General features: G+C 39.5%; 1 protein-coding gene across 1 annotated transcript; it reads right to left on the bottom strand.

Annotated features, from left to right (window-relative positions):
• Positions 1-16,009: 16,009 nt before the first annotated feature.
• Slc30a8 (solute carrier family 30 member 8) lies at positions 16,010-50,326 on the bottom strand. The gene is made up of 8 exons (XM_032890844.1): positions 49,951-50,326; positions 38,949-39,145; positions 30,560-30,706; positions 26,101-26,254; positions 22,761-22,911; positions 19,701-19,806; positions 17,618-17,752; positions 16,010-16,226 (listed from the first exon to the last, which is right to left on the bottom strand). The coding sequence occupies exons 1-8, from the start codon at positions 50,019-50,021 to the stop codon at positions 16,081-16,083; spliced, it is 1,107 nt and encodes a 368-aa protein (XP_032746735.1). The 5' UTR covers positions 50,022-50,326; the 3' UTR covers positions 16,010-16,080.
• Between the last annotated feature and the right edge of the window lie 21,763 nt (positions 50,327-72,089).

Genomic DNA, 72,089 nt, shown 5'->3' with positions numbered 1-72,089 from the left:
GCCTCGTCTTGTTGCAGACTGATACGACATGTTTGGTTGATATCCCTGAGAGGCCTGCCTTTTTCTGAAAGGAAATGGAGGAGGGGTAGATTGGTGGTAGAGGGACATTCTGAGGAACTGGGAAGAGAGGAGGGAGAAGAAACTACAGCTAGAATATAATATATAAGAGAATAAATAATTAATTTGAAAAGGTAAATACAACCTTTACATAATAGAAGGAAAGGAAGAGATGATAGGTTATTCCAGGAATAGAAAATGATCAAAGGCCCAGAGCCAGGGACAAGCATGGCCAACTGGTAGAAACTGGGTGCTTGGTAAATTACAGAGATGCTATGAGCGAAATGACAGACAGTAACGCCATAAAGAGAAATCTACTTTCGATCAAATGTTTTAATCTATATTTTACTACTTACCCTCATCCTCATCAAATCCCACAGATAAGCTTTCTATCTACAAAGGTCTTTATAATATTTAATAACTAGTATGTGGCTTTGGCATACACAATATTTGATGCTTGTCCAACAGGGAGCACTGTGACCAGGACCTGAAAAACCCTGTGTCTGCTAAGACAGGTTAAAATAACAATGTTGTGGAGAGATTGGAATGTTTCAGGTCCAGAAGATAATTACCTTAGACTTAGATGTAACCGCCAAAACAACGATTCCTTGCCCACCTGTGTGACAGTATCTTGTGACTAACAGATTAAAAACCATTTGGAATCTCTTAACTTAGCACAAAGCTAGTTTCCATCAACCCAAAAGCTCAGATAACATGGTGGTACTATGTAAACGCCTCACCCATCTCACTGTGACTGTCTTTCTGATGTACCCAGGAAGATATTTTAAACTTGTCTTTACGTGTGACTTTCTTTGCCTTTTAAAACTATAAACATTTCGTGAAATTGCATTTCGTGAAATTGGAACATGAAATTGGAGATAACCTAACACTGTGTTTCCTAGGCCAGGGTCACTCAATAGTGTTCCAAAATAAACTTACTCCTTTTTGTAAAAAGTTGAATTTAATAAGGCAACAAGGTTTGTAAGTAAGCGACACATCTTCTGAATGGTCCCACCCTCCAGAAGCCCACACTTGCACCATGGTAGATGTAGAGAGAATGCAGACGTTGTGGTTAGATAAGCAGCATTGGGGCAGCACAGTTTGTCCTTGTTGACTACATGAAGAAAGTAAACAGCTCCTGCCGCCTGTGGACTGAATCTCATGCCTAAAAAGGAAAAATCAAAGCAAATGAGGAACTCCAAGTCTGTCATGGGCTTCCCAGAACATAATCCTGTTTAAATGCTGGTGATGACAGATTGTCAGAGAACTTTCATGAGAAAAGCCATCTTAGGAGTGTGAGGACTGGGCATCCATCCTACCTCTCTACTCTTCTTGTAACTTCCTGGGGGCCATTTCCCTATGTGCTGCTTCACATCTTCCAGGAAGATTTTTAATTTTAAGTATTAATATCACATGCTTAGTGAAACATTTCTTTGGAATAGGTTTGTGGACCTTGGTAAACATTTAATGGTTTTATTTGAAAATATATTTTTTTGGAGCAACACTACCTTGAAGACTTGTAACATGCCCAGATCTCTCTGTGGTTCAAATCTCTTGGGGAAAAGCTTTCTACTTACAGTAACGTCTCGGTAGCAATCTTTGCCTACTGGCTTTAACTTGTATATCCAGAATATTGCACTTTTGCAACCTTTGCTCACAATGTTCAGATACACTGTCTTCATTTCCTTTTCAAATTCTTCTTACCTTGGCTTTTACACATGCTAGTCCATCTTTTCCTCCAGTGCCATGACAGGTTGGTCCTTTTCCTCAATCTCTTTTTATGACTGGACATTTCCTGATGCCCAAATGTCACCTCTTCAAATAGAACCTCCATGGCCTTGTATATGCAGCTGCCTTCCTCTGTCATACTCCTAATCATTATCATTTTCTTCTTCTTGTCACTGCCCCCAAGGGGCCTCATTTGGGTATTTATTTGTTTATTTATTGATTACATTTTTATTGGTGTGATAAAACATCATGGCCAAGGCAACTTTTAGAAAACTTTATTTGGACTTACAGTCCCAGAGGGTAAGAGTCTGTTGTGGCAGAGTGGAGTCATAGCAGCTGTAAGTAGAGGCTGAGACTTTTACATTTTGAGTTTAACACCCAAATCAATGAATTTCATACCCATTCTAAGACCATACATCCTAAGCCTCCCAAAGAGTGCTACCAACTGGAGACCAAGTATTCAAATATCCAGGAGTATGGGGGGGGGGAATGTCATCCAAATCATAGTTTCCTTCACTAGACACCAAATTGTCAGCAAATTAGCTGAATTTTCAAATGTACCACAGGGCTTTTTGCAAAGTCAGCATTCATTAAATGCTCACTGAATAACCACACTTATGAAAAAGCAAGGGCAGATTGAAGGCAAGGTAAGATCTGTCCTACACTAACACCCGGATTTCTGTTGGACATTTCGTGGTGTGGAAGAAAAAGGACAAATGTAGTGCCATTTCCGTTTCATTTTAGCCTCTCATATTACCCTCAACCTCTTACTCTTTCTTTTAATCCACCCTGCCTCCCACCTCACAGCTTCATTTCCCCTGTGTATTCTTTCTGTGAGGGTCAGGAAACATGTATGTTCTCATCTCATTTTCCAGGATAATTTCTAAGCATACAGCACTCCACACTAAGCATTCATAAGCATGATGTCTGAATGAAATTTCCTACACACACACACACACACACACACACACACACACACACACACACACAAACAAATTGCATAATAATGCCATCACTCATTTTTTAAGCATTTTAATTTCTATCTTCTTCATCTCTTAGTTATTTACATCAATTCCTTAAAACAGTTGTAAATTCTATAGGTCTCCACTTCTAGCTGTTTATAAATAGTACATCGAGTACCCTGAAAGGGAACCATGAGCTATAATACTGATTCCATCCAATCTATGTTTTAAAGATTTAGGATACAAGTGAATTTTTTTCATTATTTTGATAATTTAATTCTTTAAATAAGAATATGAAACTCCTAATTCAATAATACATATCTTCCTCCCACTCTATTCTTGCCATACACACATTCATGTTCATGAGCAGGGATATATTCCAAACAGAACAAGCACTCATATCCTTAGGCTACACTATGTTCCAGCCACATTAGTTACCTAATGATTCTACAAACTTGTGACATAGATGCCATCATCCTCATTTAATTCCTGTTTCAGAATCTACCCAAAATCTTGCAGCTCCAAATTTAAAAAAAAAAAATCACACCTAATACAGGGTGGAGTGACTCTAGTTAGGGTCCAAATGTAGTGTTTAAAATTAAATGTGAAAAAATTAAAATGACTTGGTATTTTATTTGTAACATTATAGTCTCTCAGACTAGGCTATTACACTTTTGATAAGGCAATTCGCTGAATACTACTGTCTGCTAAAGCCTTGTGCTAAATGCTGGAGTACAAAACAATACAGAGATATATAGTTAGAGGGGGGGAAATATTTAAAAACAAAGCAGCACAACACTGTACATAACCTACAAGTAAGAGACAAACATAACAGCGGGAAATGGTTGAGAGGAGTTGTTCTCCCTAATAAGCGAGTGATGATGACTAGCATTGGTCCAGAAGTCAGAAATCGAATGACTTGAAATTGGATGGTTGGGATTTATTGAGAACATACTACATGAGATGCATCTTGCTGAATGATTTACACACAACTTCTCATTTAGCAGTCACAACTACACAAAAAGTGACTGGTTTTAGTTCTCTTGTCAAGTACAAAATGGAAACAGAGTCCAGTTAATTGGTTTGTTGGTCTTCAGAAAGCTACAGTACCACATGGATTCCTATAAGACCATACCAACTATTTTATATTTTATATAAAATATTAGCTATAGATTAAAAATTGAAAGACAGAAAGGTGAAGAAACAACACTGAATCAGCGTAGAGAGCACTGAAGGAAGTAACGTTGCTATGCCTAAAGAATTAATGGGGCTCAGGAGCTTCTAGGATTAAACCCTGAAGGGCTGCAGCTCTGCCCTGAGGAGAGGCACTGATAACCATCAGTGCTATTCTGCAGAGGGTTGGCATGGAGTTAAGAGTCTAGATCTCTCAAGAGAGATAGATAACAGCAAGCTGGTGCTCTTCTGGAGAAGTCTGACTGAGACTGGCTCTGTGGATGTGAGCATACTTCAGAATGGAAGCAGAGAGGGAATGAGAAAGGCTTTGCTGTCAGAGAGGAATGCTTTGTTAGGCTGGCTCTGTTGTGAGAGGCCCAAGCAGGAACCCAAAACCAAAAGAAAGCCCTCTTTCCCTTAGTCCAGGCTTCTGGTTTATGTTCTCCCTCTACAGCCTGCTAGGGAGGAGCCCCAGCTGAGGAGAAATGCAACAAACACAGTCCTGCCTCAGTATCTCAAAGTCAAGAGTAGATGGATACGTAGGGAGTTGAGCCACAAAACTTAGCAATGGGCACACCCAGGCAAGCAAGCTTTCAATCTTGGCTCTTCCGTGGCTCCTTTCCCTGACAACTATTTCATCTTTGCCCCTCCTGTCTCCAATTCTCAGGGTCTTCTCCTTCAGTGATACACTCAACTGATGGATTTAGTTCTGATTTCATAGAAAAAAATTAAGCGATCCGAAGGGAGTGTTGAATTGATTCCACCAAGCCCACCCTCTGGCAGCAGAAGTCTGGTTGTGGAGACTGTCCTGTGCATAGATGCTGCTTTAGAACTAAACTCCTTTAGAACTGACTGTTATGTGCCAGGTTTAGGCTTTCCTCCCTTACTGGTGCATGCTATCTCAGCAATCCTCACCTCTCTCTCTAAGCTCAGAAACCATTAGCTTCTTTGTATCTGTCAGTTCCCATTCGGTTAGATTAGGTATGATTAGTGTAGCCAGTAGACTCAGCAGACATAGGAAATGTCCGTTTAAAGATAATATTATTTGAAAGTTAAAACCAGTGTTTCTCTCTTTGTCTTCCCTGTGACCTGATACTGCAATTTAAAACACAACAGAGCCCCTCCCTATATATCCCTATATACCCAGGAGACATCAAGAGTGCTATTTCTTTAACTTCAGCCCAGACTCACATAAACAATGATATCTTTAACTTCCAATTGCTGGTTTATTAAGCTAGTTGCCAAAGACCAAGTTCTTCATCTTGTCCCCACACTCCCAGCACACACACACACACACACACACACACACACACACACACACACACCACACACACACACACACACACACACACACACACACACACACACACACACACACACACACACACAAAAACACACACACACACAAAACACACACACACACACACACACACATTCACCTCTTGCCTTGTCCAACTCTATTTCTGAGTGGTATCCAAGCACTAAGATTCAAAAATACACACTCATATCATGGCCTACTTTTGCTACTTACAATGCACATCAACTCTTGGGAACTGAAGAAGGAAAATGAAGTGAAGCGCTTCCATGTTTGGGAATAAACAGGAAACATACATCAGGCACTGCGGCTGGTTCCGTGATTTGATTGCACCTTAGCAATTCTGTTAGGTGATATATTTGCAGAGGAAAAGCCGTGCAGGTGTGTTTGGTTCTCAGAGATGATGCCTAGCACATAAATATGAGGCATGTTTTGAGGACACCTAAAGTTTAGAAATTCAGAAAATTCTAATCCTGGATGTGACTAGGAGTCTTGGGGATGAATATCAATTTTTCTAAAGCACTAATGTTCTCTGTGTTTGGCTTGTGGTTTATATGTATTTTTATAAATGAACCGAACAAATGAATTAAGCAGAGTGAATAGAAACTCTCAGGGCATAGAGTTGGATTTTTTTCTAAACTCCCTATTACTATGATATTTCTGTTGTACAAATGTCTCTACTTAGATAATGACCACTGAAGTTGAAGTAGTAAATTCTAGGACACTTGACAATTGCCAAAATAGCAGCAATAAGAAGAGAAGGAAAAAATAACTGTAAGTCTTCACTAACCAGTGTTTGTGACTGCACTCTCTTTACAGTCAAGGGGAAATGTTGACGACACCCTCTTTGCCTCCTGTATAGAGAGAATCAGAGGCTCAATGGAGGGTCAGCCACTTCTTGTTTATGAGTTACTACAGCTGAGAGGTAGGAATTATCTTTTTCCATGAAAATTGATTTAAGATGCTGAATTTTATGACTTCCCAACTCATCCCCGAAAAGAGGCCTTATCTTTCAAGGCCACTAATTTGTCAAAATACTAAAGTAACCCCAAAATGGGGTATTCGATACCCACTGTGAGATTTTTACCATACCACAGTGGAAGTATAGATAGAAATGGGCAGTAAGGGGCTGTTGTTCTGCAGTTTTCTAAACCACACCCCTCGTGTCCTAAAACATGAGAAGGCGCATAGAAAAACATGGAATTGATTTACTAAGCGCCTTTCTGAAGATGAGGTTAACTTTCAAACACAGACCAAATTCGTACATCATCCTTCCATTGCGCAGGCATTGTGCTGTGCTTTAGAGTATCTTCAGCATAACTGAGATCCTTTATCCATAGTATTCCCAAATACACCCCAGCATTGCACATCCTGGAAAATAATATTTCATGGTACTATTGGACTGTGTGGAATAGCCGTATTGTTTTGATGGCTGTAAATATGAGAATTATATTGTTAGCAAACATCTACGCTTTTAAAGAAAGGAATATAGGACAATTTTATTGATATTCCATCTCCAGGGCTTTACCGTTACTCCTGAAAGTAGGATCTCTCTACTACTGTTACACCAGATGAAGGATGTCTCTCATCTCTTCCCAGCTTTTACAGTTGAAGTTTTGTATAATTGTCAAGCATTATCACATTACCCCTGACCCTCATCTTCCTCTCCCGCTGGATTTTTATACCCACGATAGGATGATTAAAAAAATATTCTCAATTCTTAGATCAATGTCCATTATCCCTGAGCCAATCTGTTAACCAAATAGGTTCTTTCTACAAGAAAAGATAGAGAGCTAAAATGAAAGTTTCATGGCGGGCTTCCTTTCTGTAATGGAAAACATCTCCACCATGATTTTGGTTATTGAAAAAAAAAATGAAGACAAATTAACCTGAACTGTCTTCTCCCTGATTTTATTCTAAACAACATATATTAACATTTTAAAATAGAACTGAAACAGGTGCCCAGTAACAGAATGACAAGCTTTAAGTGTGAAATATGAAAGTTAAAGAAACTAATCCACATATGGTCACTGTTTTTTTCTTTGAAACCTCCGCCTGCACTGGTCTGCTAAGTGGCCTCATCACTGTCAGCCAAGAAGTGGGTATTCACAGACATATTAAAGTGGGTGTCTTTAATATGTCTGTAATTAGTCATTTAAACAGATTGCCCTGTGATCCAAAACTGGGGGAGCAGAGCGATGAACTGAGAAAATAAAGTCCCAAAGGTAGTTTTCTTGGAGCGCATTGTGGGAAACAAGGCTTTCCTCTGTGAAGGGGTCTTCAGATCATGTTTCATTGGGTGAGAATGGAGCTAAAGAGCAGCCAGGACTCTATAAAAATATATGTGATGAGAACATATCTTTTCCTCTCTGAAACAAGAGTGCTATAAAAAGTTTTGTTGGCTTCGTGATATCAAGTGATCTAATATCACAATTGGCTAGCTAGGAGCAAGAAGGAAATGGACTTGGTGAGAATGAATTGAACCAGAAACCAAGAGAGATAGCTAGTGGAGTAAGAGTGCTTATTTTGCAAGAATGGAAATCTGATTTCAAGCCCCAGCACCCACAAAGAAAGCAAGATGTAGTTGCCTATTCCTGTAACACCAGCTCTGTAGTGGGTGGCGACAGGGAGATCCCTGAGGTTTACTGGATGCCAGTCTGGTTCCAAGTTCTTCCAGAGAACCTGTCTCAAATGAGTAAAGTAAAGAGTGATAGAGCAGGACACACAGTGTCCTCTCTTAGTCTCTAGTATGTATGCAAGGGCTAGCACAATGACATGCACACATGCACATACAGTGGGCCTACACATACATGCACATAGACACACACATACACCAAAATATAAATAATCAACATTTGTAGAAAACGTTTTTTTTTTAAAAAAAAAAAATGAGTTTGGGGCAAAAACACAGGGAGAGGTGGTAGCATGATATTTTATAGGAATTGGCGAAGCCGGAAGAAAGCTCTGACTACCTGCTTGGAACTGGCCAGTTACACTCTTTTACTAATAAATGTACTCTGAGTGACTAATCAGCTTCTGCTTCAAAGATGAGAGTAGACATTTTCAGAGACTGACAGGAAGAGATCGGACTGATTTAATTAGTCTGTGACTTCCTATTAGTCTGTGGCTTCCTCAGCGGGAAGTGTTCTCTCAGTAAGTGCCTTTATCTCAGCAAGGCTCAATTACTCCTTCTTATAAAAAGACTGTTTAATTTTCACCAGCCATTTTGCCTGTCTGTCTGTGGTATATTTGTGCTGATGACTTAGGAGTTTCTAAAGAGTTGGATGATTTAAGTCTGTGATATATATATATATATATATATATATATATATATATATATCCTTCATAGATAATCATTAATATATTCTGAATGATGACCAAAGAACACTTTGTACAGTTTGAAGTCTTCTAACTGTCCCATTTTTTTAAAGATACTTGGACAACTAAATAGGAAAGTTTTGGCACTCAGGAAATGAAGGGTCAGAGTATTTAAGTAACCAGCTTGAGAGGTTACAGAGCCAATCAGATGAAGAGCTGAGTTAGGTCATCTAACTTCCGAATCGATGCTCCATGCAGAAGCACTCTGTCGGTCATGTCCTTCAGAATTCCCATTTTCCATCTGCAACCAAACATATGGAACACATAAATTTCTTTTATGAGCCCTAGCATCACCATAGAGCCCTAGATGAATCTCAAGTCGGCGCTGGATAATGGAGGGCATATTAAGAATGGAGAGGGCAGGGAGGTTGACCTGACTTCAGTACTCAGAAGAATGAGGTGCGTTGCTTTGACAGAAATGATGTGTTGAAAGCTGGGGGAGTACAATGTCTCAAAGCGGAGAACGCTATGCTGTGTCACTCACTTCAATGGCTCAGAATTCTGACCATGCAAAGGAAGGGGCAGAGGGTGAGTCAAAACGTCCGAACTGACAGATGGCCTATAAACGTGTTTGGCAACACCTGGGCTTTTTTTGTCTTAAGATTTTTAAATCTTCATTTTAAGTTGTCTTGCAATTCACCATCTAGGTCTTCTGAGTGAGATGACTAAAGAAGTGGAGTTTTTTTTTTTTAAAGATGGAAATTTCAGAGGATTAACTAGAAGTCTTGAGACAATTCCTTTGGTAGACACATCACTCTCCCGCCTTCACGATTGCCTGACAGTGCATTTTTCTATATAAAATAAGATCTTACCATGATTTGAAATTGCCCTAGAACCAATGTGTTTGCCAGGTCACTTCATCATTAGTAACTGTGACCCACACAAAATATGAAAAAAAAAAAAGAGTCATTCCCTAGCTCTTGAGACAGAGGAAACAAACTTGCATGATATAAGCCATTGGGGAAGCCAGATGTGGCTGGAGACATAAGAAACCTGAGCCGTTGCCTGAATGTGCTGGGCGAAGAGGGGACACATCAATTTGCCTCCACTGAACAGGGCCAGATGTCAGCAGAATGCTAAATAGCATGTCAGTGGCACTGACTGATCTGAAGAGATTGCACAGCTGTGACCTCCTCTGTCAAAGTCAATGTGTTCTTGGCCTTCACGATTCCAGAGAAATACAAATATAAATGAAAACGCAGTGGTGAGACCCACCTCTAGCCTCAGAGTCATTAAGGCCGTCGAGGTTTCTAGCATCCTGCTGGATGGAGGCTGGCGATGATATAAAGACCGCCTAAGACTGGAGTGATATTCTCTGTGTACTAATAACCCCAGAGCTGTAAAAGTATATGCGTTAAAAACCATAACCCCCAGTGAACTAGACTGTTGGGGGGGGCGGCAATGGGGGAGGGTCGAGGGGAACACCCATAAGGAAGGGAGGGGAGGGTATGTTTGCCCGAAACCGGGAAAGGGAATAATACCTGAAAATGTATATAAGAAATATTCAAGTTAATAAAAAAAAATAATAATGTCAGAAAAAAAAAAAAACATAGAATTGAAAAAGGCCTCTCCCACATGCTCATTGCTTTATACTAAAGACTGGCAGAGAAATAGAAGTGTGCTTTGCTCACTTGTGTGCTTTTGCCCAGAACGACTATTCCTATCTGCTTGGAACCCTACTATAAAATGCAAGGTCCAGAATGACATCACCGTGATAATAGCATAAAGTCTGATGCGCCCTCAGCAAGTCTCACCGTTCCGCTTCATGCCTTGCTTTATCCTGTAATGTGAACTGCCACTATAGCTATCTAAGCACATGTCTGACTTGCCTCTTTGTGCCTTTCAGTTTGTTTAAAGTTCTTCCAGTTTGTGTCTCTTCTTTAGCGTCATCTCAAGGTAATTTACACAAACGTGCAAACCATTTAAACCTTGGCCTCTGACTTGTGATTTCCCAGACACTGGCCTGAACACTTTTATTTTAATTAAATTACCAGAGGAAGTGTGAGTTATCACTGTGGCTTAGAAGCATATACTATGCCTAATTCTTCTTTATAACCCCATTGTCTAGCACACAAAGCAAGTGCTCATGCAGTACCTGTGGAATCAATAAAGTCATTCTATCTCCATTACTCCGTTTAGGTTAATTATCATGTCAATGACTTGGAGAGTCAACTTTGTGCAGCTGCTTGTATTACGAATAGTAATTACATTCCCTAAAACAATCTGTTTACAAGTCTGCACAGAACTCAAGGACCCTGCCCCCTGTTGGTTCTGATTGGTAAATAAAAATGCCAACAACCAATACCTGGGAAGTACAGAGAGAAGCAAGGTTTTTGGAATTTCTGGGTTTGGGACCTTGAGGAAGAAGAAGAACCACATCCCTGCCAGGAGAGTATGAAGGAGAGAATAGATACCTTGCCTGAGAGGAGTGCAGGGCAGAGAGGCACGGCTGCCATGTGAAGAAGCCGGGAGATCGTGGCCCCAGATCAGCCAAGATAGAATTTAGAATCAGCAAGTAGTAACTCAGGATTAATGGCGTGGAGGTTAGGCAATGGCCCAGCTCTTGAGCTGCTTAAAGCGTGTTCAAATATAAAGTCTGTGTGTGTGTCTTTCCTTCAGGAAGATAAACCATTGAGGCATGTAGTGATCCCTGCCCCTGCTAGGATTTATTATTTAAAAATTTAATTAAAAAAACTTTGAATCTTTTTATAGTATTCTTCTTAGAGATCTCTGGGTTCCTACAAGCACATTCTTTGGTGGGTTCCATGATATAAACACTGTGATAGGTTAGAATTTAAAACTAAAAAAAAAAAAAAGTATTGTCAAGAGATGATAAAGGAAATATAATCTTGAAAAGGGTTTTGTATATTTATATGCATGTCCAAATTCAGACTAGAAAAAAAAAGGTCTATTTTAAGGACTGCAACCAATATTCTGCCAGTTTATAGCTTTATAATTAACATATTCAAGTAGAATTTTTTTCCTCTCCTTATTAGAGGTAAGCACCAACGTTTAGAATAATATGATATTATACAGTCAAGAACTTCGAGTGATATAGACCTGTATTGCCAGTTGTCCTTCCCAGAAGAGGGTCTAAAAGAGGACCTATAAATAACAGAGTACAAATCAAAATACCGCTGGATTAATACTTGAGTCCAGTAATTCAAAGAAATGTTTGGGGGCTAGAATATTAATTAAGCCATCTATTTTTTTCTGTAGTTTAAGCTTAAGTCTTGAAACAAGCTTATTCAATCTCCCTGTGAAAATGAAGGAGAGAGAGAGAGAGAGAGAGAGAGAGAGAGAGAGAGAGAGAGAGAGAGAGAAACAAAAAGGAGTCAACCAAGCCTGGGGCTGACCCACAGAGACATACTCTGCCTACTTCATGTACTAAGGGAAGTAGAGAGAGAAAGATATATGAGCAAGTTTCTCTGGATTTGGTATGCCATAACTTGGCATAATATTTAAAGTTAGCCCAGTGAATTCTCTAGTTTCAGGTTAATCTTATTAAATGTCCTGCCTGTTTAATGAAGGATCTGGAAAATAAGTAGACAGTAATGGACCCAACATGAAGACACCCTCAAGTTCCATTTGTGAATCTTGGTTTCTTGTTAAAAGGTAATCATGCAAACTCCAAATCCTCACAACCTCTACTTCCCTTCATAGTCTGTAAATCTACCTTCCCTGCACTTGTGTGTGTGTGTGTGTGTGTGTGTGTGTGTGTGTGTGTGTGTGTGTGTGTGTGTGCATTACAACCACAATTAGTAAACTACTAGGCCCTGGAGATCCTACTAAATATACTGTCAAGGAAAGGACAGTGTTCCCCATAACAAAGAGTGATTTAGACCCAAATAGGAATAATGCTGTTAGAAATATGTTTGAGTTTGCAAAGAAAGAGTCCACCATTTCAGTCAAGTTTCTTGCAACAAGGAAGAACTTTACTCTTGATCAAGAGGGTGATCTGCTCACTAAAGCAATGGACCAGCACATGCTGAGTTTAGTTTTTATTCTAATGTGGGTGGCAACCATGTGTTTTCCTTATTAGCTATATTTATCTGCTCTTACCAACTATGATGGATAAAGGGTAGATGAATCTGCCATTTTAATTAGAGATCTTAGTAGGGGCCTTTGTATATACAAAGATTTTGCCAGAGTAGGGGTAGGGGGATTAAAATTTTTTGCATAAAAATATCTTACAGGATGGGGAGGTAAAAAGATTTAAATTCCTTGTTGAAAACACAGGTTCTATGGTGGTTGATAGAAAAATTCATATTTAATATTTCTTACAATGCTGAGGTTCAGAGACATTGGGTTCAACTGTTTACTCCAGAAAGAACACCATTCCTTACATTCGATAGTCTATGAAGTTCAGATATAAATGTCTCCATAACAATAAAACCTTCATTTTCTGCGAGGACTCCGAAGCTCGGAGAAATAGGACAGTTCAAGGTTAGAGATAGGAAAGGAAGCAGAAAGAGATGGGATTCATGTTTTCTAATTCTATTATGCTTTTTACCCACCGCCGTCTCTCCCTCCATCCCTGCTAATGTAGCCTGTAGCTCCTCTCTTCCACAGCACTGTGGCTAACAGCATACTCCAGATACATCTTTTATCCACAACCCTTTCGATCAACTCATTTTCTCTTTCCCTAGCCAGACTTTTATTCAGAGTGAAGCTCGGTGTTGTCTGTGAATAGCAGGGCATATTCAGTCACAGATAGAATATATCAAGGAACTACTGTGTTTGCCTCTAAAATCCACATTTTACTCACTCTCTTCTTGTGAAGAATGAAAACTAATCATTTGTACACACTTCTGCTGTAATAGTTTCAGGTTATTTGATGAGAGAGAGAGAGAGAGAGAGAGAGAGAGAGAGAGAGAGAGAGCGCAGAGAAATATATTCAAAGGAAAGAGTAAGTAAACTTCAGGGTAGGTCTTGCATCATGATTTGACTTGCTTCTCTCTCCAGCTTCATTTTTCACAGACTTTAATTGGCTGGGTGTAGAGCACCGGTGACAACAAGGACCTTCTTCATGTTCTCCAATGCCCCAAGTTCTTCAGGGTGCTCCCTCCCTGATTTAACTCTTTTCTTTTATTATTATTACATCCTGACTGCAGTTTCCCCTACCTCCTTTCCTCACCTCCCATTCCCTCCCCATCATCTCCTCCCCCACCCCCTGCATCACTCCCCTATCCCCATCCACTCCTCATTTTCTCCAGAAAAGGGTAGGCTTCCCATGGATATCAGCTGAACATGGCCTATGAGGTTGTAGTAAGACTAGGCACCTCCCTTCTTATTAAGGCTAAAGGAGGCAATCCAGTATGAGGAAAAGGGTCCCAAAAGCCAGCAAAAGAGTCAGAGGCAGCCCTACTCCCATTGTTGGGAGTCTGAGAAGAAGATGAAGCTACACAGCTGTAGACTATGTGCACAAGGCCTAGGTCAGTCGCATGGAGGCTCTCTGGTTAGCAGTTCAGTTTCTGTGAGCCCCTATGAGCTCAGGTCATTTGATTCTGTGCATTTTCACGTGGTGTCCTCATTCCTCTGGCTCCTACAGTCCTTTCTCCCCTCCTTCTACAGGATTCCCTGAGCTCCACTGTGAGTCTCTGCATCTGTTTCCATCCATTGCTGGGTGAAGCCTCTCTGGTGACAGTTGGGCTAGGTACCAGTCTGTGAGTATAGCACAATATCAGTAGGAATCATTTCATCGAGGACTTTTTTATTTGTCAGTCATGTTTAGTTCTATCTTAAGTCTGTGGGCTATCCAGCCTGCCCTGACCAGGCAGTGTCAAAGGCGGGCACCTTCTTGTGGCATGGATTTCAACCTGGTTTAGTTCTTATAGATCCTGGCACCTCCTACATTCCATCCTGGCTCCTCCTACATTCCATCCTGGCTCCTCCTACATTCCATCTGGCTCCTCCTACATTCCATCTGGCTCCTCCTACATTCCATCCTGGCTCCTCCTACATTCCATCTGGCTCCTCCTACATTCCATCTGGCTAACACACATTTGTTGTTGTTGTTGTTCTCTTCAAATTTGGTTTTCTTTGAGAAATTCTTCATGGACCTGCCTTAGTCTCACAGCCTCTCTTCCTTCAGATTATTGGCTAGTTCTTAAAGTAATTCTCAGTTGTTTTTATCTCAGTAGAGTATGTCTCCCCAACCCAAGAAAAATAGCACTATGAGTGCCGGTGTTAACGTTACCTCCGTTCACTGATAACAGTTTAAACAACCCCACTAAAACTAATGTTGAAATTTAATGCCCCTGGTGGACTCTTGAGAGACTAGAAAACTGGGTTTGGGCAGATAAAACCATTGGGAGGTAATGTTCAATAGGAACACAAACACAGAGCCCTAATTCAGTGAAATGTGACTTTATATGAAGAAGAAAAGCAAGTCAAGATGTTTGTCCCTGTCATCGTATGATGCTATGCTCTGCCTAGGGATCCTACACACATCTATTGCCATCCCAAGCAGCAGCCACTCGCATACAGGTTCCCAGCCTTCAGAATCATGAGCTATATAAAGTTCTGTTTCCTTTTTAATGACGCAGTATAATTCAGTTACAGATATAAAAAACAACAACAACAACAACAACAAAAAACCAAAGCTCTTCCCCTACCCTTATCTCAAGTCTAGCATCAAAATTGTGAATAAATGACATTTTAAAAATTACTGATCCTCTTTGATTTTTATGTTCTGTCTACCTAGTAGAAACAGTATTAAGTTGACATTCTAAAAGTTATTTTGTTGGGAAATAAAGTACAGCAATTGAATGATAGTGATTCATGAATAGTGTGCAAAATTTGAGAGTTATCTTAATTCTTAAACTAAATTTCCTTGTGTGTGACCTGGAGAAAAGCCATCCCATTCTGCGCCTCCTCGTTTTCTGCCATTATTAAATTCTACTTTATGAAAACGTTCAAAAGTTAGCAATTTCAGAAAATTTTCCCACTTTCCATACCCTTTGCACATAGCATTAAAATATAATTCAATCCTTCACAGCATAATTTACATGCAAGATAAAAAGGGGGGGTTCACAAATAATGGAGATTTCATTGAGGATGGCGCAAGAGTCAAATCCCCAAGCCTCGAGATTCTCTTCAAATATTTGTTTCTCCTGCTGTGGATCCCTACAAAGGCATTCCTGAATTCAGCTGTACCCACCATTGTAGGGAAGTGAGTCATTCATTACCTATGGTGGCAAACATCTGCTATTTCAGCCCCAGTTAGGAATAATCTATGTCTACTATAATTGAGCACAACTACTGATTAAGTATATAATCCAAGGCGCTGATGAAGCTCATGCATCCTCATTCATGGATGGAGCCAAACACAAAGGAAGGGCGTGCACAGTGCATTGTCATGATTTTCTCAAATCTGTTCCGCTGGTTGCTTAATTGTGCATTGCAGAGACTTTGCTGCAGCTTGTCATGGCCTAGGAAACACTGGAAGCTGACAGCGTGAGCGAGCTAGTCCTGTGGGTCTTCACAGAGAGGGCAGCTGGGGTCCTGATCTGCCGCAGATTCGATCTGAATGGTAAGAGAGTGCAGATCAAAGCTACTGCTGAGAGCGCAAGCAATTCCTGTCCGCACAGACTGGCTGTCCTGGCTCGCAGCTGTTGATAAAGAACCACGGGAAGATTAACACAGATAATGTGAAAATGTATTCCTGACCTCCCCCCCCACCACACACACATACAAACACGTGCTCGCATACATGCACACATGTAAGCATGTTGAAACAGAAGCAGATTTCACCAAGGGCTTGGTGCCTGAAGGGTGGAGAAAGGGCAGAACCCTCAAAAGAAGCCCTTGTCTCAAAAACTCACTTCTGTTCACACAAAGAGTGCATCCTAGCATAGCAAGGTACCGGTTACTATGGGTACTTTTTCCTACAGTCACCTCTGAAGTGTGGCACTGGTAGGAGCTCCTTATGGAAGGAGAGACAAAACTTGAAAAAGCAGTGGAACCAGACTGAGTTCCTGTGTCTTATTGGGCCCTGCTCACTAGCCCCCAGGGATCTCCCTCTTGCCGATCTCGGATTTAATTAGAATTTATATCAAGACAAGTGGCAGAAACCGGGAAGCGTTTAGAGCTCCCCACAGACCTTCCCTAGAGCATCCACCCTCACTGTCATTCTTTTTTCTGTCTTAAATGATATCAGGAGGCTGCAAAGTCCCCACATGGTTACCCGATTGTTTACTATATTCTTACACTGATGGTGAAATATTTGGACGGAAGACGCTGTAAATTTCTGGAAGTCATATCTGAGACCCTTGGAGAAAATGAAGACATTTGATGAAGGACAGCCTTTGAGGGAATGTCACTGACTTTCCAAGCCCTTGTCTCTAAGTAATGTCTTGAGTCATTTTTAACAACCTAATTACTATCTGTGGCCTGAGGTTTTTCTCAAGAGGAAGCAAAACCTCCTGCCTCCCATTTCTCCCAGTCTGAAAACTTACCATGGGCACACTCCCCTTCTACTAGAAGAAAGCAGGTTTGAGTCTATTCTGTGAAGTGTCTTGCACGGTCACATGACATCTGACCATCTTTTAACACATATATTAGCTTGTTGGAATTTCAAAGCTAAGCCTCCATCTCCCTTCTTCCTTCTTCGGGTCAGAAAGGTATCATTTACACAAGAGATAGCCCATGGAGATGCTTTGCTGTCTAATTCATTCCTATTATTTAGACTAAGGGGGTACCCAGGCAAATAGGCAAAGTCATTTTTTTTTTCTGAAGCAGAGGACTTGAAGTAAGAGACATTTTAGCCCTTTGCTCTGTCTCTCCACTCTATGCAATCAGCTCAGAGGATGCAATTGGGATCATTGTTGCTATGACAACATTGATAAGTGGGTTGGTTTTCAGAGGTGCTGAGTAGAGCAACACATTTTACAGTTGTCCTGACAGACAATGGATAGTGGGGGCTGCTGTAAAAGGAAGAGAAATGACTGGCTTTTCAGGCGAAGGAGTGACTCTTGCCTGGGTGCTTACAAAACTCACTGACCTGTAGCAACATGAACAGAGAGAATCACTTGGTTCACTGTCAGCGACCAGATGTGTAGATTGTGCACGGAGATCACGCCATCGACTGTGAGGATGAGTTCTTTCACACTGTTGTAACTCAGGCCCTTTGGAACACCTGAGCAAGAAAAAGTATGACCCTCTTGTTACTTACCTAAATGTCTTCACCACGAAGGCTAAGTGGCCTGCACAGGCCTCAGCAGAACACCAACTTGCACCCAGTGCCTTTCTTTGGTTTTGTACTTCAAATGTTTAAAAAGCTGCCTCTGCCAAAGGCTTTGAGACTGAGGAGTCTCCAGTCAACAGACAAAATACTCACAGAATTTACTCAGCAACATCTAGCAACAGTAATCATCCTGAAGATGTTATTATACTAAAAGTGTTTTGCCTAATTATCTTTGCACATGCTCTACAAAGCATAATGAAACAGCATGGGGTTTGCTATCATAAATCTTGAGTTTGCATTCTGACTATAATTACTGTGAATTTTCTCAAATTGTGATGCTTCTGTGACCTGCATCGCATGCAGAGTAAAATATGACCAATATGAGCAATTCATAGATCATGAATGGTGTGGGGGGCAAGTGGAACAAGTCTGGTTTTTTATGAATTACAATGCTATGAAAGGTTGATATTCAGTGGTCACTCCAGGGACTGTGCTAAGAGAACATGCTAACGTTGCAATGATAATTCACTTGATTTGTTAATTGCCCATTGTGTTAAATGCCCAGGTCTGGGTCACAGACTATGATAATTTGAGTTACTTTTCTTTTTTAATAAATCATGTAGAATGTGAAAAGATGGGGAAACCAGTGGTAAATTAGCTTGTTTTTTATTTTTATAATTTATTTTTGACAGGTTCTCACTATGTAACCCTGAATGGCCTGAATGTAGAATATAGTCCCGACTGGCCTTGAACTTACAACAATCCTCCTGCCTCTACCTCTCAGTTGCTGAGCTTACAGGCATTTGCTACTGTACCTGACTACTACCTGTTCTTTGAGGCTGAAGTAGTCTCAGAATGTATGTCAATCCCACCTAACGACAGAGATGCCGTCTGGGAATCTCAGAATACAGCAGTTTTTCAACTGTGTGATGCCAAATGAAAGCAAAGTACCAAGCTACAGAATGCAGGGTGGAGACACGCGAGTAAGCTTTAGTCATAAGAGCTACTGTCTTGACAGTGAGAGTTACTTCTGCCGTCTTTTCCTGATTGACGGGAAGAACCATGGGGGCTAGTCAGGTAAAGCAGAATAGTTGGGGCCACACTGTCTACGGGCAATGAGGTTCATACGTAAAAGGTCCTACCCTAGGCTCAGAATGAGCTTAGAAGGTCACATCCACAGCTGCTCACTGGCCCTCCTCCCCAGCCACGTTACAATCCCACCACTCTCTGTAGCACTTACTGCTCTACTCTTTCACTCAAATATAAGTCCCTTTATTAGGAGAATTTCCCCCATTGAATCACTGCTTTGCTCATCTTAGTCCAAGTTTTAGGACGTGATCTAGCAGGGTTCCGCAAGCACTTGCTGGATGGATAAATGTCACGCCAGTGTCCTTGTACTTTGAGACCCATGAGACCTAAATGTTCGATTATATTGCTGCCCAACACAAAGATGCTTCTTGTCTTTCCTTGATATCTCCTTCGTATCAGAATACTTTTGCAATATTTTCCTCTAATGTTGCTTTCAGTGCTTATATTTGGTATCTTTACATTGCAAGGTAAAATTTAGCAGTGTGTGTGTGTGCATGTGTGTGGGTGTGCGTGCATACGTGTGTGCATGTGTGGTTTCTATTTGTTCCATATAGGCAGAAACCAAACATTGTGCATGTGTGCATGCGTATTTGTGTGCATGCGTGTGTGCGTGCATGCATGTGTGCATGTGTGCATGTGTGGTTTCTATTTGTTCTACAGAGGCAGAAATCAAGCATTAATACTCCTTATCACTCTAATTTCCCTCTATAATGCAGATACAAGTTAATGGAGAATATGCCTTGCAGTCACCCCTTTTATCATCAAAGGGCAGAAGCATCAATGCTGAAGATACCGATGAAAATGGCCCTACCTTCCATGAGTAAGATGGAGAAGTCTTTTAAGATCATGACGGTGCTGGCCAAAACCAAGACAGAAGAGATAAATGTGCACACTGGATCAGCAATTTTGTAGTCAGGCTGGAAAACACAGCAGCCTCGGTTAACTGAGGTCAAACTTCCCATCAAGAAACCCAGTTGAGAAAAGAAGTAACAGTCTCTGAATCCTTCTTTCTCCACACCCATTGACCTTCCTGACCATTCAATTCAACAGCAGGATGCTTTTTCTGGGGACCCAGTCAGGCAAGTTTTAAATTACAGTGAGTAAGGAATGGATGGCATCAGGAAACGTGTTTCTGATAACCCAGGGATTAAACTGAAATATATTCTTAAGTATTCTCTAAAAATTACTTGATTTATAGTTATTATGAGAACACATTGGTCATGAAAATGTGTGAAAAGATAGTCCACTAGCCAGTACTTTTCAACCTTAATTATGATGAGGGAGGAAAAAGAGTATCATTTATTTCTGTTTTTAAAGCAAAAACCAACTCTCTCTCTCTCTCTCTCTCTCTCTCTCTCTCTCTCTCTCTCTCTCTCTCTCTCCTACTCCTGCTGCCTTGAAAGTAGAGGGAAATATGCACTATTCTGATTATGATGAAGCTCAGTGGCACAGAAAAGTCCATTCTCTACTTTCTTTAGGAAATGTACCCTCAACCTAACCTTTGTGCGTGCAGCAACTGGAGTTTTTTTTTTTAAGGTGTTACATGGATTTTATTTGTTACACAGCAAAGAAAGTCATAAATCAATTTCCTTGCCAAACATATTGTGGATGCCATGGATAGGCAGGCTGCAGCAAAACCGGGAAAAGTCTGCTATAGATTTCAGTTGCTATGTGATGTAATGTGATGACATTCTTAGCTTTTTAGATTAGTGGAAATAAGTGGTCTATTAAGAATTCATTACAAAGTTTCATTCCTTTTTTTATTTAAATAGATTGTTTAATGCAATGTATTCTGATTATAGTTTCCCCTCCCTGGACTCTTCACAGATTGTCCCCACTTCTCCACCCACCCAAATCCCATACCCTTTCTTTCTCTCATTAGGATATAGACAGGCACTACTACTACTACTACTACTACTACTACTACTACTACTACTACTACTACTACTACTACTAGGAAGAAGAAGAAGAAGAAGAAGAAGAAGAAGAAGAAGAAGAAGAAGAAGAAGAAGAAGAAGAAAGAAGAAGAGGAGGAGGAGGAGGAGGAGGAGGAGGAGGAGGAGGAGGAAGAGGAGGAGGAGGAGGAGGAGGAAGAGGAGGAGGAGGAGGAGAGGAAGAAGAAGAAGAAGAAGAAGAAGAAGAAGAAGAAGAAGAAGAAGAAGAAGAAGAAGAAGAAGAAGAAGAAGAAGAAGAAGAAGAAGAAGAAGAAGAAGAAGAAGAAGAACTGGACAAAACAAACAGAAGAAAAAGCTTAAAAGCACAAATAGGTAGGGAGACACACACATACACACAAACACACAAAAAACTCATAAAAACACAAAGTTGGAAGCTATAAAGTACCTGTAAGTTTTAAAAAGACAAAAGCATTAAGAAACAGAGAACCTTTACAATACCATTGATGTCATTCTGTTTTGTCACTTACTGATGAGCATGGAGCCTGCCCTCAAGTATGGTTTGTATAGCCAATGAGACTCCATTGAAGAGTAACAGATTAGAATAACTAATTTTTCACTTGTGAGCAGTTATAAATTGGAAATAGCTTCTGTGCTGGGGATGGGCCTTCTGTCCACTCCCCATCTCAGTACTAAGGCTGCATCAGGACCAGACCTGTGCATGCTGCCAAATATATTTGAGTTCATAGTTACACAGACCCTGCTATATTAAGAAGACTTTGTTTCATTGGTTTTCACCATCTGCTCTGGTAAATCCAAACTATTAATCTTTATGATTTTAAACTGTCTTTAACCTAAAGCTTTTATTTCACTTTAAAAGTTTTTTATTTATTTACCAACTTCAAGCTTTTAACATGCATTCCACCCCATCTGTGTTCAGATATCTTTCCCTTTATCTTTCCCTTTTACTTATGATTTCATACTTTAGGAAAAAATACTGTTCTCTCCACATTGGGTAATTATAGTAGCATGACATAAAGTGGCAGAGCCAAAGACTATTATTTTGCCCCCGCTCACTCTGTCCCAAACACACATGTCTATTGAGGAGTACTTGCATGTTTAGAAAGAGAGAGCCTTCTCCATTCTCATTTTGCCCTGAATTCTGCTTTGGGGTAACAGAAGCTCCTCCTACACTGAAAACAATGTCAGCAGGCCCATGGATCAAGTGCTCTACCCTTCCCCTAACCAAGCAGTAGGCACAAGTCACAAACATGGTGAATTGGATTCCCTCCCCCAGAAATATGATTCCCAGAGGGCTGGAGAGGATGTCTCAGTGATTACGAGCAGATGCTGCTCTTGCAGAGAATCTAAACTCAATTCTCAGCATTCACATTAGACCACTAATAACTCCAGCTCCAGGGCCTCCAACTCCTCTGACCTCTGTGGGTGCCTGCACTCAGGCACATACTTACTCAGAGACATTACTGGACATAACTATTAAAACAAACATAAATAAATCTTTAAGAAATATGACTTTTGGCATTGATAATAAGAGCAAATAAAATACTTGATCAGACATTTATTTCAGCGTGATATCTGTAGATAGATACAAAATGTGCCCAATCTCTACCTTGATTTGTGTCTCTGAGTTCATTCCATAAATTTCAACCAACAATATAATTTAGATCAGACAGATATCCCTTCCATTGCTTACATCTGAAGAAACCCAGTGTGTTCATGGTTTCATTGGTTTACATCTTAACACCATACCAAAAGGATCTTGAAAGATTCAAAGCCCAACAGATGAAGAACAAACAGTGCTTTGGGATCCAGGAGAGACTGAGGTTTCAGGATTTGTTAGCTTCGGCTCTGTAAAGTGGTTTGAGCAAGTAAACACAGACTGCTAGTATTGTGGTATTCCAGTCTTAGTTTCGATGCTGCTTCATCCAGAGAATGGCTGGGATTACTAAAACACTCACCTTAAAGTAGATAATGAGAGCACTAATTAGCACACTGATGCTCTGAAACACATCCCCCAGGGCATGCACAAAGGCTGCTCGAACGCTGGCATTAGCTTGTGCATCCTTGTGGTTGTGACCAAGATGCCGTTGGTGCAAAATCATAGTTAGTCTGAAAGAGACAGAAATGTTCCTGACACAGAATAAGCCTAAACAATGTAATGGAGGAGTCATCAGTAGCATTTATTACTCAAACTGTCAGGTAATAAAATTAAGGTACACTATGTTGAACTTACGTCTGAATATATCTTAGAACTTTTCAAAACCCTCAAAAGGAAATATTTCAAAAGTGCACACCCTTTTTCTGGAGAATTTACCAACATACTGCTATTTTGTCCCATGGTAAAAATGAGTATTACTGCTTTCATGAAAATCAAACATTGTTCCAATTAGATGACTGTTGCTTACCCCAAATATGTAAATTCCACTATTGCAACCATGAGTATATCTTGTCACTGTGGTTTATATAGGCTTAAAGCCTGCTTGGACTCTTGACTGTTTATCTCCCTTGGCAGCTTGCATAGAGCTCACTGTTCTGCTCCCAAAACTGGAATATTTAATTTGAATCTGAATAATTTAAAATCTGAATAATTTTCTAATGGACAATGCAAAGAATACTGTGTCTGCATATATACTTATCTCTACAGAGACTGAAATCATCTGATATATATATATACACACATATACATACACATATATATATATATATAACACAACATATTGCAAAGTTAAGCATTATCTTACAAGCAAACTGACAGAGGGAAACAAATCATATACATGTAATGTGTCTGTTAAATCTCAGGCCATCACTGAAGCAGAATCACAGCTACCCACCAAGATTTGATCATTCCATAATGCAGTTTTCAGATTGTCAGTATTTAGGTAGGAATTCACTGTTAACTACCAGTTACCATCTCACATGCCCCAGACAGGCTGGCTGTAAATAGAGCCTCTGGATCTGCTATTTATGTTCATCACATTGTCACTCATTCTTTAACTTGTTTTATTTTAAGATGATGAGGAACACATATTTAGGCACAGTTAAATATTTATACCACAAATTGGACATAGCTCTCTAGCATACATTTGGGGCACGGCTAGAGAGGATTACACACACATACACACACACACACACACACACACACACACACACATTTATATTCATATCTATTAAAAATTATCACTATACTTGACCAGCAGAGGAGTCTAGTTTACACATATAGCAACTGTGCTGAATTCATAAATTAAGCAGAAATATCTTCACTTCAGAGCTCTATCTACAACTTTTATTGAAGGTTCTCTTCACAGTTGTTATTAGAACTTTCTGTTCTAGTTTTGAGGTTCCCAAAGAGCATATTTTCCCCCAAATTTCAGTTCTAAAATCTCTGTATATTCCCATAGCACAGTATCTAACAGCACTTGAAACCCACATTCTCAGTTCCCAGAGTAAACATTCTAGTCACCTCTATCTACAAATAACCATCTGTTTGCTTGCTTGCGGAAGGCAGAGCAAACAGTTAGCTGTCTCTCTAAGTATGAAAACTACTTGCAGTTGTCAGGTCAATGTTCAAAAACAATACAGTAAAAAGAAAACTTAGATGGGATCTATTGTGACGATCAAGATCCACACATAAGGTCCCCCAAATTAATGGAGTAATTGGCTTGGTTGATACACCACCTTTGCATAGTATTAGCAAAACCCACATAACATATGACTCTTTGGAAAATATGAATACTTTCATTCTTTCTACTGACTTTAGGACCTACTCTTCTCCTTCTAAAAGAAGGTATTATTTCACACACACACACACATACACACAGTGATCAGAACACATCTGAGTATCTCCTAGAAAAGATAGGTTTACATTTATCTGTCTGGATTCTTTTTCCATTTGAAGCATCATTTCAAGTTAACTCATAGCACATAGGATTTAGTTGATGGCAGTAGATCATCAAATACTTTCAGCTCAGATATTTTGGGTACAAACTATGGGTTGAAAATAGAGGTGTCTAAATGGAATACTCTTCCAATACCCTGAGGATGCATAAAAACTGTCAGTACCATTTTATTTCTTCAACCACTTCGAGTCTTTGAGGTCAAATCTACCTTATAAAATGTATCAGTTTGTACTGGAAGACTGGAAGAAGAAGAAGAAGAAGAAGAAGAAGAAGAAGAAGAAGAAGAAGAAGAAGAAGAAGAAGAAGAAGAAGAAGAAGAAGAAGAAGAAGAAGAAGAAGAAGGTGGTGTGTGTGTGTGTGTGTGTGTGTGTATGTGTGTGTGTGAAATAGAGTCTCTGGGTCTGTTATTTATGTTCATCACATTGTCACTCATTCTTTAACTTGTTTTATTTTAAGATGATGATGATGATGTGTGTGAATTTTTACATAAAATTTGCAAGTTAAATATCCCTAATTTGACTACTCAAAATGTTCAAAACACTCCAATGTCCAGAATTTTGAGCATAGAACACATCCCAAAGTCCCAGGTTTCAAGTCAGTTTAGGTTGTGCATCAAGGATGCTCAATCTGTAAATGATTTTCATTTTACTCCATTAATAAAGTACCACAATTCTTTGGGAGCTTAAATCAACATGAATTCATTATCTTACAGTTCTGGAGGTAAGATGTCCAAAGTAGACTTGAAGGACTGAATTCCTTCTGGAGGCACTTGTGGAAAGCAGCTTTTCATGCAGTAGCATGTTACAAAGATTGAGTTTGATGTGAACCATTTTTGGTTTGGTTGAATACACAAAGCCAAAGATCGCTTTATGAAGATACTGCAAAAGCTAACTTAAATGCAGACGACAGTACATAATTTCCAAGGTCTCTGTCAACTCAACAGTCTGAGAACTCATTGTCTACTTACCTAACCAACATTGAACCATTTGGAAGCCACGTGACATGAGGTCATTAATACACACGAGAAAGCAGAGTGAGTGGAAGCTTGATTCCAAACCCGTGCACCTAGAGTGTGAATCCTAACTCCTTCCTACTTGTTTAACATAGCTGAGTTTCCTTTACATACTCTGTGGGTTCGGGGGACTGTGAAAATTCAGTTTGATATGTATATCACAAGATCCTTCCAGTCTCTGGCATGTTGCAAGCTTTCAAACAGGATAACTACTAGAAGTAATGTTTTAAAACTACTAATCTTTAGTGACCAACATTATTTTCTGTCATGGTGGCACTCAAATACCATGTCAGAACGTTAGCATCTTCTCGACATGGGATTTATTTCTAAATCTTTCTCTGCATAAGAGTGGAGACAAGTCAAGCAGACAATCAGCATGGTATGACTTACACAATGTTGGCTGCCACTGCACAGCCTGAAACAGTGATCATGATGCCTGCTTGGATCTGGTAATCAGGATACAAGAGACGCTCACAGGCAAGGTACACCAGCACACCAGTCACCACCCAGATGCAAAGGACAGACAGCAGGGCACCGAGGATCTCTGGGAGTCAAATTCACAGAAAGCACCATGAATATCACCTTTGCATCCTCCACTCCCCACACAAGAGTCATAGACTCTTTGATCCCATACCTCCTCCCACCGCCCATGAGAATGGCCTCATATTGTTTTTTTTTTTCAGTGATTCATGAAGCAGAAGTATGAATAGATTTGAGAACTGAGATGATGCACTTTAGCATTGCATCCATAAAACAGGAGCATCAGAATTCATTAGGCTCCCTATTACTGGGCAATTTTCAGCAGATTTTTGGAACATATTAATTACTGCCTGCCCTCCCTGCTCTCCTTGGGGATTTTAATTTACACAGGTGCTCAAATGATGAAAACTTATTAGGGGAGGGGATGAAATAATGAGATGCGACGAGTAAAATGTGTTTAGAAACTCTTAATTTCACCATAAAACATTTACAACTTGCCAGCACTGGCACCTTTAGAGGAATAAGCTAGTAAAAAAAAAAGGAAAGCATCGGAGGGTACTTTACGAAAATGGGTTTCATTTGCCAAGCCGACATATTGTAAACACAGAGGCAGACTCAAGAGCTTCTAGGCGCCCAACTGCTCTTTAAGAGCAACCACGAGGAAAAGAAACATCAAAATGGAAACATTTGCATTAATATTTGAAGATAAGGGAGATTTCAATGTGCTTGTTTAAGAAATAAAGTACTTCAGCTCACATGAACATTCCTTAATGTCTCACCTTGATCTTTCACTCAATCTTGCAGATAGATTTTAAAAACCCACAAGGGCCTAGGGAGATCCCCCAAGCTGCTGGTCAGGCAAACTCCATTACACTCTTCTCTATTCCCTTCCCTGCCATGGTATAATTCTTATACTGTGACAAACACCAACCTAGGAGAGGAATGGGTTTATTTGGCTGAACTTCCAGGCCACCATCTATTGTGGAGGGGAGTCAAGTCTAGAACTCAAATAAGAACTTGAACAAGAAACCATTGATGAATGCTGATTGATGGCTTATGTTTGACCAGACTTCTTATGCAGCACAAGCCCACAAGCCTAGGGAGTGGTGCCACCCACATTAGGTAGGGCCCTCCTAGAGCAAGCAAGACTACTTTCCACAGAAATGCCCACTGGCTAATCGGATCTGAGCAATCCCTTGGTTGGGAGTTTCTTTTCAGGTAATTTTATGCTGTATCAAGACAATTAACACCAACTATGACACTCCCTTTACATTATTATTATGTATTAGAACCTGTTAAAGCAGAATTATGTACTATAACCCACCATGTGGCTATTGCTCCTCTAACTTTACTCATTTATATATAACCTTCATGTTTTTGCTATATTCAAGGGCTACTTATCTCAGTCGTTTCATATTTTTCTCATATGAGCTCACTTATGCTTAGCTTCTTCCTAAATAAAATTATCCATAAAATTGGAAGTTTGATGTTCTACTTTATGTTTCATGCATAATAGAATGTGTTTGTGGTTATTGTCCATGCAACACTCAAAACATAGTCCATCCATGAAACATTTTTACATAATAGGAAGTGCTGGTGCAGATATTTAGGACTTGACTATAAGTATCAGACCCATATGTTATGTGGCTTTATACAATAAGAGTTTCTTAATTATCAGATAGACTTTTAAAATAGCTTATGAATACTAGTTGGCATGGGTTGTGGCTTGAATTCTGTCCCTCAAAGATCTATATGTAAAAATGCTATTCATCAGTAATTCATATTGTCACCTTGTTTGAAAACCAGGTATTTCCACATGACTGGTTAAGATGCAGTCATTTGGTATAAGGTATTCCTATATTCAAATATGGCTTGTTGGCTTCTTCTAAGGGGAAATATGGAAATAGTTCTGTATATAGAGAGAGTAGAGGACAATACAAAAATTAGAGCAGAGATATTTAAGCCAAGGAACAACAAAGACTGTCCCCAAATGACCGACAGAGAGGTATGGGACAGGTTTTCATTGACCTATGTCAGAAGAAACCAACCTTGCTCATATCTTTATCACACACTTCTGTTTCACTAGATCTCTAAGGCACCAAATGTCTCCGAGCTGTCCAGTTGGCACCATGCTGTTTAAGCAACTCAGGAAAACTAATGGAACATTAAATAACCTCTCAAGAATTATTACTTAATCAGTCAGATTGTTTAAAACTTCTTTTGCCAAAATTAATGAGAATCGACCTTAAAAAATTCTGCTTAGCCAGAAACAGAGACCAGATCTAAATCTGGATATTCAAGTTTATCATGTCCCATCCTAAGCTCATGATTAGAAATATATATGGAGACAAGGGCTGGGACAATAAAGCCCTCATACCAAGCTCAAAGATCAATAGTCAGATCCAAACTTTGGTCAGGAAACCGAAAGCAACCAGTTAGAACAGAAACACATGAGGAAACATGGGTAAGTGGTACCATGATGCTACGTGGTTTCCAAAGAATTGGCCAAGAAAGGCTGGTGGATTGCTCAGATTGGGCTGTGGATTCACAGGGCCCACCTATGTCTATGGTACCATTTCACATGGTAGCCAACAATACTGTGTAGCCATTTAATTAAATAGAATCAAAAATATTGTTATTAAGTCATCCTAGCCATATTTAAAGTTCCCAATATTTACATCATACTCTGTATTTCAAAATATTTTACCTAATAGCAGAAAGTTTTATTGAACGTGCTTTGTCTTTTAGAATATTAGGGATTGTAGATTTCTATGGTCAAGGGCACACTGTCTAAGCAAAGATGTAAGGTTCTGAGTCTAGCCTATCTTAAAAGGAAACTTCCTAGAGAAACAAAATAGCTCTAATAGTACCAGGAAGTGTTCAGTATATGTACAAATTTGTGCTGACAAATGGGAAGAGTTCAATGGAACTCACGTGGCTTCCAGGTGTGCTTTGTTCAAGAACAGGAGAAAGAGTTCTCTACGCTCAATCTCACAAGCTTTCTGGGGCTGTTTATTTCTCTCTCCCTGTTGAAGGGAAGTGAATCCACCTGTACTGACCAACTGCTTAGCACGAAGACAGTTTCCTAGTACTCTAACCTCTAAAACCTGTAGTCAACATTGTCAGCAAATGAGATATGGTATGTAGCCACCAACATCTTTCCCTGTGAAGGTGGGCCATGAGGATTACCTGCATGTTGTCATCAGCTTTCCTTCCCCTTGTCTTCTCAGCCTGTGTGAAATCAGAGCTGTAACTATGTTTCCAACAGAAATTCCTCCAACTGAGATAAGAAACCACAGAGATTGGAAATAGAGAAGCCCTGTGTGGGGAGGGGATGGAGGTTGAAGAACACCGAGTAAACCCTTCCCAGAAACTGAACAATTTTCATAGTTCTGGCTACCACCCAGGGCAAGAGCAAACAGTGAAAGAAACAGCACTGAGAAAGGACAAAAGAGTGAATTTTATTCCCTCCATTTCTTTCTTGTCATCATTTTGCCTACTTCATTGCTATTGATGATTAAATGAACAAGGATTGAGCTGAGCCGAGCATTCACTGCATGGGCTATCTGGGTGCGTTTCCTGCTGCTATAACAAAATACTGGAGAGTAGGCCATTTATAATGAAAGGAGGGTTGTTGGTTTTTTTTCCTCATACTTCTGGATCCTGGAAAGTACAAGACTAAGGTTCTTGAAGTTGGCAAACATTCAATGCCGCATTGTAACATGATAGAAAAGCGAGCAAGTATGTGTGAGGAAAGGAAATAAATTATGCTGACCTTATCCTTACCAGAATTCCACTCCCACAATAAAAGCACTGACCCACTAAGGAGAATGCAGATCTCATGAATTAATGAAGTCCTATCTCAAGACCACCAGAACAGTCATTAAATTCCAACCTGAGACACAAAGGCAGCATTCACATTCTAGGAATGATTATGTGTGTGTGAGAAAGCCCGTATTTTAAGCCTGACTCCCTAGAGACAATCACTAAACCCTGCTACTCTCTTGGACATTAATTTGGAATGTGGCAGACTGTCTGCCTTCATTCTTTCTTGGAAGGATGTAGAGTAACCAAAAGAATCATCTCCTAATTGTTGCTACACAGAGACCCTGGGGACAGGTTTGCTGCTCTCATGATACAGAGATTCCTGTTGTCCCATAGGAGAGAAGGTGCGCCCATTAATCTTGCTGTCAGCTGAATTAATTCTACAGCTCGCATTCCCGCATGGTTATTTCATCCTGAGCACCAGACTCTTAGCCAAGAGGGAATTATTGGACAAGGCTTTGCTCTTTACCATCCTTTTTTTATTCAAGCTCTGTTTGACTCTGTGTCATTATGCATTCACCATTGCACAATCAGAGAACTTTACCTGCTCGATACCACCCAAATGTCAGCTGCTTGGAAGGGGGCCTTGAAGACAACCACAAAGAAAAGAGACTGAGCAGGAAACTAGTCAGGTCAATTAAGAGATGAGCAGCATCAGTGAGGACCGCCAGACTCCCAGCAACATGTCCACCTGTGAGATGCACAATATCACACCGGGTTAAAGGCTCGGAATGCAATTAGGACTCGTGCATATTAAACACAGTTCACTCATACTACTTGGGAAGAAAAAAAAAGGTACTAAATTCAAATTAACTTATATTTTTTCCCAACCTGAAAAGTAACTGAGACCCTAATGGTAAATAAATTCAAACACATAAAACTGAATGTTCAGGGAGTCATTTCGGAGGCTGTGGATGTACAGAGATGAATTATGAGGCCAGTAGTGACAGCATTTCAATTAGGCTAGATGAAAGACTCAGGAATGGGCCTACAAGTCCATACGGCTGTAGAGTCATTGGCTGGATTCGCAGGATCTCGTAATCCAGGCTGTAGACTTGAACTTCTACTTGGAGAACAGCATAGCAATCTGTCTCACAGGCTTATTCATTTGTAATTTTACCAAAGCCTTTTCTGCTGCTCTTTCTTGTGCTGAATTACACTACCTAGCTGCACTGGAGATCCGTGTTAGAAATAGGAGAACAGAGCAGAAAGGAGAAATGGGGGCACCATCCAGTGGAGATAGCAAAAGAATGAACAATCTGATGAAGCACAGGATAGAGAAACGCAGGCACTTGGGCCCACCTTGATTTTCTGGGCATTGGTGACATTCCTCCTCCCCACCTCTGTCTCTCCTTTGAAAACACCCCCCAGCCTCCAGAAGAGAAATTAAAGGAGGGTTGTGTCCTTTCTTCCCGAGCACGGCTTGTTTGAGAGCATTAACCTCTATGGCTCTCCCCACCTCTTTCCAGCAAAGAGCGTGTGCTGACTGATGAGTCGTCCCTGCCGCTGTTTATTGCCTTGTGTACTACAAAGCTGCAGAGACCGTCAGTCATCAGACCCTCCATCATCAGACTCACCTTGTCTTGCCTAATGATTAAAAAAAATTGCAGAGATGGCTCATAATTGCAATAATCCCCACAGACCGGTGGCTCGAGCTGTACTTAATAACTGGTTTGTCAAAGTTTAATGGTCTGAAGCAAAGTAGTCTTCAGGCTTGTTACTGAGCTGTCCGTGCAAAAATCAGAATGATTCATTAGCCAAAAGGCAACATTTTGCTAACAAATCAGCTGTCCTTCCAATTATCCTCTAATGTTCCTCTATCTGCCAAACTCGGTCCTGATAATAAAGCTGTGTTAATAATGCATTATTTCTTGCCTGGAGAATGACTACATGCAGATAAGCAGCATGCTGCAATTTCAGCCATGAATGATGAGGATTCTCGGTGCCACGCTGAAATTACCCACTAAGTCGAGGGAAGAAAAGTCCTGGAGAAATTCTTTAGCAGGCTCAGCTGGTGAGGAGGCGACTGAGAAAGGAGCTTGCTTTAGAAGAATCATGGTAATGTGGAGACCTGGGACCCCACAATCATTTCCTAACCATTAGAGCTAGCAATAAGAACTATCCAGAAAAGTGTGGGCACTGCTGAATGATACAGAGCAAACTGTTTGCAAGAGGTAGCAAGTGCGTTTGCTTCTGAAAGCATGGGGTATTATTGACCATTAATTCAACTATCCAGCCAGCACTTATTGAGCTCTTGCTGTGCATAGTAGCACGAGCAAAGTACACAAAGATAAACAAATTACAATCCCTTTCTTCAGTGATCTCCTACCACTGCACTGAAGACTTGCTCCTGGAATGAGATCTGATACACTGCGGTATTCAGGAACTTTTCAAAGAAGGACTGAGAATTAGCAAGAAAATTGTGGGTTTTCATGGTAAATAGAAACATGGAAAAAATAAAAGAATACGGCATTTTGCTGTAAAAATAAAAGATGGTGCATATCCAAGGATTATGGATTATGGGAAATGATATTGAAAAGAAAGTTTAAGGTTAGCCTCCTGGCTAAGAAGAACTGCTTCAGATTCTCAGGCAATGTCAATCCATGTTTGGATTTGTGCTTGTGAGAGAGATCTTTGTCACCAATATACAGGCTTACCTGGAGGGACAAGACATCAATGGTTAAAAGCACGTGGATCTGGAAACCATTATAAGATAAAGCTCAGAGAGACAAATATCACATGATCTTTCTCATACATGGATCCTAGCTCTCTCTCTCTCTCTCTCTCTCTCTCTCTCTCTCTCTCTCTCTCTCTCTCTTTCTCTCTGTGTGTGTGTGTGTGTGTGTGTGTGTGTGTGTGTAAATAAGTGTGAAGTGTGGTCTGATGTAAATGTGCACAAGCTATGGAGGTAGAAATGAGACCATGTGATGAGGAGAAAGAAGAATTATTGAGGAAGGGAAAGAGAGCAATACAGCCCACAGGACAAAGTTGAAAGGAGGATATGGACGTAGAAGGAAGAGTAGGGAACAGGAACAGGAATGTGAAGAGAGTACAGTGGAATAAACAAAAAAATAATGTTTCTGAATATCATAATGAAACCTAATAGTTTGTATGCTAATTTAAAAGACCCACACAGCAGTAATTGCTGGAAGGAATTATGGTGAATGCATGAAGCAGAGCGTTGTCAGGTCTATTTCTAGGCATGGCAAGATGTGTGCAGAATGTGCTTATAGCAAAGCAGCACAGGTTCAGAAGAGTTCTCAGTCTTTCCATGAAGGCAAGACACAGACCCCCAGATTTTAAAAAAAAATTGGCTTTAAATGGCCTTTTCCATGAAGGAAGAGATGTGTTAGCAGAAAAATAATGGTTTACCTGATGATATTAACTTTTGTGGTGGTTTGAATGAAAATACCCCCATGAGTTCATATATTTAAATGCTTGGTCCCTGGTGATGGAACTGTTTGGGAAGGATTAGGAGGTGTGACTTTGGTGGAAGATGTGTGTCACTCACTGGGAGTGGGGTTTGAGATTTCAAAAGTCTACACCATTCCCAATTGTGTCTCTCTGCCTTATACTTCTGTCTCAAGGTGTGAGCTCTCAACCACTGCTCCAGCATTACCCACTTGCATGCTGACATACTCTTTGCCACGATTTTATGAATTCAAACTGTCTGAAACTGTCAACCCCAAGTAAACTCATTCTACAAATAGCCTTGGCCATGGTGTCTTATCATAGTAATGGAAAAGTAATCAAGACAGTCTTGTACCCACTACTGGGCTACATTATTGGATGCCATTAATTCATACCTAAGAATGAGTTACCTATCTTATGAGTGACATTCTGTTGAACTGTATGACACTGTATTATCTCATAAGATGTGTCAAAACCTTCAGTTATTTAGCGAGTATTTAAAACATACCATCGTTTTCAGGGTCCTGTTTTAAAATTTCCCAATAGCAGGAACCTCAAAATTATCTGTGACCCGAATTGGGGTAGCAGACATAGAAAGAATTGGATGGAGAAATGGAGGGCCCAGTATGATGTGACTTCAGTGCTCATATATAAGGTTCTTAAAGAATAAAATTTTTAAACCAAAACTATTTTATGACCCACATCACTGAGGTGCCATAACTACAGAACAGAGCAAGTAAAACTCTAGTAATCAAACATGTGAGTAGCACCCATCACAGCTACATCCCTCTCTCAGTAAGGCAGAAATTCTCACTCTCAAATGTGTGTTTCTTCAGCCTGCTCCAACTCTGCATCACTGCCTAACAAAATCATCTTTCCCCATCCTTATATAACACTGAACATGGCACCCCAGATACCTCTCCCTGCCTACTCTCAATTGCTTCCAGCAATGGCACACTTAGGCTTATTTTCCTGAGTTCTCTGTGTCTTCATTTCATCTTTTCAAGTAGAGACGTGTGTTCATATCGGCAACAGAAGACCCATTTTGTGGCCTTTGCACAGTGAAGAATTTTTACAAGCCACAAAACAGTCCTAGTCTGATAGCTCCAAAGGCCCAAGAGTGGGCACACTGTGTCAGTCTCCTTCATTCCTCTGTCCCTCTACCACTCTGCTCAGCACACTGTGGCAGTCATCTTCCCAAACGCAGCCCAATGGTCTGATTCTCTCCTACTCTAAAGAGCAGTTATAAAGCAAGCTCTGCAAAAGGACCTGGTTCCCCAGCCGAACCTCCAATTACCATTCTAGCTGTGTCTTCAACAATCTCCTTTAGCTATTCTCCTTCGAGTCTAAGTCATAAAAACCGAGTGTAAATTAGATTAAACAACAGGCAGGTTTTAAGTTATTGGCTCCTATAAATGAATCTGGGGATAAGTGAACAGGTGTGTCCCAAGTCTAAGGATCAAAGATGTCACTAAAGTAGGTTACGGAAGGCAGGTAGGGCTCTGGAAGCTCCTGGACTGCATTCCACATTAATATTTTTAGAGGAAAGAGTACGTTTTTATTCAGCCTCTTTATAGAAAGGCCAGAGGTGCCTCAAGCATCAGGCCGTTAGGCCAAGAGGATAAGTCTTGTCGCCATTGTAGACAGTGAAAGCAAACCGAACAGAAGTGCCTGTCTCCTTTAGGCCGCTGTGCCTGTGTCTCTGTAGATAACATTCCTTGTCCTGTTTGAGACATAACCACAGGGATATCTGAAGGAAGAGCCTGATAGTCGCTACCTCTCAGCCCACAGGCATAAATAATAAGCATTTTGGTGTTGCTTTTGCTGTCTTTATTTATTGATTTAACTGGGTTTTGTTTTTAATATAATTACATCACTTTCAGTGTTTTAACCTTTTAAAACACTGTTCATTTAGGAACCTCTTAGTTTTTTCTTTGAGGACTTCACAGAGTCCATACCCCGAGGAAGGACCTTCTAGACTCCCGTAAGAGGTCGTGAGAATAATTTCTCTATTTGGCTTCAGGGAAAAGGTGTGCTATGGACTGGGATCTTGAGTGATAGCTAAGGCTTTGATGAGAATGGAGACTTTGGCATGTAAATGAAAAGACTAAAACTCCTGAGACCCTACACCATAGGATCATTTCACAGAAAATGAATAATCTCTTTGAGTTAGAACTGAATAAGTATGTAAAGATGTGGCAAGAGAAAAAATGTTACTAATTTATAAGGCAGATTGTGGAATATCTGCAAAAGTATTTCACAAAAAGAATTTTCTTTCTTTTTTTTTTTTTCGTCTTAGATGTCCAAAATTTGGGAGAGTAAAGTGAGGTCTAGCATAGAAGCAGCTTCCAAACCAGCCTCTTCCAGCTACACATAATTTTGTCGGTTTAACCTTATGCTCAACTGCATCTCAATCAAAGGGGAAATGCTGAAGACTTTCAAAGATGGATGTGGCCTAATAAGAGCCATGATAAGAACAGTAATCAGCTTGATGATGACACGGCTCAAAACTCAGCAAGTTTCAGTCAGTATCTGTGATATTCCTTGACTGGCGAGATCACGTGACTTTAAAAGTCAGAGTAGAACTCCCACGCTTGGATACATAGTAATAAGAGAGAGGCATGTGGATAGCTATCCAGGCCTATCTCACATGAGGTATTTTGAAACGAAATGTAAATAGTTAAGAAGGTATGAATGAAATGAAGGTTAGAAATAACGCAGCCTCATGCTACACAGATTGAAAGAGGAAAGCGCTCCTCTGCAATCAGGAACAAACCAAGGAACTGACTTTTGCCACCTCTATTTGGTGTGTTCTGAAGGCCATAGCTGGAGCAAATATACAAGACAAAGAACTAGAAAGCATTATAACAGGGAGGAAGGGATGACATTTTCTATTTGTATATCACATCATCTATTTATCTAAACATACTGTAGGCATGCATGTACATGCACGCCTGTGGATACATGTATGCGTTATGTCATCTATCTGTGTGTGTGCTTGTGTGTGCACTTTTGTGATATATTGGACATTTTCAAGAGGATGCTCCAGATTGGAACTCCCTATTGCCTACAGCAAATGATTTTGCTACCAAACTTTCAATCTCTTTCCTCAAAAGACAGAGCACTTGGTAGAGAAATTGTGTGGTACTTTTCTCCTTATAAATTCAAAGTAAAGTGTTGTATCGATGCTGTGCTTGTTTTGGATTTTACAGACCTACGGTTTTATCTGATTTTCAAAAGCTGTAAAAGTCTACATATGAGAAGAGTTCACAGCTAGAAGAAACCCATATTATTCCAGTAGCTAAAAAGTGCATAGAAAAAGGAGCTAGGGAGAGCCTGTTTTCTTCTATTTGCCTGTTCCTACTCATATCAGCTTCCCTCTAGGTAACAGAATGGAAAGGAGGCCCCAAAGACACTGGTAACAGCATGACAGATAGTGGGTAACAAAATTGTGAAGGTAATGATGACCCCACATACATGTAATGTACATAATACATAATGTACAGTTTTCTTTTATATAGTTAAAGAAAAATGAGATAACCTTACATTCCAAAATCTTTAAGCTGAGCAACTCAAATAGAGCAAACTCATGCCCAGTGTCTGACAATAATTTTAAAATTTCCCAATAGTTGAATGGTTTGAGAAAAAGATATAGAAGAGAAAAAAAAAGTACTAAAGAACTAGAAATTTTGAGTTTACCAAAGAATGAGACAAAAGCTAAAATACATACCAATAAGAGTACTTAAAAAGTTCTCTAAAAGAGATGATTACAAATTGCATGGTTTATTTATTAAAATGAAATAATTAAAATTCAGCTTTCCATGTTAGCATGTGTGGCTGTGACTCAAAAATCTTAGAAAAACACCAAAATAGAAAACTACCGCTAAATTTCAGTTATTAATACATGTTTATAATTTCCTATTAGTTTACATGTCAATAAAATTATAATTAGATTGGATGAGAACAGAATGAGACTTGTGTTTAATTAAAAAACAGAAATTAATAACCATTATACTTTTCTTCTAAATAGAAGAGATAACAGATACTATAATATTTAAATCTATATTAATTATGTTACTGCCATAGAATAGGAACTCAGATCAATATGAATAACCTTAGAAACCCACTATAAAAGGTTAATGAATGATAAACATAAATTGAATATCAGTGGAAAAATAATTATACCATGATCTTGGATATCTAACCATGATTTTACATGTTAGAAAAGGGACTTTAGTTCTTGTAGAATGCAAAACATCTAATTTTACATTAATTTAAAAATTACATGCAAACCCCAAAGAAAATGCATTAAAAAGTATTTATTCTCTCAGTGGTTGGTGATTACCAAGTTTAAAACAAAAGCTCACAGTAAAAGATAGTTGCCTATGTATAAAACCTAAACTGCCTGTAAATTTAAGTTTCTGAAGTCAAAAGACAAATGAAAAGGCAATCAATAAACAAGAAAAAAATGTTGCAAACACTGTAATCCAGAATTAACCTTCCAACACATAAGGCGCTCCCAGAGATTAGCAAAATAATTTTCAAAATTCTCAACTGAGAAGGTAATAAGAGAGAAGGGGAGGGGTACATTGTAAGAGCATACACATCTGATTAATAAGTGTGTGAAATATGCTAACTAATAATCAAAGCAATGAATACTAAAGCACTCGTATATACATCAACAAAGACTTCACTCATGTGTGCATGTGCATGTGCAAGCCTGTGGCATTCAGAGGAGAGTTTCAGACCCTCCAGAGCTGTATTTACAGGTAGTTCTGAGTTATCCAACATGGATGCTGGGAACTGAACTCAGGTCCTCGAAAAGAACAGCAAGTGCTCTTAACCACCAAACTCTCTCTCTAGTCACAACAAAGATTTTTAAAGAGTTGGATGGAAAACCATTTTTATGAGGAGCTTCCATACTGACAAATCATTTGGAGTGTCTAGATATAGGTTTGACAGAATGATTCAGAAAATGAGAAAAATATTCTTGTCTTTCAACCAAGTATTTCAATTATTTCCATTTTTAGAATCCCTTTCAAGGGATAACCAGAAGGGTAGGCAGAATTTTATTAAGATTTTCTTCGTTGTAATATGGTGCAGAAGCAGGAAAAAAATCTCCCTAAATGTCTAACAGTAGAGAAATGGTTATGTGAATTACAGTGAAGTATATTCTTTGGACACAAAAATATTTTTAAACAGTATTTGATAGAATAGGCAAGAGCATTCAGCATGGTCCAAGTAATGTAAAAGAAAAGAAAAAGCCCATAATCTAGACACAGAAGATCCACTGTAGGAAATAACCTATGGTGTTATTAGAGGCTTTCATTTAAATGTGACGTGATAATAGATTTTGTTTTTCTACTATTTTCCAAGTTGACTACTATGTGCCTATTGTCTTCTTATACAAGCAGAAAATCCTAAACACATCTTTTGAAGAACACCTTAGTTGTTCCTCCCATCCTGATGCAAGGTTCCGTTAGTCTGCGGAGTCGTCAGGCGATTTCCTGGGCAGTACTCACCCACCACCTCTGCCACCATAAAGAAGAAGCATATTGCTGAAGCAGCACAGAGTCTCCACTTGGCATGCACTTGCTTGCTCGACCTGTTCCCCGTGGCCTTGAAGCTGTTGTGGCAGTGATAGATGCCTCCTGCCTCCGGACGCTCTGGCCCGTCTCCAGGACACTGATCTTTATTCACAGGCTTCTGTCCGCGTTCTCTGCTGAGGATGATTTTGACAGGAGCAAGAAGTGAACATGGTTGCAAACACGCGCCTTCCTGGCTGCCCTACCCACTCTCAATGTGGCTCGTAGGACATTGGCAAACTAGCAAAAGAGTTATAATTCAGAGCTCTCCTTACATTTCCTTCGGAACTCACAACTGCTTCCCAGAGCTACCTTTGTCGAGCTAAGGAAATAGAAACAAAAAGGTAGACGTTCTTAAGGACAGGCCTTCCATATTGCTCCATGATTAAAAGATTCTGAATGCTGTACTCAGAACCCACCACATCCCCATCAGGGTAGAGGGTAAGGTATGACAAATAGACACCGATAGGTCACAATACTTGATCAGGCTGAGTTCATGGGGACCGTCAGACACCTGATCACCCGTTTGCAGACATCCTCTATCAAATACTTTATGATGACAGCTGGATTCCACTTGTGTGGCCTCGAATAGTTCCAACACAGAACTTAATTTAGGTATTTCTATCGGATGGTAGCCGGAGAGGCTATTGATAAGAGGTAACACAACTGCATAGTTTCTTGGCTGAGATAAGTAAGTTTCAGAGAATTAATGTGATTTTCTGAGGTCAAATAGTCAGAAAAGGACAAGGCAAACTCCAGTGTTTCCCAGCACGGCACAGACTAGTTGCTATCTCAGTATCAGTGCATCCAAAATCAATTTTTGCTGGGGCAGATGACATTGCCCATGAGTCTTGAACTAATAGGATGTTTTTAAATTCAATAAACATTTGAAAACTCTAATGAGGTTCTCGGAATTAAGAACCTTACATTTCTAGCTCTGAAAGTGAAATTTTAAATTAGCTTCCATTTGAAGGTTATCTCATTTGGATTATCGCCATCTGGAATTAAAAGTCTGAATGTTTTGGCTTCGCTGATAAGTATTAGGATCACTCTAATTATTGTCCTATTTGAATGCTTCCGAAAAATAATATATGTGCATATCATTACAGAAAAGTTTGTATTACCAAAAAGCCCAAAGCAGAGGAAAAACCACTGGTAACCATACTTCCAAAATATGATTATTGATATTTTATTGGATAGTGTTGCAACATATTAAGTATACATTTTTATACAACGAGAGTCCATTGGTTAGAATGTTTTGAGTTGTATGTGCCAAAAAGAAAAATTGTATTGAAAAGGTAATGCATGAGAATTATTGGTTCCACTATTGCAGACACACAGAAGCACCTAGGCCTCAAACAGTTTTGTACAGAGCAACAGAGAGCTCTTCTCTCCTTCTCAGCTGTGCTTAATCCTCAGACTGATTTTCCTCCTATCTTGCAACGGTTGTCAGGGTTTGTCAGACTCTCTGTTTTCATATACAGGTGGAGAAGGTCTGCTATGCTTTGAGCCGGAAAGCCTCCCCTCACATCCCTCACATCCCTCACATCCCTCACCATGGGCCCACGTATTTCAACTCTTGATCTCCAGCTTCCATAACTGTTTTAAAGGTGTAAAACGCAGACGTGGGCTCTAGGATCATCTGTGAACTTTATCCCGCCTCTTGATTTTGGTCTATTTCTTCTTGCTTCCTGGGAGAGCTAAGACGGGAGAGCCCCAGGCGCATGCTCCCATCACAGTGGACCTACTTTGTCTTCTCACGATAGACTGCTGCCTCCTAAACCATGGCCACAGCTCAATCTTTTCTCCTTGAACTTGCCTTTGGTCACAGCAATGAGAATACTAATATATTATTCTCTCTTAAAATTGACGAAGAATCTGGAGGCAAGTTAATTTTTTTTTTTTTTTTTGGAGCTGGGGACCGAACCCAGGGCCTTGCGCTTCCTAGGCAAGCGCTCTACCGCTGAGCTAAATCCCCAACCCCGGCAAGTTAATTTTATCAAATGAGACCCATCCAATATAACCAGAAAACTGTTCGTGCAGACCTCCTTACATTTAGCTGTCTAAACCCAGATATGCAGCTTCCTAGAGCTTGGACTAGAACAAAGTCTACCGCCCATTAGTTTTGTATACTTTGGGCATTGTTTCTATAGTTTGCACAGCAAAATGTTTCCTTTTGTTTTTGGTTAATGTACACAATTCTAATATTTATATGTTAAGTATCTTGTCAAGAAAACATTCCTAATCCAGGATTCATTGGTTTATACCTATGTTTTCTTTAAGAAGATTTTAACTATATCATCGTAGCATCTACCTTAACGCCTATGATTCATTTTAGTTGTTCAGTATGATGTCAGAAATATATGCATATTAATTCTTCTTCACACAAATATTTAATTGTCCCAAAGATAATTGACCCATTCAGTTCACACACACACACACACACACACACACACACACATATATATATATCATAAATTTCATTGTATCCTTATTTTTTTGACTCTTCGATGGTTTCATACTTCATATAATGAATTTCAGGGGCTTTTTACCCTATAATTATCCTCTCTTTTGCCTCTCTCTCTACTACTGAATGCCTTCTTATTATTCTGTCTTAGGATGTATCATGGTGAAGACATACCATGACCAAGGCAACTCTTATTCAGGAAAACATTTAATTATGGCTGGTTTCTTACAGTTGTAAAGGTTCAGTCCATTATCATCAGGGCAGGAAGCATGGCAGCATATAGGCAGACATGATGCTAGAAGAGCTGAGAGTTCTACATCCTGATCTGAAGGCATCCAGGAAAAGACTGGATTCCACAGGCAGCCAAGAAGAGGCTCTCATCTACATTGGGAGGACCCTGAGCATAGAAAGATCAAAGCCCACCCCACAGTGACACACTTCCTCCAACAAGGCCACACCTACTCCAACAAGACCACACCTCCTAATAGTGCTATTCCCTAGGACAAGCATATTCAAAACACCACACACTCCTACTGATATGTCTTCTTTGTGTGCGTGTGTGTGAGTTACCTGGATGAACAGATAAATACATTCTCTAGTGTAATAGTGGTGTGAGTATTATGGGAATGATAATAATCACAAGTGCTTTCTAACTAGGTTTGTGTTAATTTTTAAAAGCAGAGTATGTGACACCTTGTGAAGTTGGTACCAGGGACTGGGGTATTGCTGTGATAGGCCTGACCTTCCTCCCTTTTGACAGAATGTGGACTTTGGATTAGGGAAGCAGTTGAATGCTTTAAGTGGGGTTTAATGGGCCATACTAGTAGGATCATGGCAGACAGTAGTGTTGAGAGTGATTTGAACTGTGGTTGTATGGCTTAAGATGCTTCAGAGCAGAATATTACTATGGGAACTAGTCAAATTCTGGTGATATTTGGGCAAAGAATGTGGCACTTTTTGCCCTTGTCTGAAAAGTCTGCCTGAAGCTAAATTGAAGAGTTATGGATCAACAGATTTTGCTAAAGAAATTTCCAAACAGCATGGTATTGATACTGTTGCTTAATTAGTTGCAAGCTGAGCAAGAAAAATACAAAACGTACAGTTTGAGGAGTAAGGGGGCACCAGGAAGTATAAACAGATTAACAAAAAGTCTGGTGCTAAATGGAATCAAGGGAGTGAAGACCTCAGAGCAAAACCCCACCCAGCAAAGCTTCCAACTTGTGAAAAGGACTTAAGAAAAAGTTCAGGACATAGTGACATACACCCTTAATCCTAGTACTTGGAAAGCAGAGGCAAGTGGATCTCTGAGTTCAAGGCCAACCTGGTCTACAGAGAGAGAGAGTTCCAGGACAGCCAAGCTTAGGCAGTGATGGAAACCATTGAAAACAGAAAGCTGGTGAAAATGTATTCGAATGAGGGGGTCATGTTCCAACCCCAGCAAGCAGCAGAACTTGTCAATTTCTCCACCACCCACTTATAGCTTTAGAGTTAAGAATACAGGAAATGGGTTATGGCATCTCCCTCCACAACTAAGGAAAGCCGTTGAGGTCAGGTATGTGGCAGGGTTGTCACTGCACAGAAGCCTAAAGAGGCCATTGTTCAAAGCTGTGAGGGTAAAGCCAGAATTGCCTTGAAGACTCCAAGATGTTGAAGATGTCAGAGTCATGGGATGGCTTCTGAGGAAAGCTCTGATAGAGAGCAGAACCAACATGAGAGAAAGCACATGGTGCAGTCAACGAAGCTGGAAGGAGTTGCAGATCTGAAGAGCTCTTTGACGTCAGATCTAAAGACACAGAGTTTGGGGTTTGCCCAGCTGGTTTTCGGTCCTGCTTTAGTCAGGTATTTTCCCACTTTGCTCCCTTCCCCCCCTTCTGGAATAGGAATGTATTTCCTATGCTACTGTATGTTGGAAGCCTGTGATATGCTTTTTGATTTTCATCTGACACGGGGCTACAGTTAAGTTTGTCATGAGTCTCGAAAGAGATTTTGAACTTCAGTCATTTAAACAATGTTAAGACTGTTATAGGCTATAAGGATTTTTGAAGTTGGACTAAATGCATTTTGTATTATATTATGGTTAGAATCCTATGGGGTTCAGGGAATAGAATATGGTAGTTTAAGACAAAATGGCCCCCATAGTCACTATTTGAAAGGATTAGGACAAGTGGCCTTTTGGGGGGGTGTGTTTCAGTGTATTGGGGGAACTGTGTCACAGGGGAAGGACTTTGAGGTTGCAGAAGCTCAAGCAAGGCCCAGTTTGTCTCTCTGTCTCTCTGTCTGTCTCTGTCTGTCTCTGTCTCTCTGTCTGTCTCTCCTCTCTCTCTCTCTCTCTCTCTCTCTCTCTCTCTCCTGCTTACTAACCCAGATGTAGAACTCTAGCAAGCTCTCCAACATCGTGTCTGCCTGCATGCCACCATGTTTCCTACCATGACAATGATGAACTAAACCTCTGAACTGTAAGTCAGCCCCAATTAAATGCTTTCCTAGGAGTTGCTATGGTTATGACGCCACTTGACAGCAATCAAAATACTAAGGCAGACTTCCACATTTTTTGCAAGGGTGTTTTTCAGTTCTAAGTCTCTTCTGTTACTATATCAGTTTTGGGGTCTATTTGGTTCATTTCTCTTAAAAGGCTTAAAGAATTATGGCAAGCACATTAAATTCCCATGTCAGCTTTAAAATTTGACATCTTAGCAATATTAATTCTTCTACCCTTCCAACGTGGGGAGCATTCTTAGTGAATCTTTCATTCCTACAATGTCTGTAAATTGAGCATTTTTATTTACTTGATGAATTACCTTTTTTAAAATTTCTATTTTATGAGTCTTGCCTGCATGTATGGTCTGTGTACCACATGCAATGTCATATCTGCAAACGCCAAAAGAAGGCACTAGATCCCCTGGGGACTGCAGTTGCAGTGTTTGTGAGCCTCCACATGAGTGTTAGGAATCAAACCTGGATCCTCTCAAAGAGCAACCAATGCCCATAACCAGTGAGCCATCTCTTCAGCCCCTCTTTGATGAATTCTTATGCATTGTGTTTGCATGTCGAAGTGTTTTCTCCATTTTGTTTCCAGGGTTGTTTTGTTCTGTTTTGTTTTTGCTATCCCTATGTACAAATACAATTACCTTTACATTAATCACTTACTACCCCTTTACTGAGCTTACTAAATCTAACATTTCTATATTTAAAATATGTTATTGTCTGGAAATAGAGCTTTCATTTTCCCTTTCTAATTTGATGTCTGTCCTTTTGTTTTCTCACACAAAAGTCCTGGCTGGAACACGCAGTGCAATGTTGATTGGAAGCAATGAGGCTGGAAATAGTTATGTTCTACTTACTCTGAAATACTTTCAGACTTTATAATTATGACTTTCCATGCTATGAATGTGAAGAAATTCTCTTTGGGGCTGAAGAGATGGATGTGGGGGAGTGCTTAGTGCTTTTTGTTAGAAGAGCTGGGTTTCAGCTCCGAGCACATGGGGCTCACACCCACCTACAAAGTCTGGCAGCTCACAGCTACCTATAACTTCAGAGGTACCCAGTACCTTCTCCTGGCCTCCCCAGACACTTGCTCTGATTGTGGTTTTTTGAGACAAGGTCTCTCTATGTAACCGCAAATGTTCCAGAACTCACTATATAGATCAGGCCGGCCTCAAACCTCTAAAGATCCACCTACCTCTGCCTGCAGGGTACTGGCTTAAGTGTGCCGCACCTCACCGAGCTGCTTGTTTCTTCTTATAGTCACTAAGTATAACAGAACTACAAATTAATTTTCACCAAATTTTGGAGATTCGGGGACTTTAAAGACATTTATTTTTTTTTTCTTTTCTTCTAGTAATGCTATCACATATGACTTGGTGAATTTGCGATGTGTCACATTTCTCTAATGCTCTGCTCATTGTTCTTTAACATTTTAATTGTTGCTAATATTTTAAAATCATATACATATATGATATGTAATTATGTAAATAAATATTTTATTAATCATTTTAACTTAATTTATATTTACTTATTTTAATTATCATTTCATTAATGGTAATTATTGCTTTATTTTCAAAGCCACTGAGGTTTTGTTCTTGTTGGTTGATATCAATAGCAAAGGTCCGTTATTGGACCCTTCTGGTGTTTTTTGTTTTTGGTTTGGTGTTTTTGTTTTTTATTGTTTTTTGTTTTGTTTTTAAGTTTTCTATAATTTACATGTTGATCTTATGGATTTTTATTTCCTTATTGGTATTCGCTATTTGGAGGTTGTCATCAAGTCTCTCACTAATTTTTTAAACATAATTGCATTTTATTGTTTTGATATATTGTAGTAGCTGCTATTAAAATATTTAAACTATAAGTCCAACATTTAGACACTCTTAAAGGTGCTTCCTGTTAATAGATTTTTTTTTTTACTATTTATGTATTTTTTTTCTGTTTCTTTGTGTCTGGTGATTTTGTGGAAAATGAACATCTTTATGGATTGTCGTGTTGCTAGATACTGATCCTTCCTAGTTTTTCTTTTAGTTTCTTATTTGGTGACTTGGCTTACCCAGTTGAGTGGAGTGCATTTCCTCTGGTCTTCCACACCTGTAAATGCCCAGTGCTCCTTGAGAGGGTCCATCTCTGTGGGTCTTTATTTCTCTGTACCCTCTGAGGATGGTGGCCATTTTAGTTGCACACACTTTGTCTCTTTCCGTGGCCTTGCTCTCAAGCCTGCAGAGCTTGTTCTGCCTGTTCTAGTAGCTCATGCAGAGTGTGGACTGTCTGCCTTCCAATTGCTTGGCTGTTTTCCACAATGCTCTAAGATATAAATTATCCCACAGCTTACATGGTTCAATTAAATTTAGGGCTTCTGTTAGTCTGCTTGAACCATAAGAAAGCTTGACAGCATGGATAAGTTAACAGAAATGCATCCTCTCACAGACCTAGAGTTTCAACTTCATGACCAGTGTGCACATTCTGTACATTCTTACTGGCTCACTAACCAATGCCTTTTGATATCCTCACATGGCTTTTCCTCATTGTGCACACAAAGAGAGAGAAAATGAATTCTCTGGCTTATCACATGTAACAGCCATCCTTTAACCACATTTAAACTCAGTTGCATCCTTAGAAGCCGTATTGTTGTTAATAATAGACACACTGGTCTTCAGGTGTCAGCATGTGAATCTGAGGAGTGGGGAACACAAACAAAGCCTCTCTGTAGGGTACCTGCTAATGCCAGTCTGTGGTTTCCCACAACTCCAGAAGGGATATTTACGTGTGTGTGTGTGTGTGTGTGTGTGTGTGTGTGTGTGTGTGTGTGTGTGTGTGTGTGTGTGTGTGTGTGTGTAATCTTGGGCTGCTGCAGCTCAACCTTTAGCTGCACTTTCGTTTGCTAGTTTATTTCTGTCACAGAGCCTCAAGCCCACTCTTCATTTCTCAACTGAAAAACAAGAAGAACTCTGCCTTTTGCAGCAGCAGCAGCTCTGCTTGGAAATATAGTCTCTCGCTTCTTACTGAGAGGCACTGGCTTTGGAGAACAAGTTGTTTTTCATTTCTGCATGTGCCCTTAGGACAACTCCAGAGACAATAAAAAACATAAACCTTGTCAGTATGCTTGACAAACAGAAGGGCCTGAATTCAATCCTTGGGAGAAAAACATACGTACATACATACATACATACATACATACATACATACATACATACATACACACACACACACACACTCATCTATAAAAGCCAGGTGGTGCGTCGTATGTGCTTTCAATCTTAGCACTGGATAAACAGAGACAAATGGATCTCTTGCACTCATGGACTCGGCAGCCTCACCAACTTAACATGATCCAGGCTGATGAAAATGGTGGGATGCACCTGAATTTATCCTCCACATGCACAGACATCAAGAGAGAGAGAGAAAGAGAGAGAGAGAGAGAGAGAGAGAGAGAGAGAGAGACAGACAAAGAAACAGAGAGAGAGGCAGAGAGACAGAGAAACAGACAGAGAGACAGATAGAGAGACAGAGGCAGAGAGACAGCAACAGAGTGACAGAGAGACAGAGAGACAGAGAGATAGATTGTTAAAAAGAGTCTAGTGGCTTATCTCTACCCTCTATTCCTATCCTCATTTCCACTGTCCTTCTTTGACAATGGAACAATTCTGGATTAAGAATTGCTGATGAAGGAGAGAGTACACCCTAGTGACAATGGCACTGACAAGGCTCACCTTTGTCCCACGGTGAAATGTGTACAGAGTTGACACCCAGTAATATCCGTTATATTAAAATCCAGACCTTGAGGCTTCTTATTCCCTGCTAAGATAGTAACAGTGATATTGCTGTGGGCTTGGTTACATGATGGTTATAAGCTTCCAGTCTTCTCTTTTTAGGTCCTGAATTACCATGTCAAAGATCTCAGGCTGGTGCAAATGTAAAGAAGAAGAACAAAGACTCTAGCAGAGGGTCAGCAAGAGCCCCAGGCAAGTGAGTAACCTTCTTAACCTTCTAGTCTAGACACCAGGAGAAAACAGCCTCCTAAGCAAACCAGAACAAAGGTCATATGCTTCAGAGTTTCCTCAGAATTATGTGCTATAAACCACCCACTGTGGGAATAGTTAATTGAAAAACAACAGCTATAGGAAACAATTTCTCCGTGGAATTAGACCACAAGGTTTCCTTCAAGAGTAAATATCTTTACAGCATGTAACAATTTAAACAAGAAGCTAGTGACGGGTCTAAGAAAGCAACAGGAAAGGAGAAGAAAAAGATTACTAAGAGGCAAAGCTCTGACATGAAAGAAAACACAAGGAAGCACACTGGAAGAGGTGGGGAAGGATAAGAGATCTGCAAGATACAGACTATCTCAGGATAATTAGATTAGGTTTTCTCAGTCACGCAGTGTGTAGATGTATGAGATGGGAAGACACTACACAGACCCACTAGGAGCGTGGATCCTCTCAGCTTTGAACTCCGCTCTCTGGCCTTACAAGGGTGGGTCCTGTCTGGCATTCATTCTCTTCTGTGGCAAATGGAGAGATCAGGGTAAAAATAAATCTGTTCAAGATTTCACTTTTGTGCTGAAAAGAAAATACTGAATGTTTTCATGGCTCTTGAAGCTCTATGTCTTGAGAACCATACTCCATTCACCCTGCGATATGAATGAGACCATTTCAATAAACTATTGGCTGTTTGTATTACAGAATTCTAAAAATCTATTTTATCAGGAATTATTATTTCAGTAATATGGAAGTACTCCTAGGGCTAACAACCTGTCCCAGACCCTATATGAATCTCTGTCTTCAGTATTTATGAGATCAATAACTGACACCTCAAATTTTCTAAGCAAATAATTCTTTCAATGTATGATAATAGATGTCCTTCTTGTATACTATTCATTTGTTTAAAAAAATTATAAATACTCTTTAGGAAAAGTTCTCTTAGCAGTCTTACCATATTTGATGTGATCAAATACATCATTGTCTTTAAATTATGAATTTGGTACTACAAAATAAATAAAGATATTACATACATTATTACTCTGCATAAATCCACTTTAAGTTGTCACTTACCACTTAACTCCCACTAGGAGTGATCGTCCCACATACACCAATTCCCTAGCCACAGACTCTTCCACTCAGCTACATCTCTACCCCCCATTTCCTTACTTTCTATGTAGATTTCCCATAAATCTATTGTGATTTTATTTTGTTTTCTTCAGTCCTTATTCCGTTATTTCTGGAAAATTTTGCTTTTATCCTCAAACCCAGGTAAACATTAGTTTCTCTTAATGTCTTCTTTTAGTATCATTAAATGTCTCCATCACTCTTCTGTATTTACTCTGTAATAACTTCTTTTTATATGCAATTCATATTAGCATCTTAGTTCTAACAGATATCTAGGACTAGAAATGTTTTTTTTCCATTACACATACAGGACACAAGTTAGGTGTGTTCAGCCAATAATTATTTATAAATGAAAATCAAAGAATATATTACACATGATACTGTGGAAGACACTTTAAGAAACCATGGAAAACATTAAATTCAGCTACATTTATTACAGGTAGACTTACTGATATAAAGCAATTCATTCGTCTTGAGGTGAATATAACTCTGGTTTTGAACCATCTATGGAAAATATTATTTTTTCCTAAATATAATTTTGACAGTTTCCCTTTCTAACTTAAAAATGGGAAAATTAAAGATAAGCAACAGTAAACAATTAGATTGTTCTTGTCTGTTTTTCTTAATGGAAAACCATAGAAGAAAAATAACTTTAATGAATATTTCCTTTGTGACTTATACTGTTTAAAGAATTAGAGCAACTGTGCAGTCTTTAGTATGTCTCAGGATGTGCGTCATACAAATCAGTCAACCTCGTTTGAGATGCTCAAAGTAATCCTAATTTTCAAAGCAGACCTTTATCATTCTAAAATACTAATATTCGTTATCTTACTGAGTACTCAAGACACAGAAAATGACAATGCAAACATAAGTACCTGCTTACCTGTCAGAAGTGAAGGAATACATCTTGGTGGCTTGATCATTCACAAGATAAGTCCTCTCAAGAAACTCCATGGTAGCAGGGACAGGAGCTGACACTGTTGTTTTTGATATATGACCTGTTGTCCAGTTTTGGAAGTAAAGAAGCACTGAGATTATTATATTCACACAACTTCCTAAGAAAATAGAAAAATCCTTCTGGTACTTGAGTTAATAGTGCGTCCTACATCAGTGTTGTGGGTAGGTCTGTGAAAATTAACGGTCTCCTTGGATGATCACTTGGACTCATTCTATCACCCACAGAAACTGCTTTTCTGGGAGACTGGAAAATGGAATCCTAAAAAGTGTGTGTGTGTGTGTGTGTGTGTGTGTGTATACATGTGTGATCTCTCTGTGCTTTCTAAGGGGTGGAGCTGCTCTGGTAATGCTGATGCAGGACATTTGCCTTCAGAGCACACCTGAGTGAACTGCAAATAGCCACCCTCTGTTTTTCTCTACACAAACCTCATTTTCTTTCTTCGTTTTGCTTCTACAAACATTCCTCCCGGGATTTAGTTCAGAGATGACCTCTAAGCAGCTGTGTAGGACCATTCTGGGATTTCATTTCTAAAGTGGGGAACAAAGGTTATCACTCACTGAAATCTATAATCTGAGCATATTCTGCATGTGGCATCTTGTAAAGCCCTTGGCAAGCTCTTTGCTAGGTAAGTAACTACCCTCTGAGTGAACTGCATCTACCTTGGCTGGACTGCCCACAGCAGAAAGCAGAAGACCTAGCCCAGGCAACACCATCAAGAACATCAGTCACAGTTAATCAGGAATGGAGCCTTCTTGGTTGCTCACAAAAGACTTTTGAGTCACAAAATTCCATGGATTGACACATTACTTCATTGCAAACTACCTTCCTTTCCACAGATGAGGAGGAACAAGAGCCTAGTCAAACAACAGTCATTTAAGTAGAGACCAAAGATCTATAAAGACTTAGTGGAGGAGATTGTGAGATAGAGCAGAGAAGGATGAGCCCATCATCACTGAATCCTTATTGCCATCTTCCTTTGTATTTCTTGTGGGGAAAATTCAAAGGAAATTAGCTCCAGAATAACCCCCCTCAGCCTCACCAGTCATTGGAGTATGCCATTTTGTCAAGTAGAGATCTTTCTCAATACCTGATGGGATCAATGTTACCCTGTATAGGGAGGATGGGGTGTCAATGTCACTGGGATGGGCTGAGAGAAAGAAGCAACCATTGTATGAGGTCTTTCATCACATCAGTGGGGAGTCAAACATCCAGAAAACCACAAGACTTCAAATACTCTCATTTGCAATATAAATGCTAAGGGCTCTGCACAGAACAGTATTGTCTGACTATTAACTTTTCTCTGTCAGTGAAGAGTCAATGAAATAGCCCTAGGGAGGCAATCTGTCCTTGTTGGAGAAGCCATGGATCTTGGAAGCTAATGTCAGCAGAATAAAAATCAAAGCATTTCCTTCTCACATATCCTAAGTTACCTGAGCAAAATATCAAGTTATTCTATAGAGACAAATTAGACAAAAAACAGAAAACAACTACTAATCCATCTGGGTGACACAGGACTGTACTCTGCTGCATGGATCATTTGTGAACAGTTGCTAGCACAGAGGAGAGAAATAGAATCTAGAAGGACAAATGTTGGAAAACAAGGAAGGGGCTACAAATGAATCTGAAACGCAGTAAGGATGAGAGCAGAGAAAGGGCAGAGGACCCTAAAGTACAGAAAGGAGGATGCAGACTGTAGAAGACCACAGAACTGCAGGCTTGAGACTGTACCACAAGCTTCCTTATTAGTCTAGACATGGACATGCAGGCAGAATTGTAAGTGTTCATGAGTTCTATAGTACAGAGGTCATATACTACCTTGCAATGTGGATCGCCTCTGGGTAAGGAGAGAGGCAGTGGCTAGTGCTGGTATAGAGTAAGGTGAAGCAGAGAGAAAAAGGGGGAGGGAAACACAATCAAAGCAAAAAAAGGATAAGAAAATATGGACTCATTCTATTTAACTATATAGCTAAGTGAAATTACCCTGGTCAGAGGCTCTGTACTGAAATTTCATGTGTTGGGATCTTATTAAATATGCATACTATAAAATATGTATGGACATAGATAATACATTTAAAATTAAAAATTTAATGTCTATATTTATAAAGTATTGAGAAATAAGATACCATTTTCATCAAATATTTATGATTTTCAAAGTGTTATCCTTAAAGATAATTATCACACACCAAAGTATCTCGTGTAAAGAGCATAAAAGCAGAGATTACAGCAAATAAAACTCCCATGTTAGAAACAAAAGTAGGTTTTGTGACTATAAATTTAGGTGCAGATAACTTATGATCACAGTGGCTTCATGTGAGGTGAGAAGATGGCTCAATGGCCAAGAGTACTTGCTTTGCAAACAAGAGACTGAACTCAACGCCTAGCTCTGAGAACGCCTGGTTCTACTCCAGATACCTTAGCTTTGGAGGGCAGAGGCAGATGGATCATGGGAACTCTCTGTTCAGCTAGCTTGCCCTCAATGGTGAGCATAGGGTTCAGTGACTACAGTGGAGGGAGATAAAAGAAAGCACATTATGTCTTCCTCCAGTCTCTCCATGGATGAGTATATGTGTCCATGTCTGCACACATACATGCATATACAACACATATACATAGAAAGAATATGAAAAATATTTAAAATATTTAAATGTTCATCACCACTTTATGAATTCATTTTTCATTGCACTATTATCTTCCTCCCAAAAATTTAGTCAGCAGAATGCTTACTAAAAGTTTTGTAGCCTCTCTTGGCTAAGGTGGGTCACTTTGGCATGAACATCATGGCATCAAGAGTAAGTTGCTTTAATTAGACACTGCAGGAGGCATAGGGTATAAATTAAAAAAGCAACTCAGAACATAAATGCCCTCTGGTTGACAGTTGGTTTTGGTGGGCATTCTGCTGTTCGTCTCAGTTTCCTAGGCAACCAGCTTCCCAATCATCCTGAATTACAGGTTGTCCTCTCTGCCCACTCTCCATCATAAGCTTACAGCAACTGAAGGGGCAAAATGCAATTTATAACAGTTACTTCTGAGAATAAATATTCTGTCAGCCACAGAATATCACTGACATAACAGCCTCAGCTTCCTGACACTGACTGATTCCAGCACCAATTTCTTACAAGCAATAGCTAATCCTTGTACAAAAATCATTCATACAAGGTTTTTCTAATGTTTTATTTTCTGGAGTAGAGTGGCATGTGTATTGTTAACACACATAGAGATCAGAAGACAACCATGGGGGTTAACCTTTTCCCTCAATCATTTGGGTCCCAGGGATGAAATTCAGATTGTCCTTCTTGGTAGCATGCAGTTTTATGTGCTAGGCCATTACACATATGCCCCAATACCAGCATCTTACACGTTGTTTTATACTTCATTTACAGAAAATATATTTTTTCTATGAAACACTACCAGGACACAATGTGACCAAGTTCTCACAATTCACATTTTCCCCAAATAAATTTATGTTTCAAAAATATTTGTCGATGCTATTGTTTGTATGTAACTGTCCCCTAAAATGGGGTAGAAGAGTCTGCTTGTTTTCAAATCTTACCTTAGGTTTACATCATTTTTACTTCTGTGACACTTAGTGGTCAAGAAGAGGGATGAACTAGTTTAATACATGATCTTATAAATTAGAGAGGTTCAGTAAGAAGTTCAGGTTCAGCACTTCCTTAGATGTAGCCTTGAACAAACGGACTATTTTTTCTTTTTCTTTTCTTCTCCTCTTTTTTGTCCATAAAGTGGGAATGTTAATAGAGTTCACTATGTATAGTTTTCCAAAGCAAAACTAAGAAAAGTACCTAATATAGGTTATAATCACATGTGTTCTCAGTTTGATCTCTAGCATGGAACAACATGCTTTAATATATAACCACACTACTGTGTACTCTGTCACATTCAAGTACAATGTCTCAGTCTTAAAAAAAATCTGAGAATTACCAATGAATGAAAGTATCCATGAAGAACATTGTGGTCACTGGAAGTCACTTGTGGTGACTTGAAATCATCACAAGTTTACATTTTTCAAAGGCTCTGAACTCAACTGTCTCAATTTAGTCATCCATGTCTGTCTCATACTGTCCCTTTCCCAATAAAATGCCATTCCTTATAGATCCTCCATTACAATGTTCTCTCCAACAACAGAGGATAAATTCACAGCCACCTACTGTAGTCACCCTCTGAAGCCTCCAGGCTGCTGTGTTTCCACACAAACAAGAATGGCCTCATTTCCAAGTTGAATAGCATTTCCATAGCAAGGTAGATTTATGCTTATTTCTACCATGTAAGTTTCTCAAAAGTCCTAACTGGAAACATTAAATAAAAACATTGAGATTTTAATTGTCTTATAAGCAGCATCATTAAACTTTTATTTTAATCTAAAGTAAACATATAAAACATCAATCATTTCTAATATTTGATATATTATTGACAAATGAACTGAATACCATCCAACTTTATTTTCTCTTTGAAAAATATAACTTGATCCTTTAACTATTTTCATTTTTAAAGATGTTGAGCATTCAAAACATGTCAGCAAAAGATTCAATTTGTATTTATTGAGAAAAGAAGACCTGATAAAATATTGATTCTGAAACAATAAAAGAAACTCTTTATTAAGTCTCATAGATCCAAATAAATAATAGAAAAATAAACTAGAATGTGCTGGAAAATATTGGGTCTCAGTGGTTGACATTTTTACGTGGAACATAATTTATTGATTACTCCATATTGGACAGTGGCTGAACTAAACATTCTGCAAATTTGAACTAATTAACTCTTAAACTCACCCTCTATGTCAGATATGGTTGCTTTTCTCTTACAAATTCAAAGCAATTATTTTGAGCCTTTCTAATCCCATGGTTACTTATATCTTTCTCCTATTTATATATATATATATATATATGCAAGCAAGAGGGAGTTGCAAAGACAAACACTGTGATTTGGGGGGGGGCATTAGAATACAGAAGACAGTCAAATATAGCCTCTACTCTAACTACTTCTTGATTATAAGTTCACAAAACATTCACTCAAACCTGAAGCTCCAAGTTCCTTAAATTAAAAACCACAGAAATATAACTTTTTCATCCATACCTAGAATACAGTAATAGAATTCCATGAGTACTATATATTTTCTTTTTCTCCTTAATTAATTAATTGGTTTGTTTCTTTACATCCAAAATGCGGCCCCCTGCCTCAGGGCTGTTCTCTATCTCACTCAGTGTAGGGCCCTCCCACGCTCCGTTCCCTTCTGAGAGGGTGGGACACCCCACTCTGGGTACTCCCCAACCCTGGCACATCAATTTTCTGTGAGATTAGGATTAGTAATCTTCTCCCACTGAGTCCAGACAGGGCAGCCATGAAGACTGAACTGTTTGTCTCATTCCACCCTATGCATGTTCTTCAGTTGGTAGCTCAGATTTTGAAAGCTCCCAGGGGTGCAGGTATTTTTGACTCTGTTGGTCTTCCTATGGAGTTACTATCTAAAGAGCCTCCAATCCTGCCCCCTAACTCTATTAGTGTTCCCAACCTCCATTCAATGTTTGGCTGTGGGTATCTCCTTTTGTTTCTATCTGCTGCTGGTTAGAGCCTCTCAGGATGCAAGCATAACAGAGTATCACTAATGATGCCAGGGACTGGTGTTTCAATGCATGGGATGAGTTTCGAGTTGGGCAGGTTATTGGTCATCCATTCCTTTGGTCTCTGTATCATCCTGCATTTCTTTGAGACATGCCTTGAGAATTTTCAGAATCACCCCTAGCCCATTCCACCTGTACCACTCCACCCCTCTCTTATGAATCCTGAAGCCTGGACATATGTAGCTGTAGCTGCTAGGATCATATCTCTGAAGACAAAGGAGGACTCAGAAGTTCTCCCGCAAAGGCAGAGTCATTGATTTAAACTTGAACTCCTAAATATGTGAAGAGATGGCATTGTCTTTCCTGATTGCCAACAGAACCCCAAGGTTTTACAACTAATTCTTCTCTTCAGATAATGGTGAATTTGCTAGCAGTGAATTTACAGTTTCAAGTGCTGCTAATTCAATTGAGACAAATCTAACCCCTTTCCTCAGAGGATGAGATCTTTGAATTTGCATCTCAGGGAGAGAAGTAAGGCTTCTCCAACACTAAGTTCTATCAGTCACTCAGATACTGGTCCATGACTAGATAACAGAAGATTCTATTTCTTTTTAGTGAGCTATCTCTAGAAAACAATATTTTTTAAATTAGAACAAGAAGACTCAAATCATTATTAGAAATAGTGTGTTGAACAAGAGATTTTGTAAAGGCTTATGCAGCTAAAATAATATTCCTTTCGGCATCTAGAATCTATAGCAAAGAATATTATTCTCTAATTTATTACAAAGTATCACTTCATTCCCACAATGAGAGTTTCATTTAAACATCAAAAAAAAAAAAAGGTTTCCACTACAAACTGTTCAAAAGTTTTAAGTCTTAATATGATTTGTTGAAGAATGATATCCTGGATTCAAACCTGTATGCAAAAGCAAAGAGTTTTATTCTGCACAAGTCCAGCATGCTGGGGTCTCCCATTACTAAGATGGAGAGGATAACCAAGTGAGCTTGCAGGCCTGATTTAAAGTACATTAGGGAAATTCCAGGGTAAGTGACCTTTATCTGACTCTTTTGGCTCTATCTTAGTGACATTCCAGAATCATTACTGGGCTGGGGTGGGGGTGGAAACTAGGTTGCTGGGGAAGTCTGGAAACTGTTGCTAAGGAAGTCTGGAAACTGTTACTGACCTATTTTGCCCTTACCTCAGACCAGGTGGCCCGCCTGGCAGCTTCTGATGGCAAGGCAGTTTCTGAAGCCTAAGGGTTTTTGTTGTTGTTGTTGTTGTTGTTGTTGTTGTTGTTGTTGTTGTTGCTTTTAATAACTGACTTGCCTAGACTCCCCCCCCCCCTTCAAAGGGCTAGCCATGTGGTCATTAAGTCCTTGTCCAAACTCTTGGTTGAGCAGATATGATAGTCTAGTTTCTAACTAGTGGTGTGTCAAACTGCTGAGAACAGTTCTTCTTAGGGCTAGCATATCTGAAATAAAGGCTGGTCCATCCACCTATCTTAATTTCCAAGGCAATGAACATGATTTCATGCTCAATACACTTGACTGATAAATATGGGGGCTGTGTATTGTCACTTTTATTTTTGTTTTCAGATGTGGTTTCTCTGTAGACCAGGCTGGCCTTGAACTTACAGAGATCCACCTCTCCCTGCCTCCCAAGTGCTAGGATTAAAGGCATGTGCCACCATGCCCAGCTGACATTCCAATTTCCTACCTGAGAGAAGGCGACAGTGATAGCCTCCTAAGAAGACATTCCTCAATAAAGATAATCCCTTTCCTCCTTTATTCTAAACAAAATATACTCTTGTTATTTGTTGTGTTAGATATTAACATTATATATTCATAAGTCATTTATTGTCAAATAAATTTAACTTTTTAAGAAGTAGCACATAGATCCAACAAATTATGTTCAAAATTTCAAAAATGTATCACTTTGAAATCAAAGCCCAAGGTATCTGGGAATACGTCAGTCTTTAAAGAACACCCTGAATGTCTTCACAGAATTACTAGTACATCTGTGGGAACACACATATCTTTTAAAAGCAGGTTTGGCAGATTTTGAAGCTACTAACTAGCGACTGTTACAGTGATACCTAAGGAAGGTATTTGTTTCCCCACATACCTTGGCATCTCCCAGGTCTGTCCACTCCCAGACAAGAAAGATTAGACAATCTTTCCACTGCTCTGCAACTCCCCGTGAGTGAGCAAGGGCAAACTCATTCCCACATTATGCTTTCTTTCCTAGCAAATGGCACAAGCTAAAGTCCACAAAAATTGTTTGTCACTGGGGAAAAAGTTAAAAAAAAGAAACTGAAGGACAAGACTTAGGAAAAAACTCAGCTCACTGCTCAACCCCAGAGCAGTCGCTCCATCTTCACATTTTCCTCATCCTCCCAACTCCTAAGGAAAATAAATACAGCTAACGATTAAGCTCTAAATTCACACTGAGATTGAGCAGTTTAGACACATACAGACTGTCTCCTGGGAATTTTTAAGAGAGAATTGCCCTTGAAAAGCAATGCATCCAGTAGTAATATCGCATAGCAATCACAGACCTGTCACTCTCAAGCCAGCATTTTATCCATAAAGTCTATAATACTCATTCACAAAATTACAGCAAAGAGTTCTAGCCCCAGCGAGTAAATATCACTGGACTAGATACCTTCAATGATAGTGTTAGATATTATGAGCTCCTATTTCAACCTGTCAAGCTATTTAATCCAACTCTATCAATCAAAAATGATATCAAACGTCATACATTATCTTACAGTTACAGTTCTGCATGGCTTAAGGGACATCTTACCACCTGGGATGACAGACATTGAAACTTAACACAACACTATTCTTCAGAGTGACATGACTTAAAATGAAACATTCACATTGTCACATGCATGCAAATATTTTCCTATCTTTTAGAAAATGTCAAAAGAAGGTGAACCTTTTTGGCTGAGTCTAATTGTGGGAGTGGTGACAGTTCCTAACTTTCTCTGCTAACACCCTTAGGGCATGCATCTCTGTGCTGAGGGAGTTAGTTGGCGTTTACAAACACTCAGCAACTTATTACTCAGCTGAGGAGAGGAAACAGGAAGGCCACCAAACAGAAAGCGATTTAGCTAAGGCTTTATGTGAAGACTAATTAGAAGTGTGACTTGGCCACTGCTCTCCTTTAAAAACTTCCACGGGAGACTCCAGCCTTTTAAGTTCCAGAAATAAATGTGGCACACATGACAATCAGAGTGTCAATCAATGGGCTGAGCCAATGAAGATGAGTGTAGTGGAGACTTCAGTGTGATCAATAAATACCCAATGGCTATGCCTGCTGGACCTTTTTTTTTTTTAAAGAAGCGAGGACTGAACTAAGAACTTAGGTATACTAGGCAAGCACACTACCACTTCCACCAAGACTCTTCTAAAGTGTGGCATATCATTGTTTGTAGATCATTCCTGTGGGACTGACTACCTTCTTTTCCACTAATTTATTGACTTATTCACCTTACATCTCTATTGCAAAACCTCCCAGTTTTCCCTTAAAGAGCCCCTCCCCGCAATTCTCCCCTCACCTAGTCCTCTGAGAAGGGGGAGACATGTTGAGTACCAACCCATCATCAAATCTCTGCAGGACTAGGCACATCCTCTCCCACTGAGGCAAGGACAAGGCAGCTCAGTTAATAGAACAGGATCCACAGGCAGGCAATAAAGTCACAGACAGCCCCCATTCCAGTTGTTGGTATAACAGCATGAAGACCAAGCATTACTTCTGCTACATATGTTCGGGGGAGGGGCTAGCTAGGTCCAGCTCATGCTCACTCTTTAGTTGGGGGCTCAATATCTGGGAGCCGCCAAGAGTCCAGGTTAATTGAGTCTGTTGGTCTTCTTGTGAAATCCCTATCCCTTCCGGGTTCTTCAATCCTTCTCCCAACTTTTCCACAAGACTCCCCAGTGTCCAATGTTTGGCTGTGGTTCACTACGTCTGATTCAGGCAACTGTAGCTAGAGCCTCTCAGAGGATAGCTGTGCTAGTCTGCAAGCATAACAGAATATCAGTAGTGTTACCCATGGGATGGGTGTCAAGTTGGACCAGTCATTGGTTGGCCATTCCTTAAGTCTGTGCTCAATCTTTGTTTCTACACTTCCTGATTACCTTCTTTTCAAAACAGACATTCAAGAGAGTAAGGCTCTGCTGCTTTGAGATAAAGCTGGGAAGGAACTCTTAATAGCATACCCTCATCTGAACACTCCCCTTTTAACAATACAGAGGGGATTGAAGGACCCTAGTTCTTACTAAAGTGTAAGAGCTATTAAGAGGCTTGGCCTGATAGAAAGTACGTAGGTTATGGGGACCCTAGGGGCTTTCACCAGTTTTACACCCACTGCCTCAGGTCAAGATTAGGCCAAGTACCAGCTTCCTACAGTGGGTCAGGGATAGACCAAGTTCCACTCTCCACCCAGAATTCTTGGGAGGAGCAGGGGCAGGACATTCTTAAAAATCCTCAGAATGTACTAACTGATAGCCACATGACCCTCTAGTCCCAGATAGAGTTTAAACGCATGTCATATGCTTGCTATCCAATAGATTCAAAGGTCAATATGCTTAGCCAATAAGTTTAAACTGTAACCTTACTGATGTAACCTGTACCACTGAAAAGTATAAAAACTGCTTGTTACAACCATTTGGGATCACCTTCCAGTCACTCACCACGAGGAATTGATTGAAGGTTGACCCCAAAGTGCCAGAAAATAAACCTCTTGCATTTGCATCGAACTCCATTCTCATGTCTGATTTGGGGGGGTCTCCCAGTAGTTAAAACTCACTTTGAGCCTTACAGGATGCTGCCTCTTTCTCTTGCCAGGTCTCTTCTCACATCCTATTATAAAAAAACCTATTAGTCTTTGCAGAACCTCCATGACCATCTCCACTACACTTTTACTGTTTGATTTGTTTCTTTGACAATGTAAGCTCTTGTTGGGCAAACATAGTTGTTTCCCCACTGTGGTGCCCCAAATTTAGTAAATAGTTTTCTGACTTACAACAGGGGTAGAACATTATTTTTTAGAAATAAATAAATGGATGAAAAACAGCAGAAATATTAGAAAGACACCATGAAAGTGATTCCCTCTAAAGCCTTTGAGTTCACAAAAGCGTAAGTACCACTAATTGGATTTTCATAATCTTCACAAATTTGTGTCCTTACATGTAGGATAGAGATATTTGGTTTTCCTCTACTCCAAATTTTTCTAGGCTCATTACAAAAGTTAAATATATCAATTTATATTGATAATATATCAATTTATATTGATATATTTATTATATCAGTGTAATTATACAAATTACATTTATTAATTTACATGGATACATTTATGGATCATTTTATGTGTAACATTCTAACTGATAGTTCAATATATGAAGAATACTCAAACACTTCAAATATATCACTGGTCTATTATTACATAGGCAATTCTGTGCTACTAAATATAAAACAGATCACCAAATACTTTGACTTCAAGCAACACTGAGAAAAACCTATATTAAGTTAGACTTTCTATCATTAAAACTTAATGACATGTGGGATTGTCAGGGATATTAAGCCTGAAATGACATTGCCAACTGGCAGCTCTCACGTGTATGTCTCTTGCCTGTATGCTTCCTTGGGAAAGAAAGACAGGAAAAAGAAAGTGTAATTGATGATCCTGTGTTCTAGAAATAACAACAAACAATAGTAATAACAAAACCCCTGACATTGACTACATAAATTAATATACACCTGGGTTCTGTTTTCATTATTTTTATTCTTATTTTCAGTTATTTCATAGCTTTATATCTTTTGATAAAACTCAGACAATGTGCTTATTTATATGCTATTAATTTGTACCGTAAACATGCCTTTTGAAATATATATAGAAAGAGCCAGCCGATTACAAGGCGTGAGAAGTTCTGCATTATTCCTGACTGGTGCAGAGCTAATTGGCCTTTCTAGTCATTGTACAAATATTTATTTTTCCATTTTATCCCTCTCATAAATGCAGCTGAAATCAGTAATGGACACAACCACCTGGCAAATGCTAATGCAGGAAGACTTTGATTCAGAAGTACCCCAGTCCCACTTGACCTCCAAAGCCTTGAGAATTATTGCTCATAGAGAGCCTGTAGTCCCCTTTATGCCATCTCTGCTGACAGAACAAATTTCCCAAGAACATCTCGATTCAAAACAACATCTGGTGACTCTTTTTATTTGAGCTGCAAAAAGTCTTAAAGTGCATATATCTGATGGTCCAGAAGTAGTGATAAAAATTGATGATGCAAACTCCTGGTTCCTCTACTGACCCACATAAGACTCATGAAAAGGCAAGTTGTCTATTCCTTCATGTGAAACAGTAGAAAATTTAAATGGAATCAGAACCCATAAGAAGTTCTGGCCATGTTTCATTTGGATTTAACTCTAAATTTCATAGTCAACAGAAATCCAAAACCTTCTCGATATGTATATTTTAACAACTTTCTTAAAAACCAGAGAGAACAAATGAGATTAGATGGTGTGTACATTCAAGTGTCCATGTAAGTGATTGCCCTGAGTCAGAAAGGAAATTGGCAGAAAGGAAATTCACAGAAGAAATTGCTGTACACAGGGAATTGTTGGATTTGGCTAATTTACAGAAGACTGGAGATAATAACAAGAGGCGTTCGCCTGCGCTCCTGTGAACGGCTTCATGTGTGTGGCAGAGGAGCCAAAGCACTTCAGTTGTTTTACTGATGCATTTAAGGTGGCTACTATTTTGGTTTCTGCTTTACTCTCTTCTATGTCTTCATTCCTTTTATAAAGGATTTCTCTTCCTTCTCTTAGAATCATAGCGAAATTTGAACTTGCACATGTACAAATGTATTGGTAATCGCCTGCTGCCCTCTTGGTAAGTTGTTAGTGCTTAGCATTAGACCCAGCTGTCCATCAAGGAAGTGTTTCAAATAAAGGGTGTACTCTTATTGCAAAGAATTCTGATGCTAGAATATAATTATCTATCATTTTGCAGCATAAATTATATTAGTAGCATTAACATTTAGCACAGTGCTTCTTTGTCTTGATTATTCTCGAGCCAAGGATTCCACTTCCTTACACAGATCGACTTTTTGAGATGGTGAGCATTCCAGACATTTCCTTATAGCCTTTAAAACAGTCTCTGAGTCTCAATGTCTGTGAAGGCATTACTGGGGGTGGGTGTTCGTATGGTTTGAACTCTGTTGGCCTTTAGCATGACCTGAATCCCTTCACAGCTTTGCTTCTGCCTTGGATATCTTCTATCAGTTACCTATCACAAAATCTGGAACAAGTGATGTAGGCCTTTAATCCCAGCCCCTCAGGAGGCTGAGATAAGAGGATTACAAATTAAATGCCCTCCTGGACCGTAACCTACCTTCAAGGGCAACCTGGGTAACGTAGTGAGAGCCTGTCTTGAAAAATAGTTTTTCAATTAATGGAGGCTACATGTAAGAGGCACCGGGCTTAATTTTTAATACTGCAAACATACGAGTGGTGTAGAAAGGAGAGAGGTAGAAAGAGGTGGGCAGGAAAGTTTAAGGGAAGAGAAGAAGGAAGGGGAGAAAGAGAGGAGGGAGAGTACATAAAGGGGGGGGAGAGGAGAGAAAAGATCATTTATCAGAAGCTGAGTAGAGGAACATACAATAGTAGTAACGCCTGTACTCAGGATACTAAGGCAAGTGGATCACAAGTTCAAGACTAGGCTGAGCTATGTAGCAATATCCTGTCTGTAAAAAGAAAGCTGTCAAGTTAAAATTATCCATGCCTGTGCATTGCTTCTGAAGTACATGATGAAAATGTGCACAGAAAGAAAAAGAAAAGGGAAGGGTTTTCCTCACAGAATCTATTCTGGGCAGTATTCAATGGAAATATTGTTCAGCATCTCATTAATTGTCCCTATGATTATCAGTGTCCTTTCTAACCTATCAACAAATTAAAGAATTAAAGTCAACAACTATGTTATAGCTGAGGCATTGGGACTGCTACATTCTATTCAAAAACTGTAATTTACTAACATTACATGATTTTATGAACTCACTAAAAAAAACCTTTGTATTGTAAATTCGAGATAAGTGAACTTTGTGAGAGGTGAATTATCCATCAAAAAAAAAAAGACTGTTAAAACAATAAAACAAAATATATGGTTTCTTCTTAAAAACAGGTTTAAAAATAAAATATTGCCTTATTTCATGAAATTATTGTAATGTTCTTCACATAGAATATAACTCACAAACTTTTGTTTCTGCATTTTAAAGTGTATAATCATGTTCCAAGGGTATCAATGGCTAATAATGAAATTAGTTCAGGTTTCTAATTAATGTTGCATCGAAAGTTCCTTCCACATTATTTTAATATTGATAGACTATTTATGCAAATGCCACCCATTAGTCTCATTTTGGTGTCAGTTTATGCAGTGCATTAAATCAGCTAGGTCACATTTTTAAAGCATGCATTCATTTGGTTAGGGAGTAGACCTTTAGTCTCAGCACCATCTGAATAAATGAGGCAGCTTAAATGTCGGCCTATTCTGATGCCATGTATTAGAACTACGGCCCAGAAGAGCATAGCTAATGTCTGAGTGACAAGCATCAAACGCTGAAGGGAAGGTGAAGGTAGTGATGAAGCACAGCCTGGGGTCAGCCCTCTAGCAGAACCCAGAGAGACTCCCACAGGAGCCCACTCAAGCTCCCTGCTTGTCTACACAAAGCTCAGGGCTAAGGCTGGCATAGTGAGTTATTCCAGCAAGTCCCTCTCTTTTAGGTGTGGATCCCAGTGATTTGTGTGAGTGTCTGGTAACAAGGATGATGAACTCCATTATGACTGATTAAAGCAGAGGAAAAGACCCAAGGAGCAGAATAATAACTAAGGTCCTCTGTGGCATAAATATCTGTGCAGGGGCAGAGAATGGTCTCCAAAAGATCACCTCACTAGACTCTCAGACTTCTTCATTTTCAGACCAAGCTTTAGTGAAGAAACCCTTTGGAACACTTAAAACTCAACAGTGATATGGGGCTAAATGAGTCAATAGCAAGAGTTTGGGTAACAAGAGGTGAACAGCCATATAGCAGTTATTAGAGGCATAAGCCCTGGGACAGAAAGCCTGAGCTTGCATTCCAGTTCCACTGTTTTGAGTTAGGCATCTTTGGGAAAGCCTAGTTAGTTTTCTTATATGCAAAAGGTAAACAGTCATGATAATGTTTGATTTACAGAGTAGTTCCAATAATTAATAACGTAATATGTGAATACTGCTTAGCACACGATTTAATCCTCCGCAAGCTCTCTTGGCATGTTAGCATTACTAAAGGAGGCTAATGCCTATCCGGTGCAGGAAAAGAGGGTCTCTTAACTTTATTTTCCTACATAGAATTCTGCTGCAAACCAAAGCAAGTCAGTACCTATCCAAAAGACACCACCATTGCTTGACGTTATTAGCTAATAAGTAAGTAACTTGACTTTATAAATAGCCAATAAAACCATATCAGTTGTAAATGAGCACTGTTCTAACAGACTTGATTCCATCTCTAGAAAATTCTATACACCTTGAACAACACTGCAATGACATCTTACATTTTAGCTTTTTACTTTATTATGTTAAAAGAACAATGACCTCCGTTAAGATATTTTAAAGATTTGTTTTATTTATTTTATGTATGTAAGTACTCTGTCTTCAGACACACCAGAAGAGGGTATTAGATCCCATTACAGATGGTTGTAATCCACCATGTTGTTCCTGGGAATCAAACTCACAATCTCTGGAAGAACAGCCAGCGCTCTTAACCACTGAGCAATCTCTCCAACCCCTCTTTTAAGATTTTTAAATACACACACACACACACACACACACACACACATTATTACATATATATGTATATATATATATATATCTACAATCATAATGTCATACAGAAGAGCTCTAGATATTTCTTACTTGCTTAAATGAAATTTTACACTCTATTTTATTATTTCAGTTTCTACTATTAGGATAAAAAACACCAGTGGGTGAGTGACTTATTAGGAGAAGATATTTATTTGTGCACCTATTGGCAGGGATTGGTGATGAACCCTTCCTCCCTAGGTATGCAATGCTGGATGGCCTCATGATGTAAGCATGTAGGGGAGGGCAGATTATATAATGTCCTAAGTTGCTTTCTTTTGCTACAGTGACCAAAAGCAACTTGGGGTGGAAAGGGTTTACTGAGGTTTATATAGAGAATCCAAGGCAGAAAGGGAGAGACAGGAACTAAGCCAGGGAACATGGAGCTACAGCCCTACTGCCTTGCTGCCTCTGGCTTGCTCAGCCACTCTTCTTTTACAGCCCAAAGCCATCTTCCAAGGATGGCATCACTCCCCATGAGCTGGGCCTTCCTCTGGGCTCTCCTTAACACTTAACAATTAAGAAAATGCCCCACAAACATTCAAACAGGCCAGGCTGGCAAAGCCAATTCCTCTTTCCAGGTATATCTAGGCTTGCGTCAAGATAACAAAATCTATACCATGCAGTGAGACAGGAAGACATAGACCAGAACGTCCAAAGGCTTCTCAATAATAGCTCCTCTCACAGAATTTATAGTGGCATATGAACTTCATTAATCCCCGTTGAGAGCAACATGCTAAATAACCTGTTCTCCACTAGGCCATGCCTCTTAGCACTGTCACACTGGATACGCATTACATAGCCTGCTACATAGCAACTTGCAAATTCTCCCTACCCCAGGGACTACTTGGCAATTATCACTCTCCTTTCAGCCTCTCAGAGGGTCACTATTGGATGACAGCTTCTATGTGCTGGCCACAGGGAACTGCTTCTCTGAGGAATTTACCTCTGTGATGCTGGTCTCTGGACACTAATCACAGCTAATTCTTTGGCCCCAGCTAATCCTCATTGACAGATCCAGTAAAACAAATTTTACTTCCACACATTTTTCCTTTTATTGAAAATAGATTGTTTTTCCTGCATAATATACTGGAATATATGGTTTTTCTCCTCCCTCTACTCTTCCTCCCAACCCCCTGCCCTTCCCCTCTGGATTCACTCCTTTCTGTTTCTCCTTAGAAAGTGATCTAAGAAGTAATAATAAAATTAATATATAACATACATATGATAATACAAACACATTAGAATTGGACAAAATGAAGAGAAGGAAAAGAGCCCAAGGAAAGGCACAAGAAACATATATGCAGAGAGCCTCTCATTCCCAGAATCAGGAACCCCATAAAAGTCCAAAACCAGAAGTCATAATGTATATACAAAGCTTGTAGGGCAAATAAATAACAAATAAACTAAATTAAATAAAAATAAATTTTTTTAAAAAGCCCGATAGGATGTCATGAGCCAAGTTACTCAACCAACGATGCTCTTTTTTTTCTTTTTTTCTCCATCTTTATTAAATTGGGTATTTCTTGTTTACATTTTAATTGTTATTACCTTTCCCGGTTTCCAGGCCAACATCTCCCTAACCCCTCTCCCTCCCCTTCTATATGTGTGTTCCCCTCCCCATCCTCCCAAATTACTGCCCTCCCCCCAACAATCACATTCACTGGGAGTTCAGTCTTGGCAGGGCCAAGGTCTTCCCCTTCCACTGGTGCTCTTACTAGGCTATTCATTGCTACCTATGAGGTTGGAGTCCAGGGTCAGTCCATGTATAGTCTTTGGGTAGTGGCTTAGTCCCTGGAAACTCTGGTTGGTTGGCATTGTTGTTCATATGGGGTCTCGAGCCCCTTCAAGCTCTTCCAGTCCTTTCTCTGATTCCTTCAACGGGGGTTCCATTCTCAGTTCAGTGGTTTGATGCTGGCATTCGCCTATGTATTTGCTGTATTCTGGCTGAGTCTCTCAGGAGAGATCTACATCTGGTTCCTGTCAGCCTGTACTTCTTTGCTTCATCTATCTTATCTAGTTTGGTGGCTATATATGTGTGGGCCACATGTGGGGCAGGCTCTGAATGGGTGTTCCTTCAGCCTCTGTTCTAAACTTTGCCTCCCTATTCCCTCCCAAGTGTATTCTTGTTACCCTTTTAAAGAAGGAGTGAATCATCCGCATTTTGGTCATCCTTCTTGAATTTCATGTGTTCTGTGCACAATGCTCTTAAGTTGGCTTTCTGTTGGCCATCCACTGTGAGGCATGCAGTCTGCCCTTAAGAGTGATTTGTTGCCATAGTGAGACTTCCTTGGAGAAAACTAATCATTTGCAGTGCTCATCAATTGGAACGAGTTTCTGGGTTAGGGATGGGAGCATGCGTAGACTTCTCTTTTCAGGCCTAGGACCCTAATGGGTGCAGAACTTTGCATGCTTCCACAGTCTCTGTGAGTTTATATGTGCCTCGGTCCTGTGGTATATGGAGGACCTTATTTTCCTGGTGTCCTCTAACCCACTCTCATTCTTACACTCTTTCTGCTACTCTTCCTTGGTGCTCCTTGACCCTGGGGAGAAGGATTTGATAAAGACATCCCATTTAAGCTTTAGTATTGCAAAGTCTCTCACACTGCATATTGTCTGGCTGTGGGTGTCTATGTTTTTCTAATGCTTTAAGGATAAGATGTTATATGATACAAGTCATGTGAAACAAAATTTACACTCTTGCCCAGGCTTTTGAGCAAATGACGTGGTATGAGAGTAGGAGATTGAAGTGTAAGGAAAGAATGACCAAACAGATGGTCAACGTAATATGGTACTGTGATACTTAAGGCAACTCTTCCCTTAATCTCCTCAGCTTCCTCATTGATTGAAGTGAACGAGACAGGTCCAAGAGAAACTAGTATCCAGAATACTGTATTAGTTAAGAGTCTCTTTTTCTTTCTTTGTAAAATCAGGGTAAATTATGAAGATAAAAAAAATGATTTCTTTCAGCATTTCAATCTCTATGCAAGTCACAAATATCACCCTTACACAAAGCGAATGAACTAATGGTGAGAGAAATAGCATCTAATGCTGTGAAATGCCTTAGGAATATACTGGAACTCTGAGGAGATGCTTAGAAAGCACCTTCAATTTTCACGGTTTAATAAAACATATACAAGCTTCTCTTCACTTCTGTGTCAAGCCTGTGGGGAATATTTCCAGGGCCTGTGATTTCCTCATATCAGTAATCAAAACCTCATTTGCATTTTTAAAATATTGTTATCTGTGTTGTTTGTATGCCACATGAGTTCAGATATCCATGAAGAGCAGAAGAGGCACTGGTTTCCCCTGGAGCTGGAGTTAGAAGTTGTAGGGCTTGGGATCTGAGTCCTTCTCTTTGGAAGATCTCTTAGCCACGGAGCCATTTCTGTAGCCCTAATTCGTGGTTTTCTAATTAGAGTTTCTATATTGTTTGCCACAGAAGATAATGGAAGGGAATAGCTGTGACTGATTCCTACCAAGGCTGAGTTTCCATGGACATTAGGTCTCTCTCAGCATTTGTCTTAATGCTAATCCGCATCCTATCTTTGAATCACTAGTCACTAAATCATTTATGCTGATTTCTTTCTATAAATCCACCCAAATGTAGTATCTGAAGCTGAGTAAAGATGAGTAACTGAAATTGTCACCCCACCCCAAGTAACAAAAGACCAGATTAAGGAGTTAGTTTTACAAATTAAGTTAAAACGAGAATATCTTTCAAAAGAAGGATTCCACCAAATAGAAGAAATAGTCTATTTAGACATATTTACAATGGACTTAGCTGATACTTCCAAAATATCTACGCAAAGAAAATTAGAGCCAAAAAGAAGGCTACCAGACCTGTATTAGGACCTGTACTACAGACATTCAAGTTCTGAAAATTCAACTTCTCTGCCCTATTAAGAATGCCTTGTGGCTTTAAAAATGAGCTATTGATCTTAGATTTTTAATTTAGATTAGTTCTTCACTTAAAAGTGAAATAAATGGCAGTTCCCACATGTTATACCAGTGAAGCAGAAATTATTGTAAGAAAAACAGCCATCCGAGCTTGCATTTTAATCCAGTCCCGTCCTACAGTTTGCAGGCAGTGTTGGAAATACCCGTATCACCTGTCTGTGAGAAGTTGTTTTGAGTTGCATGTCAAAAGTTGAAGAGAAATTAGAAAAACAACTTGTGGTTTTTCAAAGACCAATGGAGACAGATGGGCAGTAGCTTTTATTTTATCTGTGAGCAACTGTTGTTTGTAAGGATTTTTTTTTTTACTTTTAAGAAAGAGAGTAAAGGTGTAACTGGAAAAATATACTAAAATGTTTCTGAGTTAAATTTGCAAATTTTTAAGAAGTTGGGGAAAGAGCAATTGCATGATTTTGGTGGCTTCCGGAAAGTAAGTTCTTGAGCATGTTCATGGGGGAAGAAAAAAATACCATTAAAAGGCAAAAAAAAAAAAAAAAAAGATGAACTTGAAATTTTACATAGAAACCACGTTTTTAGTGCTAAAAACATTTTACATCTGATCGTTTCAGGTTACCCTAAAGGTTTCATAGTATTTGTCCTTGAGACAAATAAAGGTCTCACCAACACCAAGACAGACTTACATCTCTAGTAGGACTGTGAGACCTCCCTTACGCTCTATAAAATTTATCCCGAGCCATCTTTCTTAGCATCTATCTGTACATAAAGCATTATAATATAAACTGCATCTGGGTGTTTTGTCTGAAGTTCTATATCACTGTTTAATAATTAAAAGCTGGAAACCTCTCCGTGGCTTTATTACATTCTTTAACAAGAATAAATTATCTTGATACAGCATCTTTCTCCATAACAGTGGAAGCCTTTGGCTCATTCTACAAAAAATAAGTTTAATGATTAATAAATCATATCCCGTGGGACAAGAGTTCATGTTTGAAGCTTTTATTGAAACAATGTTACATATTCAGACTTCCCAATTGCTTACGTATTTATAAATGTGTAAATTTGCCACAGGTGCCTCTTTTTCTTGTATATGAGATAGTGGTGACAAAACTGCCTGCTACACAGGGTGAATGCAAAAATTAAATGAGTTACTATAACCAAAGTGCTAAAATTGGAGGCCAGCACACAGATAACACTACAGGCATCAGCCTCTGTTTATAGATGTTCCTGTGTGCATGTTAGCCAGAAAAGTCCATTGGTATCATGTGAATGAGACTTTCCTTGGAGAAGTACAAAATAAAAATAAGAATTTTTTTTTAAAAAAAATGTTAATAACTACTAATGATTTTTCATTGCTTCAGAAGCCTCATCCATTTCCTAGAGCCACAAAGAGAAATAGGTCTTAGTATATCTCGCCTCCTCTTCTTCTGCTGGTCTCAATACAAACATCATAGTTTCAACGAGGAGGCACCCAGCCACTGGAGACAGGGACTCCTAACATTTATACCATCCTTAGCCTAAATACTCCTAAACTGTCTTTCCCATTTCTCACTAATGGAGAATTAACTCATTTAGATGGTTTACCTGTTATCTGGTGCCCTGGCAAATGAAGAATTTTGATGACAGTACCAACTTTGTCTGTTGCCTAATATACATACAGTTCAATGCCTACTCGTGGAAGAGATAAAAATCACAATTGTAGGAGGGAGATTTTAATGAGGACACTGACTACTACTTTTAAAAGTTTGTAGTTAAAAACATGGACAAGGGTTTGGCATTGTGTCTGAAGTGTCTCAGGTAAAGGTCACACATGGCAGAGTTAAGACACCAGTCTGGGTTTAGGCTTTTGCTACTGTGATAAAAGTGACCCAAATCAACTCAAGGTAGGAGAGGATTAATTTGACTTACATATCATTACAGAACATCATCAAGGAAAACCAAGGTAAGAGCTCAAGGCAGGAGCCTGGAGACAGGACCTATAGAGACCATAGAGGAATGCTGCTTTCTAGCGTGGTATCTATGTCTAGCTTGCTCAGCTTGCTATCCTAGACAACCAAGGACCATGTGCCCAAAGGTGGTGAAACTTATAGTGATCTAGGCACTCTCACATCAATCATTATTCAAGAAAATGCCCAACGGGTAGGCCCATAGGCCAATCTAATAGAAGCACTTCTTGACTGAAATTCCCTCTTTACAGGTGACTCTAGTTTGGGCCAAGTTAACAAAAACTAACCAGCCCAATTTCACCCTTGTCATCTGAACACACAAACACCACACTATTAAACTGCAACATTTCCTTTGTTTTTCCCAAGATCTCAGGTTAAATTCACAATGTAAAATATAATAACATTTTCAAAGCACCAAAGTCCTTTAAAAAAAAGCAAACATCTTAATGGCCAAAGTATGGTTAAAATATTCAAAATCTCAAAAACAAATTAACTGCTTTCTTATTCCAAGAGGGAGGAATCAGTGCATGAAAGCAATCTTGCTTCATAGATGGAAAGATGGCTGCAGTTAGAGTACTGACTACTTTTTCAGAGGACCTGGGTTTGATTCCCAGTAATCATATGATGGCACTAAACCATCTTTAACTTCAGTTCCTGGAGATCCAACATCCTATTCTGGCCTGCTCAGGTAAATATCTTTAAAAGCAATCACACTGTAGCAA

This window comes from Rattus rattus, chromosome 1, assembly GCF_011064425.1.
Source record: "Rattus rattus isolate New Zealand chromosome 1, Rrattus_CSIRO_v1, whole genome shotgun sequence".
NCBI classification, from domain to species: Eukaryota; Metazoa; Chordata; class Mammalia; order Rodentia; family Muridae; genus Rattus; species Rattus rattus.
Note: the sequence above shows the minus strand (reverse complement) of the source record. Positions and strands in the feature narration are given on the sequence as shown.

What these genes read in the sequence shown, in the direction of transcription:
- Slc30a8 (XM_032890844.1), bottom strand. Translation starts at nt 50,021, where the DNA reads ATGGAGTTTCTTGAGAGGACTTATCTTGTGAATGATCAAGCCACCAAG. An exon ending in CTCCATCTTACTCATGGAAG is followed by an intron (nt 17,753 to 19,700) that starts GTAGGGCCATTT and finishes TTTCTTGCTCAG; the next exon opens with GTGTTCCAAAGGGCCTGAGT. An exon ending in CTCTGTTCATGTTGCTACAG is followed by an intron (nt 16,227 to 17,617) that starts GTCAGTGAGTTT and finishes CTTTATCAACAG; the next exon opens with CTGCGAGCCAGGACAGCCAG.